Below are 72,089 nucleotides of genomic sequence, written 5' to 3'. Positions count from 1 at the left end.
ATCCTGCTCTGGATTCCGAGAGAAACCTGCTCAGGATTCCGACAAAATCCTGCTCAGGATTCCGACAAAATCCTGTTCAGGATTCTGACAGAATCCTGCTCGGGATTCTGAGAGAATCCTGCTCAGGTTTCTTAGAGAATCTTGCTTAGGATTCCGAGAGAATCCTGGTCAGGATTCCGAGAGAATCCTGGTCAGGATTCTGAGAGAATCCTGGTCAGGATTCTGAGAGAATCCTGGTCAGGATTCTGAGAGAATCCTGGTCAGGATTCTGAGAGAATCCTGGTCAGGATTCCGAGAGAATCCTACTCAGGGTTCTGAGAGAATCCTGCTCAGGATTCTGAGAGAATCCTACTCAGGATTCTGAGAGACTCCTGCTCAGGATTCTGAGAGACTCCTGCTCAGGATTCTGAGAGAATCCTGCTCAGGATTCTGAGAGAATCCTGCTCAGGATTCTGGGAGAATCCTGTTCAGGATTCTGTTGAGGATTCTGAGAGAATCCTGTTGAGGATTCTGAGAGAATCCTGTTGAGGATTCTGAGAGAATCCTGTTGAGGATTCTGAGAGAATCCTGTTGAGGATTCTGAGAGAATCCTGTTGAGGATTCTGAGAGAATCCTGTTGAGGATTCTGAGAGAATCCTGTTGAGGATTCTGAGAGAATCCTGTTGAGGATTCTGAGAGAATCCTGTTGAGGATTCTGAGAGAATCCTGTTGAGGATTCTGAGAGAATCCTGTTGAGGATTCTGAGAGAATCCTGTTGAGGATTCTGAGAGAATCCTGTTGAGGATTCTGAGAGAATCCTGTTGAGGATTCTGAGAGAATCCTGTTGAGGATTCTGAGAGAATCCTGTTGAGGATTCTGAGAGAATCCTGTTGAGGATTCTGAGAGAATACTGTTGAGGATTCTGAGAGAATACTGTTGAGGATTCTGAGAGAATCCTATTGAGGATTCTGAGAGAATCCTATTGAGGATTCTGAGAGAATCCTATTGAGGATTCTGAGAGAATCCTATTGAGGATTCTGAGAGAATCCTATTGAGGATTCTGAGAGAATCCTGCTCAGGATTCTGAGAGAATCCTGCTCAGGATTCTGAGAGAATCCTGCTCAGGATTCTGAGAGAATCCTGTTCAAGATTCTGACAGAATCCTGTTGAGGATTCTGAGAGAACCCTGTTGAGGATTCTGAGAGAATCCTGTTGAGGATTCTGAGAGAATCCTGTTGAGGATTCTGAGAGAATACTGTTGAGGATTCTGAGAGAATCCTATTGAGGATTCTGAGAGAATCCTATTGAGGATTCTGAGAGAATCCTATTGAGGATTCTGAGAGAATCCTGCTCAGGATTCTGAGAGAATCCTGTTCAAGATTCTTAGAGAATCATGCTGCTCAGGATTGTGAATCATGCTGCTCAGGATTGTGAGAGAATTCTGCTCAGAATTCCGAGTGAATCCTGCTCAGGATTCCGAGAGAATCCCGCTCAGGATTCCAAGAGAATCCTGCTCAGAATTCCGAGAGGATTCTGAAAAAATCCTGCCAACGATTCTAAGAGAATCTAGCCATGGTTTCTGAGAGAATCTTGCTCAGGATGCTGAGAGAATTTTGCTCAGGATTATGAAAGATTTCTGTTCAGGGTTGTGAGAGAATCCTGCTAAGGGTTCTGAGAGAATCCTACTCAGGTTTCTTAGGGAATCTTCCCCAGGATTCCAAGAGAATCCTGCTCAGGATTCTGACAGAATCCTGCTCAGGATTCCGACAGAATCTTGCTCAGGATTCCGACAGAATCCTGCTCAGGATTCCGACAAAATCCTGCTCAGGATTCTAAGAGAATCCTGCTCGGGGTTCTGAGAGAATCTTGCTTAGGTTTCTTAAAGAATCTTGCTCAGGATTGGGAGAGAAACCTTCTCAGGATTCTGAGAGAATCCTGCCCAGGATTTTGAGAGAATCTTGCTGAGGATTCTGAGAGAATCCTGCCCAGGATTCTGAGAGAATCTTGCCCATGATTCGGAGAGATTCCTATCCAGGATTCGAAGAGAATCCTGCTCGGGATTCTGAGAGAATCCTGCACGGGATTCTGAGAAAATCCTGATAGGGATTCTGAGAGAATCCTGCTCAGGATTCTGAGAGAATCCTGCTCAGGATTCCGAGAGAATTCTGCTACGGATTTCGAGAGAATCCTGCCCAGAACTCCGAGAGAATCCTGCCCAGGATTCGAGGAAATCCTGCTCAGGATTCTGAGCAAATCCTACTCAGGAAAATCCTTCTCAGGATTCTGAGAGAATCCTGCTCGGGATTTAGAGAGAATCCTGAGTTAATTCTGCTCAGGATTTTGAGAGAATCTTGTTTAATTCTGGGAGAATCCTGCTCATGATTTTATAATAATGATAATTAACTCTAAGTAGGTTGTGTTGATGACTATCCGGTAGAATTTAGAAACAATAGCTTAAGTGAAGAGTTGTTGCAGGAATATTTTTTTCTCGAACAATCACCAATCTAGGGCGATCCCAGCGCACAAACCCACGCATACACCAAACACCGATTAATTTTCGATTGCCGGAATGGTGTTTGTACGCCACACAACGCCACCGTGGCGAACTGCAGTCTGCTAGGTTGGTAACTACGTGCAAACGGGAGCCGGTCGGCAGTCGAAAAAGCAAATGATCGATGTGGGCAAACATTTCCAACTTAATGAAATTCTCAAGAAACACGAAAATTCAACATTGATTTTATTGAGCAAATAGACGACACCATTGCAGTGCAGTTGTAGCAGGAGCAGCAGCAGTCGAGCATACCTACTACCCACGGCACCAGCCAGTAGCAGCCAGCGAGGCGAGGACCAAAAGGCAGTTTTCGTAATGCCGCGCTGCTGGCTGCTTGCCTGACTGAATGCTTTCCATTGCTTGCTGCTGTAGGAGGGAAATGCTTTTGTCTCGGGTAGCCCCCATCCCGGGGCTCACTTGTTTCGGTACATAACGTGGCTTGGAGCTACATTAAACCAAGGGATTGAATTTATATCTAATGCTATTTTATGTTTTTAATCAAAGTACATGTACTACTACGATGTACTGTTAACATAGATTTCCTCCCCGCAATGCATGCAACACTCAATACACGTAGTCTTGAGAGCCAACATAATGTCTACCCAATGACCAGTTGTTCGAACTCCGTACTCTAAAAGCCTATTGTTTCTCGTCTCAATTCAAGAAAATGTTAGGAAATCAGCGGCAAAGAGTCAACTCACTTTCTTAAGAAAGAGATAAGAAATCAAACGAATTCTCAAGCTACGAGTAAGACCAACTCTCCAGAAGCACTGAAGGGCTTCTCTCAGGGTGAATTGGAGATTTTCCTTGAATTGGTCAATCTCAGGAGCATCCCAGCGTTCCAACACCCCTTCATTCCACGGTACCCAGTGAATCCAGCTGCGCGTGGAAACACGTGACGAAGTTGATGATGATGGCGTTCCAATGTAAAACTCGGATGTCGTAAAATGTGAAATCGTTTTCTGTTTGATTTCGAATGTACCCCATCCTCCCCGCACGTGCACCTCCACCGGCAGTTGTCTCAAGGAATGCTTCCTGCTGCTGCTGCCGTTGCTGCTCAGTTTTCGGTCGCCGGCGGCAGCGAACGTGCGAACTAATCTTATTTCGATTTTCCTATGGCAGCTGGTGCCTGCCTTGGTCTTCGTCGTCGTCATCGTCGTCGTAGTCGTAGTTCCTGGAAGCTGCATCCCAAACATTTCCGGATTGTTGGAACGTCTTGTAGTCGGTTGGAACGCGGCGGCGCTGGCGACAACGGCGCGCTCATCAGGAGCACGAAATGTCCCTCGGAGTGAGTGTGCCCTTCGCTAGCTGGCTGGTTGGCTGGCTGGCGTTGGTTTATGTTCTACGTTGTTGGGAAGTTCTCGCGCGAACATTGAGCCACCAAAGCTCGGTCTTATCCCAAGAGCGGCCATTGTTTCCGTTGCATTTCCTGTTGGCAGTGCTGACGCGGATGGGGATGGACTGAGAGAAATGAGGGACATATTTTTGAAAATTTGTCTACACAACTTTCAAATACTATTAGAATGCTTCTCCAGCAGAACTGGAGAGAACTCGATAGAACTAGAGAGCTTCTCTCCAGGAGAACTTGAGAGCTTCTCTCTTGAAGAACGTGAGAGTTTCTCTCCAGCAGAACATGAGAGTTTCTCTCTAACAGAACTGGAGAGTTCCTCTTCAGGAGAACTGGAGAATTCCTCTCCTGGAGTACTGGAGATTTCATCTTTTCTCTCGTTTCTCTCCAGGAGAACTGGAGAGTTTCTCTCCAGGAGAACTGGAGAGTTTCTCTCCAGGAGAACTGGAGAGTTTCTCTCCAGGAGAACTGGAGAGTTTCTCTCCAGCAGAACTGGAGAGTTTCTCTCCAGCAGAACTGGAGAGTTTCTCTCCAGCAGAACTGGAGAGTTTCTCTCCAGCAGAACTGGAGAGTTTCTCTCCAGCAGAACTGGAGAGTTTCTCTCCAGCAGAACTGGAGAGTTTCTCTCCAGCAGAACTGGAGAGTTTCTCTCCAGCAGAACTGGAGAGTTTCTCTCCAGCAGAACTGGAGAGTTTCTCTCCAGCAGAACTGGAGAGTTTCTCTCCAGCAGAACTGGAGAGTTTCTCTCCAGCAGAACTGGAGAGTTTCTCTCCAGCAGAACTGGAGAGTTTCTCTCCAGCAGAACTGGAGAGTTTCTCTCCAGCAGAACTGGAGAGTTTCTCTCCAGCAGAACTGGAGAGTTTCTCTCCAGCAGAACTGGAGAGTTTCTCTCCAGCAGAACTGGAGAGTTTCTCTCCAGCAGAACTGGAGAGTTTCTCTCCAGCAGAACTGGAGAGTTTCTCTCCAGCAGAACTGGAGAGTTTCTCTCCAGCAGAACTGGAGAGTTTCTCTCCAGCAGAACTGGAGAGTTTCTCTCCAGCAGAACTGGAGAGTTTCTCTCCAGCAGAACTGGAGAGTTTCTCTCCAGCAGAACTGGAGAGTTTCTCTCCAGCAGAACTGGAGAGTTTCTCTCCAGCAGAACTGGAGAGTTTCTCTCCAGCAGAACTGGAGAGTTTCTCTCCAGCAGAACTGGAGAGTTTCTCTCCAGCAGAACTGGAGAGTTTCTCTCCAGCAGAACTGGAGAGTTTCTCTCCAGCAGAACTGGAGAGTTTCTCTCCAGGAGAACTGGAGAGTTTCTCTCCAGCAGAACTGGAGAGTTTCTCTCCAGCAGAACTGGAGAGTTTCTCTCCAGCAGAACTGGAGAGTTTCTCTCCAGCAGAACTGGAGAGTTTCTCTCCAGCAGAACTGGAGAGTTTCTCTCCAGCAGAACTGGAGAGTTTCTCTCCAGCAGAACTGGAGAGTTTCTCTCCAGCAGAACTGGAGAGTTTCTCTCCAGCAGAACTGGAGAGTTTCTCTCCAGCAGAACTGGAGAGTTTCTCTCCAGCAGAACTGGAGAGTTTCTCTCCAGCAGAACTGGAGAGTTTCTCTCCAGCAGAACTGGAGAGTTTCTCTCCAGCAGAACTGGAGAGTTTCTCTCCAGCAGAACTGGAGAGTTTCTCTCCAGCAGAACTGGAGAGTTTCTCTCCAGCAGAACTGGAGAGTTTCTCTCCAGCAGAACTGGAGAGTTTCTCTCCAGCAGAACTGGAGAGTTTCTCTCCAGCAGAACTGGAGAGTTTCTCTCCAGCAGAACTGGAGAGTTTCTCTCCAGCAGAACTGGAGAGTTTCTCTCCAGCAGAACTGGAGAGTTTCTCTCCAGCAGAACTGGAGAGTTTCTCTCCAGCAGAACTGGAGAGTTTCTCTCCAGCAGAACTGGAGAGTTTCTCTCCAGCAGAACTGGAGAGTTTCTCTCCAGCAGAACTGGAGAGTTTCTCTCCAGCAGAACTGGAGAGTTTCTCTCCAGCAGAACTGGAGAGTTTCTCTCCAGCAGAACTGGAGAGTTTCTCTCCAGCAGAACTGGAGAGTTTCTCTCCAGCAGAACTGGAGAGTTTCTCTCCAGCAGAACTGGAGAGTTTCTCTCCAGCAGAACTGGAGAGTTTCTCTCCAGCAGAACTGGAGAGTTTCTCTCCAGCAGAACTGGAGAGTTTCTCTCTAGTAGAACTAGAGAGTTTCTCTCCAGCAGAACTGGAGAGCTTCACTCCAGGAGAACTAGAGAGCTTCTCTCTAGGAGAACTGGAGATCTTCTCTCCAGGAGAACTGGAGAGCTTCTCTCCAGGAGAACTGGAAAATTCCTCCATTTGAGAAATAAAGAATTCCTCTCCAGAAAAACCGGAAAATTTTTCTCCAAGAGTGCCGGAGCATTCCTCTCCTGGAGAACTGGAGAGTTCCTCTTCAGGAGAACTGCAAAGTTCATCCCCAGGTGAAATGGAAAGTTTCTCTCCAAGAGAACTAGAGAGTTTCTCTCCAGGAGAACTGGATATTTCCTCTCTAGGAGAACTGGAGAGTTCCTCCCCAGAAGAACTGATGAGTTTCTCTCCAAGCAAACTGGAGAGTTTCTCTACAAGAGAACTGGAGTGCTTCGTTACAGGAGAACTGGAGGGCTTCTTTCCAGGAGAAATGGAGAGTTTTTCACCTGGAGAACTGGAGAATTTCTCTCCTGGAGAACTGGAGAGTACCTCTCCAGGAGAAACGGAAAGTTTCTCGCCAGGAGAACTAGAGAGCTTCTCTCCAGGAGAACTGGAAAACTTCTCCATTTGAGAAATGAAGAATTCCTCTCAAGGAGAACTGGAAAATTTCTCTCCAAGAGAGTCGAAGAATTAATCTCCACGAAAGCAGGAGAATTCCTCTCCTGGAGAACTGGAGGGTTCCTCTTCAGGAGAACTGACAAATTCATACCCAGGTAAAATGGAAAGTTTCTCTCCAAGAGAACTAAAGAGCTTCTCACCAGGAGAACTGGATATTTTCTCTCTAGGAGAACTGGAGAGTTCCTCCCTAGGAGAACTGGAGAGTTACTTTCCAGGAAAACAGGAGAGTTTCTCTACAAAAGAACTGGAGTGCTTCTCTACAAGAGAACTGGAGGGCTTCTTTCCAGGAGAACTGGAGAGTTTTTCACCTGAAGAACTGGATAATTTCTCTCTAGGAGAACTGGAGAGTTCCTCTCTAGGAGAACTGGAGAGTTCCTCTCCAGGAAAACAGGAGAGTTTCTCTACAAGAGAACTGGAGAGTTACTCTTCAGGAGAACTGGCAAGTTCATACCCAGGTAAAATGGAAAGTTTCTCTCCAAGAGAACTAAAGAGCTTCTCACCAGGAGAACTGGATATTTTCTCTCTAGGAGAACTGGAGAGTTCCTCTCTAGGAGAACTGGAGAGTTACTTTCCAGGAAAACAGGAGAGTTTCTCTACAAGAGAACTGGAGAGTTCCTCTTCAGGAGAACTGGCAAATTCATACCCAGGTAAAATGGAAAGTTTCTCTTCAAGAGAACTAAAGAGCTTCTCACCAGGAGAACTGGATATTTTCTCTCTAGGAGAACTGGAGAGTTCCTCTCTAGGAGAACTGGAGAGTTTCTCTCCAGGAGAACAGAAGAGTTCCTCTCCAGGAAAACAGGAGAGTTTCTCTACAAGAGAACTTGAGAGCTCCTTTCCAAGAGAACTGGAGAGCTTCGCTCCAGAAGTGCTGGAGAGTTTCTCTCCAGTAAAACTGGAGAGTTCCCATCCAGCAGAACTGGAGAGGTTCTCTCCTATAGAATTTGAGAGAATTGGAGAGTTCCTGATCTGGAGAACTGGAGAGATACTCTCTCGAGGAAACGACTATTTTCATTTAAAGAAAATTGGAAAGTCGCCGGAGAGATTTTCTCCAAGAGAACTGGAGCGTTTGTCTTCACGATAACCGGACTACTTTTTTCAGAAGATCTGGAGATATTCTCTCCTGGAAAACTGGAACTCTCTTGAGTAGAGATCATTGAATCTACAAGCATAATCGCTTTACCGGTACTGATCGTATTGAAACGCCAAAACGTTTTATTCATTTTCAAACATATCTGAAACCCATCTGAAATAAAATGAGATAACACCGTCTTCAATAGGAGGTTTCAGCGAGACTCGAACTCTCGCTCCTAGGCACTTACTGTATTTCTTAACTACTGACGCCTCAGGGCCTCACAGCCACGAAGTTCCCCACAACCTGTTAAATTCCTGAAACTCACAGAAATCGTTGGAAATCTCCTGAAATGCCCTGAAACGCCTTGAACCGCTTGAGGCTCCCCTAAAACTCCTTTGAATACCTCTGGAACCCCTCTGAAACCCTATGCATCATCTCTGATACCGAAGAAACGTCTTGAAATGCCTTGAAACCTCATGAAGTTCACTTGAACGCCTATAAAGCCTCATTATGCCCAATGAACAACCCTTGAACTCCATAAGACGCCTTGAAACGTCTCAGAAACCTGCCTAGAGCTCACTTTAAAGCCTAAATATGCAGCACCATAAAACCCTTTGCAACGTCCTGAAGCCCCTCTGCAACTCCACGAAGCCTTCTAAAACTCCCTGTAACCTTGTCTGAGAACACCACAGACTCTTAGAAATCCTTCTGAAACCACCATGAAGTCATCTATAAAACCTTCTGTATCCCCTCTGGATCGCCTTGGAACACCTCTTAAACGTTTTTGCAACTCCCTGGAAAGTTCCCCAGCCTTTAATAAACCTCGCTTGACGTCACCTTAAAATCTCCTAGAAATTTACCTTCCTCAAAATCCTTCAAAGTGGTCCTATCTTATCTGAAATATTAGAAAATCAGGTGACTTAGTAAAGCTCTTGTGGAATCTCTGTAAAGCTTTTGGTGAAACGGCGGTCATCTCTTGTAGAGACTGTTCACGAGCTTCGGCAAAGGGTTTTAATGAGTATCCACAGAGACCCTCTTGATTAGTTTTCGAAATGTCCCTTGATGAACTTCCGTAGCGACTTCGCAGAAGCATTAAAAAGCTACCGCTGGAACTTTTAAAGGGTCCCTACGATAATGGGTCTTGAATAGCTTGTACAAAAGCTCTCGAAGATTTTCTGTTGAAGCACTTCACTTCAAGGACTACTCTGTAATGTGGACCGATTTAACTGAGAACTTGACGAGCCTATGCAGAGGCTCTTGCAGAGCTTCCACAGAGGTCTTGTACAACACTCCACAGAGGCTTATGAGGAGCTTTCGTAGAGGTTCTTTAAGAACATTCTAAGATGTTCTCGATGAGCTCCCACAGATTATTCGCACGAGGTTATGAAAAGCTTTCTCAGAGGATCTCTTATATGTTCAATTCAACACAGGCTCCATGGAGCTTCCGCAGAGGCTACAGAGCTTCGGATGATAATCCTGAAGGATTTTCGCAGAGGCTCTCCAGAGACCCTTGAAGAGCTTCCACAGAAATACTTCAGCAGAGTCTTAAAGATCTTCCTCATAGACTCTTGGCAAGATTTTGCAGAAAATCTGAAATATGTCGTCAGAAAGTCCATCGAGCTTCCGCTGTTGCTCTATAGTACAGAGTATGGGTACTGTGGAGAGAAATCGCAGTTATTGTTCAACAGTATGTGTGAAGGCTTTCGATGAACTCCACAGAGGCGCTTAAAGAGCTTTCACAATCTTCTGGCAAGCTTTGCAGGGGCTTTTGCTGTAAACTTGACTAGCTTTCTCGGAAGCTCAGTTTCCGTCAAGGTCCATTAAAAGCTTCCGAGGTTATGAGAAGCTTGTATTGAAGCTTAGTAATGGATTTGTTTGGGCTTTCATAGAGCCCTAAGGAGCATTCGCAGAGATTATGGACGAGTTTCGTCACAGACTCCATATAGCTTCTGCAGAGGTTCGAAAGAGCTTCCGAAGAGTCTCTTCCCAAGTAACACACTTGTCACAGAAGAGTCACGGTGGCGCAGGTTTTTGTTACGCAGAAGTCTTTGTCACTTACTTCTATCAAATAAATACTTACTTGCTGGGGAGGAACTCTTCAGTTCTCCTAGAGAGGAACTCTTCAGTTCTCCTAGAGAGGAACTATCCAGTTCTCCTGGAGAGAAGCTCCCCAGTTCTCCTGAAGAGAAACTCTCCAGTTCTCCTGGAGTGAAACTCTTCAGTTCTCCTGGAGAGAAAATCTCCAGTTCTCCTGGAGAGAAACTCTCCAGTTCTCCTGGAGAGAAACTATGCAGTTATCCTGGAAAGAAACTCTTCAGTACTCCTGGAGAGAAACTCTCCAGTTCTCCTGGAGATAAACTCTCCAGTTCTCCTGAATAGGAACTCTCCCAGTTCTCCTGGAGATAAACTCTCTAGTTCTCCTGGGGAGAAACTCTCCAGTTCTCCTGGAGAGAAACTCTCCAGTTCTGCTGGAGAGAAACTCTCCAGTTCTCCTGGAGAGAAACTCTCCAGTTCTCCTGGAGAGAAACTCTCCAGTTCTCCTGGAGAGAAACTCTCCAGTTCTCCTGGAGAGAAACTCTCCAGTTCTCCTGGAGAGAAACTCTCCAGTTCTCCTGGAGAGAAACTCTCCAGTTCTCCTGGAGAGAAACTCTCCAGTTCTCCTGGAGAGAAACTCTCCAGTTCTCCTGGAGAGAAACTCTCCAGTTCTCCTGGAGAGAAACTCTCCAGTTCTCCTGGAGAGAAACTCTCCAGTTCTCCTGGAGAGAAACTCTCCAGTTCTCCTGGAGAGAAACTCTCCAGTTCTCCTGGAGAGAAACTCTCCAGTTCTCCTGGAGAGAAACTCTCCAGTTCTCCTGGAGAGAAACTCTCCAGTTCTCCTGGAGAGAAACTCTCCAGTTCTCCTGGAGAGAAACTCTCCAGTTCTCCTGGAGAGAAACTCTCCAATTCTCCTGGAGAGAAACTCTCCAGTTCTCCTGGAGAGAAACTCTCCAGTTCTCCTGGAGAGAAACTCTCCAGTTCTCCTGGAGAGAAACTCTCCAGTTCTCCTGGAGAGAAACTCTCCAGTTCTCCTGGAGAGAAACTCTCCAGTTCTCCTGGAGAGAAACTCTCCAGTTCTCCTGGAGAGAAACTCTCCAGTTCTCCTGGAGAGAAACTCTCCAGTTCTCCTGGAGAGAAACTCTCCAGTTCTCTTGGAGAGAAACTCTTTAGTTCTCCTGGAGAGAAACTCTCCAGTTCTCCTAGAGAGAAACTCTCCAGTTCTCCTGGAGAGAAACTCTACAGTTCTCCTGGAGAGAAACTTTCCAGATCTCCTGGAGAGAAACTTTCCAGATCTCCTGGAGAGAAACTTTCCAGTTCTCCTGGAGAGAAACTCTCCAGTTCTCCTGGAGAGAAACTCTCCAGTTCTCCTGGAGAGAAACTCTCCAGTTCTCCTGGAGAGAAACTCTCCAGTTCTCCTGGAGAGAAACTCTCCAGTTCTCCTGGAGAGAAACTCTCCAGTTCTCCTGGAGAGAAACTCTCCAGTTCTCCTGGAGAGAAACTCTCCAGTTCTCCTGGAGAGAAACTCTCCAGTTCTCCTGGAGAGAAACTCTCCAGTTCTCCTGGAGAGAAACTCTCCAGTTCTCCTGGAGAGAAACTCTTCAGTTCTCCTGGAGAGAAGCTCTCCAGTTCTCCTGGAGAGAAGCTCTCCAGTTCTCCGGGAGAGAAACTCTCCAGTTCTCCTGGAGAGAAACTCTCCAGTTCTCCTGGAGAGAAACTCTCCAGTTCTCCTGGAGAGAAACTCTCCAGTTCTCCTGGAGAGAAACTCTCCAGTTCTCCTGGAGAGAAACTCTCCAGTTCTCCTGGAGAGAAACTCGGAGAGAAACTCTCCAGTTCTCCTGGAGAGAAACTCTCCAGTTCTCCTGGAGAGAAACTCTCCAGTTCTCCTGGAGAGAAACTCTCCAGTTCTCCTGGAGAGAAACTCGGAGAGAAACTCTCCAGTTCTCCTGGAGAGAAACTCTCCAGTTCTCCTGCAGAGAAACTCTCCAGTTCTCCTGGAGAGAAACTCTCCAGTTCTCCTGGAGAGAAACTCTCCAGTTCTCCTGGAGAGAAACTCTCCAGTTCTCCTGGAGAGAAACTCTCCAGATCTCCTGGAGAGAAACTCTCCAGATCTCCTGGAGAGAAACTCTCCAGTTCTCCTGGAGAGAAACTCGGAGAGAAACTCTCCAGTTCTCCTGGAGAGAAACTCTCCAGTTCTCCTGGAGAGAAACTCTCCAGTTCTCCTGGAGAGAAACTCTCCAGTTCTCCTGGAGAGAAACTCTCCAGTTCTCCTGGAGAGAAACTCTCCAGTTCTCCTGGAGAGAAACTCTCCAGTTCTCCTGGAGAGAAACTCTCCAGTTCTCCTGGAGAGAAACTCTCCAGTTCTCCTGGAGAGAAACTCGGAGAGAAACTCTCCAGTTCTCCTGGAGAGAAACTCTCCAGTTCTCCCGGAGAGAAACTCTCCAGTTCTCCTGGAGAGAAACTCTCCAATTCTCCTGGAGAGAAACTCTCCAGTTCTCCTGGAGAGAAACTCTCCAGTTCTCCTGAAGAGAAACTCTCCAGTTCTCCTGGAGAGAAACTCTCCAGTTCTCCTGGAGAGAGACTCTCCAGTTCTCCTGGAGAGAAACTCTCCAGTTCTCCTGGAGAGAAACTCTCCAGTTCTCCTTGAGAGAAACTCTCCAGTTCTCCTGGAGAGAAACTCTCCAGTTCTCCTGGAGAGAAACTCTCCAGTTCTCTTGGAGAGAAACTCTTCAGTTCTCCTGGAGAGAAACTCTCCAGTTCTCCTAGAGAGAAACTCTCCAGTTCTCCTGGAGAGAAACTCTACAGTTCTCCTGGAGAGAAACTTTCCAGATCTCCTGGAGAGAAACTTTCCAGATCTCCTGGAGAGAAACTTTCCAGTTCTCCTGGAGAGAAACTCTCCAGTTCTCCTGGAGAGAAACACTCCAGTTATCCTGGAGAGAAACTCTGAAGTTCTGCTGGAGCGAAACTCTCCAGTTCTCCTGCAGAGAAACTCTCCAGTTCTCCTGGAGAGAAGCTCTCCAGTTCTCCTGGAGGGAAGCTCTCCAGTTCTCCTGGAGAGAAGCTCTCCAGTTCTCCTGCGCCGAAATTCTTCTGCAGAGGGTCATGAAGAGCTTCGCTGGAAACGCCACTGAAGATCCTCTGAATCTATCTGAAATGTGACCTTTAACCCCCTGGATCCCCGTCAGACCCGCAATAACTTACCTGAGACCCTCCGACACCCTTAATGAGGCCTCTGATTTTTTTTATTTCTCTTTATTTGACGGACTGAATGCTTTACGGGGCCAATTAAGCCATATTTATTATTAAATGACAAATATGTAAAAGAATCACAGCCTCTCTGTAATTCCTGAGTATCACAGAACTTCTTCTTATCCTTTTCGCATTTGATTGACAACCGCAGCCGTCATTTGTTAGTTCCGTCGTTGGTCTCATATGTCGAAGAGCTATTGTACCCTCATGAAGAGCTCCGACCTTTAAAAGATTTCCTCAGTGGCCGTGGCTGGAGGTCCTCCGCAGTAACTCGACAAAAAGCTTTAGCAGAGACTCTTGAAGAGCTCTGTTGCACAGACTTTAGGGGCTCAATGATGTTTCCGTTAGGGCTCTAAAAAGTGCATCAGTAGTGACTATGGATCTGAATCTGGAAAACTTTCTCAATAGCTTAGACGAGCATCTTTAATGGTTGAGCAAACATTTTGGTTAGAGTGCGGAGAGCTTATGAAGTGATTTTGTTAGCATCTGTAGGGGCTCTGGAATAATGGCACTGGGCTTCAAAGAATGCAGGGGTAGGCTTCCAAGAAATATAAGAGGGCTCAAGGGATTCAGGGAACTTCATGATCATACCTGAAACCTCCTGAAATGCACGTGAAATCCCCTAGAAATTCCATAGCGACCCTCTGAGACTACCTGATACGCCCTATAACTTCAGCAAAATACCCTGAAACGCCTTGGGTACCTCCTGGTACTGCTTTGAAAACTCCTGAGATCGACTGGTAGCCCCGTGAAACCTCCTAAGACCCCTTGATACGCCCCAGAGATGCCCTCAAACGCTCCTGAGACTCCCTTAAAATCCCTTGAGGTAGACGGATACTTTATAATGCTCCGTAAAACTCCCTGGAGCCTTCAGATATCCCTCAAACGCCCCTGAGACGTCCTGATACACCTCTGAGACCTCATGGTACCCCCTGAAAACCTCGGGAATCTCTGAAACGCTCTTGAGATCCACTAAAACCCCTGAGACCTCCTGGAAACCCTTGAAATCCTCTGAGAACTCCGGGAACTTCCTTAAACCGTTCTGAAATACCTCTAAGGCATCATGCTACCTCTTGCAACCCCCCGAGACCCCCTGAAACGCTTCTGACACCCTGGAACCTTCTGGAACCCCATGTGACGCCATAGAGCTCCCTTAAAACTTCTCTCGATCTTCCCGATACCCTCTGCAACGTTCCTGAGCTCCCCTGGAACCCTCTGCTATACCATGAGACGCCCGAAGCCCCTTTGAAACTTCTCTGGAACTCTCTGAGTTCACCTGCTCCTGAGACGTCTTGAAACATTGCTGACTCTGAAGAGCTTCTGCAGAAGTTCAGAAGATCTCCAGTAGAGGCTTTGCCGAGCTTCCGAAGAAGCCTTGAAGAATTTCAATAGAATCTGAAGAAATTCTGTAGAGGTAGCAAAGAGCTTCTAACTCTGAAAAGCTTTTACAGCGGGACTTCGGTTGAACTGATTTTTTCGGAATGAAGATTTTTTGTTTTAATAATACTTTTGTTTTTATTGAACATGACCCCCTTAACCTTAACAATTAACATCTACCCTAAATAACAAATCTCAACCACGACTGCAAAATTTCCCTCCGTGTCCGCAACCAATCTTCGCAAATTTTGGGCAGCTGGGTCCTCGGGTGAGTAAGAAAAACGCCATGCACCAAATACGTAATGTATGATTGCAGTGGCTCACGCTGACTTGACTTGACTTGGACTGCTGCACTGTACAGTTGTAGTGGCGTGGCATTGGTGTCTGATTCTGTATCGTGGCCAGCTAGCTTTTGGTTGACTGGAACACGAAGTCTTGGTTGGATTTAAGTTGCTGGTGGTGGCGACGGGTACAATATTTCCGGAAGGATCCTGCCTCAGGGTACGCGGCACTGTGCACACCCATCTGCCGCTGCTTATTTTTAATCCAATCAAACTGTAAATAAATTTATCTCCAACTGCCAGCTGCTAACGAGAAGAAGTGGAATAATGATTACTCCTCCCACGGAAGCGGAGGCGGCTTCCAGGAGCGCGGCGGCCATGGTTGCTGCCGGAGTCGTCATCGTCGGTAGTATCGTCGTGGGTTTCCGGCGATGCAGCGAGTCTGCCGCTGACGCTGTAATCAAGAGGATAAATTAGTGCCCTCTCTCTGGGCATCGAGTTGGGAGTTTTTTTTGTAGGGATATTTATGGGATTTTTCTGTAGGTCAGGGTACGCTGGTCAATAGCTTGTATGCTGTTCTTCTCAAATTTTTGACGAAGTTTACAATCTTGAAACTACATAATGATGGCAATTTAGTTGAAACCAACGTTACACCTCGAATCCGGGAGAAAATCCACCTCCGAAGGACAGAATCAGCACAGCGCCCCGAGGGAGGGAAGATTTTGATAAATTACCTTGGCATGACCACTTATCCGGCGCGAGATAGCCGAATTCCCGCTTGCACGTACAGATCATTTGTCCTTTGCAGTAAGCGTTCGGGATGCAGTGGCTGTCGTAGAGGCACCGTTTCCCAATGGCTACAACGGGGGATTTTTTTTGGTGTGGTTTCATTTCGGTTGGTTGTCGTGTTATCGTCCCCGTCCGTTGTCGGTTGGTTAGGTCCCGGTCCGGAAATGGTTGGTGTTGAAGTTGCGATTCCGGACGGAGTGGAAACATGTGGGAAAGAAGAACAGCGAGATGAAGATGGATTAGTGGGGTTTTTGTTTTAAGAGGAATTCACTTCTCGTGATTGTGGTTTAGTGGAAGCACTTGCTTCTGAATAGTTGTTGACGATTTGGTTTTGATTGGACTTGGTAGAAGTAGAATCAAGCGTGTTTATTACAAGTTTGAGTTGGAGCGAGAGTGAGCCTAGAGATATCCAAGAGTTTTTATGAGCAGGCCACTGGATCTACAAGCATTCATTTCTAGTGATTATTGGAAATAGTACTGAACCACATTCGTGTTCAAACGAATAGGTTCAGTACTACAGCCACAAGCAGTAAGTTACGAGACTTCTTGAACTCCTTTGAGTATAATTCACCCAATCTACAAGCATAGCTAATGATTTTTTACTGTGTTGCGTATACGTTTTGCTGTCACCTTCTTAAATTCATTGAACAACATCTTATCACCTTGAAGTTCCTCAGAAACTTCCTTAGACTTCCCGTAAAGTTAACTGAAGCCCCCTGAAACTCAACGGAACGGCTTGGAGTCTCTTGAATCACCTTAGAAAATCATCTTGAGTCCTCGTCATACCGAAGCCCCCCGATACCCCCAGAAAATGCCTCTTGTAATGCCTTGAATCATCTTATCCTCCCTGGAGCCACCCTGTAGACTCTGAACTCTATTAAATCCCACTCAAACACCCACTTGAATACGGCACCGTTCTTGAACTGTACTGAAAGCTTCTGGAATTCGTGCAAAATCGTCCCTGAGATCTCTGTAGACTTACCTTGAAGGCTGTAGAGAGCCTAAAAGTGACTTTCTGAAACTTCTCGAAGCGCCTTGTAACCCCTCAGAAAACCTACCTGAGACCCCGTAGTCTTCTTTTGAGCCCTCTTACATTCACTGAAACGCATTGGGACTTTTGAAACCCCCTTGAAGCTCTTGGTTCGAGGGGATGTCATCAAGCTCCATGAAATCCCTTGGAAGACTTTAACTTCTTGGAGCTCTTTTGAAACTCCTCTTTTTCCAATATCCTTGAAACCCCTCTGTTTCTGCTCTGCTTATGCTTTGCTTCTGCTCTGCTTCTGCTCTGCTGCTGCTCTGCTCTGCCTCTACTTCTGCTGTTGCTCTGCTTCTGCTCTGCTTCTGCTCTGCTTCTGCTCTGCTTCTGCTCTGCTTCTGCTCTGCTTCTGCTCCACTTCTGCTCTGCTTCTGCTCTGCTTCTGCTCTGCTTCTGCTCTGCTTCTGCTCTGCTTCTGCTTTGCTTCTGCTTTCGTTCTGCTTCTGCTCTGCTTTCGTTCTGCTTCTGCTCTGCTTCTGCTCTGCTTCTGCTCTGCTTCTGCTCTGCTTCTGCTCTGCTTCTGCTCTGCTTCTGCTCTGCTTCTGCTCTGCTTCTGCTCTGCTTCTGCTCTGCTTCTGCTTTGCTTCTGCTCTGCTTCTGCTCTGCTTCTGCTCTGCTTCTGCTCTGCTTCTGCTCTGCTTCTGCTCTGCTTCTGCTCTGCTTCTGCTCTGCTTCTGCTCTGCTTCTGCTCTGCTTCTGCTCTGCTTCTGCTCTGCTTCTGCTCTGCTTCTGCTCTGCTTCTGCTCTGCTTCTGCTCTGCTTCTGCTTTCGTTCTGCTTCTGTTCTGCTTCTGCTCTGCTTCTGCTCTGCTTCTGCTCTGCTTCTGCTTTGCTTCTGCTCTGCTTCTGCTCTGCTTCTGCTCTGCTTCTGCTCTGCTTCTGCTCTGCTTCTGCTCTGCTTCTGCTCTGCTTCTGCTCTGCTTCTGCTCTGCTTCTGCTCTGCTTCTGCTCTGATTCTGCTCTGCTTCTGCTCTGCTTCTGCTCTGCTTCTGCTTTGCTTCTGCTCTGCTTCTGCTCTGCTTCTGCTCTGCTTCTGCTCTACTTCTGCTCTGCTTCAGCTCTGTTTCTGCTCTGCCTCTGCTCTGCTTCTGCTCTGCTTCTGCTCTGCTGCTGCTCTGCTGCTGCTCTGCTCTGCCTCTACTTCTGCTGTTGCTCTGCTTCTGCTCTGCTTCTGCTCTGCTTCTGCTCTGCTTCTGCTCTGCTTCTGCTCCGCTTCTGCTCTGCTTCTGCTCTGCTTCTGCTCTGCTTCTGCTTTGCTTCTGCTTTCGTTCTGCTTCTGCTCTGCTTCTGCTCTGCTTCTGCTCTGCTTCTGCTCTGCTTCTGCTCTGCTTCTGCTCTGCTTCTGCTCTGCTTCTGCTCTGCTTCTGCTTTGCTTCTGCTCTGCTTCTGCTCTGCTTCTGCTCTGCTTCTGCTCTGCTTCTGCTCTGCTTCTGCTCTGCTTCTGCTCTGCTTCTGCTCTGCTTCTGCTCTGCTTCTGCTCTGCTTCTGCTCTGCTTCTGCTCTGCTTCTGCTCTGCTTCTGCTCTGCTTCTGCTCTGCTTCTGCTCTGCTTCTGCTCTGCTTCTGCTCTGCTTCTGCTCTGCTTCTGCTCTGCTTCTGCTCTGCTTCTGCTCTGCTTCTGCTCTGCTTCTGCTCTGCTTCTGCTCTGCTTCTGCTCTGCTTCTGCTCTGCTTCTGCTCTGCTTCTGCTCTGCTTCTGCTCTGCTTCTGCTCTGCTTCTGCTCTGCTTCTGCTCTGCTTCTGCTCTGCTTCTGCTCTGCTTCTGCTCTGCTTCTGCTCTGCTTCTGCTCTGCTTCTGCTCTGCTTCTGCTCTGCTTCTGCTCTGCTTCTGCTCTGCTTCTGCTCTGCTTCTGCTCTGCTTCTGCTCTGCTTCTGCTCTGCTTCTGCTCTGCTTCTGCTCTGCTTCTGCTCTGCTTCTGCTCTGCTTCTGCTCTGCTTCTGCTTTCGTTCTGCTTCTGTTCTGCTTCTGCTCTGCTTCTGCTCTGCTTCTGCTCTGCTTCTGCTTTGCTTCTGCTCTGCTTCTGCTCTGCTTCTGCTCTGCTTCTGCTCTGCTTCTGCTCTGCTTCTGCTCTGCTTCTGCTCTGCTTCTGCTCTGCTTCTGCTCTGATTCTGCTCTGCTTCTGCTCTGCTTCTGCTCTGCTTCTGCTCTGCTTCTGCTCTGCTTCTGCTCTGCTTCTGCTCTGCTTCTGCTCTGCTTCTGCTCTGCTTCTGCTCTGCTTCTGCTCTGCTTCTGCTCTGCTTCTGCTCTGCTTCTGCTCTGCTTCTGCTCTGCTTCTGCTCTGCTTCTGCTTTCGTTCTGCTTCTGTTCTGCTTCTGCTCTGCTTCTGCTCTGCTTCTGCTCTGCTTCTGCTCTGCTTCTGCTCTGCTTCTGCTCTGCTTCTGCTCTGCTTCTGCTCTGCTTCTGCTTTGCTTCAGCTCTGCTTCTGCTCTGCTTCTGCTCTACTTCTGCTCTGCTTATGCTCTGCTTATGCTCTGCTTCTGCTCTGCTTCTGCTCTGCTTCTGCTCTGCTTCTGCTCTGCTTCTGCTCTGCTTCTGCTCTGCTTCTGCTCTGCTTCTGCTCTGCTTCTGCTCTGCTTCTGCTCTGCTTCTGCTCTGCTTCTGCTCTGCTTCTGCTCTGCTTCTGCTCTGCTTCTGCTCTGCTTCTGCTCTGCTTCTGCTCTGCTTCTGCTCTGCTTCTGCTCTGCTTCTGCTCTGCTTCTGCTCTGCTTCTGCTCTGCTTCTGCTCTGCTTCTGCTCTGCTTCTGCTCTGCTTCTGCTCTGCTTCTGCTCTGCTTCTGCTCTGCTTCTGCTCTGCTTCTGCTCTGCTTCTGCTCTGCTTCTGCTCTGCTTCTGCTCTGCTTCTGCTCTGCTTCTGCTCTGCTTCTGCTCTGCTTCTGCTCTGCTTCTGCTCTGCTTCTGCTCTGCTTCTGCTCTGCTTCTGCTCTGCTTCTGCTCTGCTTCTGCTCTGCTTCTGCTCTGCTTCTGCTCTGCTTCTGCTCTGCTTCTGCTCTGCTTCTGCTCTGCTTCTGCTCTGCTTCTGCTCTGCTTCTGCTCTGCTTCTGCTCTGCTTCTGCTCTGCTTCTGCTCTGCTTCTGCTCTGCTTCTGCTCTGCTTCTGCTCTGCTTCTGCTCTGCTTCTGCTCTGCTTCTGCTCTGCTTCTGCTCTGCTTCTGCTCTGCTTCTGCTCTGCTTCTGCTCTGCTTCTGCTCTGCTTCTGCTCTGCTTCTGCTCTGCTTCTGCTCTGCTTCTGCTCTGCTTCTGCTCTGCTTCTGCTCTGCTTCTGCTCTGCTTCTGCTCTGCTTCTGCTCTGCTTCTGCTCTGCTTCTGCTCTGCTTCTGCTCTGCTTCTGCTCTGTTTCTGCTCTGCTTCTGCTCTGCTTCTGCTCTGCTTCTGCTCTGCTTCTGCTCTGCTTCTGCTCTGCTTCTGCTCTGCTTCTGCTCTGCTTCTGCTCTGCTTCTGCTCTGCTTCTGCTCTGCTTCTGCTCTGCTTCTGCTCTGCTTCTGCTCTGCTTCTGCTCTGCTTCTGCTCTGCTTCTGCTCTGCTTCTGCTCTGCTTCTGCTCTGCTTCTGCTCTGCTTCTGCTCTGCTTCTGCTCTGCTTCTGCTCTGCTTCTGCTCTGCTTCTGCTCTGCTTCTGCTCTGCTTCTGCTCTGCTTCTGCTCTGCTTCTGCTCTGCTTCTGCTCTGCTTCTGCTCTGCTTCTGCTCTGCTTCTGCTCTGCTTCTGCTCTGCTTCTGCTCTGCTTCTGCTCTGCTTCTGCTCTGCTTCTGCTCTGCTTCTGCTCTGCTTCTGCTCTGCTGCTGCTCTGCTTCTGCTCTGCTTCTGCTCTGCCTCTGCTGCCTGCGAAACATCTCGAAAAAGTCCCTGATTGTCTGTAACGGCTCTAAAACCTCCTGAAACGACCTGAACTGCCTTGAAACTCCTCTGAATTTGCTCCCCGAAATCCCGAACTTTCTTCAAAGCACTCAGAAACCCCAGATGATGCACCATTTGAAACTTTCAACAACTCGCCCTTCCTAATCTTCTTAACAAACTTGAAATCCATTTTCTGTTTAGGCAGTACCGACTCATTACCAAAGTTGCCAAATAAGGGTCTTTGGAAAGCTTCTCTTGCCTGTTAATAGCTTCTACCCAAGCAACACACATGTTATAATAGAGTTACGACAGCGCAAGTTTTGGTTGTATAGAAGTATATTTGACGTAATTTTAACATTGTGTTTAAATAACGTAAAATAAACTTCTATACAACCAAAACTTGCGCTGCCGTAACTTTAATATAACATGTGTGTTGCTTGGGTACAGAGGTTTTGAAGTGCTTCTGTATAGCTTTTTATAAATTCTGAAGCGTACTTGAAAACCTACTGAAGAGTGGTTCTCAAAAACTTAAGTGGAGATTTGACATAACTTCAGTACAGACTAAGAAGAGCTCTGTGTCAGGGTTTTCTCAGATTTCAAATCAGAGCTCCCCCAGGATTCGAGTTGGAAGACTCTTGGAACTCGATTCAGAATTCTCCAAGGATTTGAGACAGGACCCTATCAGGATTTGTGTCAGTATCCTTTTAGGATATGAGTAATCCTCTCCGGATCCAAGTCAGAATCCTTTCAGGGTTCACGTCATATTTCTCTCTTAATAAAAGTCCAGATCCTCTCAGGATGCGAGTCAGAATTTTCACAGGATTCGAGTCAGAACCCCTCAGATTCGAGTCAGAACCCCTCAGATTCGAGTCAGAACTTTTTAAGCATTTGAGTCAAAATTCTCTCAGTGTTTGAGTCACATCCCTCTCAAGATTGGAGTCAGAATCCCCTTTCATTCTTCTGGAAAGCCTCTGAAGAGTTCTGCAAAAGCTTTAAGAAGCACCTGTAGAGCCTTAGGAGACCTTATGCAGAAGCTTTGAAGTGTGCCTCTGTGGAGGTTTGTACAGAATATGCGAAGATTTTGTGGAGCATCTCAAGAGCATTAAAGAACTGGAGCATCTCAAGGCTTTAAAGAACTATGACAAATGCTTTGAATGGATTCTGTAAGAACCCAAAACAGTCGCTTTAGAAGTTTTGAAAAGCTCTTACTTTGACTTTTAAAGGCTCTGAGTAGCGACTTTGAAGTTGAAGAGTTTTGTAAGCTTCTGCAAAGTCCTTAACGTGCTTCTGTAGAGTTTTTTCAGGGTATGAAGAGTTTCTGTACATGCACTGAAGTGTTACTCTAGGGACTCTAGCTTTTTCCAGTAGCTTTGAGCCACTCATGTTCTGGCTCTGAAAACCTTATGCAGTGGTTTTGAAATCATCTGCTGAAGTTTAAAAGTGCTATTTAAAAGCGACTGAAGACTTTGAAGTTTTAACAGAGGTTCAGTAGAGGCTTTATGACTGCAATAGAAGCTTGGAAATGCTTCTTTAGTATTTTGTACAGGCAGTGGGAAGGCTCTATGAACATAAAACGAGATTCTGTCGAGCTTTTAGAGAACTTCTGCAGGGTTCATGAATTTCTTCTGTAACGCTTTAAAATGTTCTACGAAGACCCTTAACAGCTTCAAAATACTTGAAGAGCTAATTTGGCTTTGGCGAGCATGTGCTGGGGCTTTGAAATACTTTTAAAGAGATTTTTAAGAGCTGTAGAGGCTCTGAAAATGGTCACAGAGTTCTGTTCAGGATCTGATGTGGCTATGAACTAATATAGAGAGGATCTGAAGTGCATTTGCGGGGTTTTAAGTTGACCTTCAAGTAGATTTGAAAAGCTGCTATGGTGGCTCTAAGGAGGAGTCAAACCCTGTAACACTCCAGCCTAATCAACTCCTGTCTGGCGTGAACCCTGAACCACCAGTTCTCAGCCAACATACTCTAACGAGTGGTTTGAGGTTGACGGTGTTGCTGAGATGGACTCAAATGATGTAATGAGAGATGGAGAGATTGGGAGCCTGGTGCTGGACGAGAAACAGTGGTGTTAGATCTAGAGAACGGGTGATTGTTACAATTATAGTACTTGTTTTTCTGTAAAAAGTTTGTTGTTTTCAATAAAAGTTAATAAATTCTGTTACAACCCACACTCCCAGCCTACGGTTCATGGTTGGCCAATGCTTACAGATGACACCATAGAAGCAGGGTGATCTTAGGGGGTTCCAAGGGAATTTCAGACAGTGGCGTTTCAGGGGGTTTCAGATGACTATTAGGGGTTTTTTGGGATGCTGTACGGCATCGAGGGTTTCAAGAGATTGGATTAAGATTCAGTTAGGGAAGCTTGATTATGATTCGGGAGATTGTAGGAGCATTTCAGGGGATGTCAAGAGGTTTTAAGAGGCGTTTAAGGTCTTCCACGAGACCTCAGGAAGAATCAGGAGCGTTTCAGACACGTTTCAATTGAGTCAGGGGTCGTTCTAGGGAGAAATAACCTCAAACGCCCATTAAACCACCTCAAATCTTTTCAAACTTCCCTTAAACCACTAGAAATTCACTGATATGCCCTTGAAACTCCCTAAAATTCGGATCGAACCAACTGAAACCAACTGAACTTCTTGAAACCTATTAAAATGCTCCCTAAACTCGCGGCTACTCTAGGCTACTCTAGGCTGCTTTATGCTACTTTTGGCTACTCTAGGCCACTCGAGGCTACTTTAGGCTACTCTCGGCTACTCTAGGCTATTCTCGGTTACTATCGGCTACTCTAGGCTACTCTAGACTACTCTATGATACTCTTGGCTACCCTAGGCTACTAGGCTACTCTAGGTTTCTCTAGGCTACTCTAAACTACTCTAGACTACTCTAGGCTACTCTAGACTACTCTTGGCACAAATGTCCCAAATGGAGGATAACGTGCCTCTGGAGCCGGCCTTCTGATACCTAGGTTACTCTAGCTTACTCTAGGCTACTCTAGGATAATCTTGGCTACCCTAGGCTACTAGGCTGCTCTAGGCTACTCTAGGCTACTCTAGGCTACTCTAAACTACTCAAGACTACTATAGGCTACTCTAGACTACTCTAGCTTACTCTAGGCTACTCTAGGCTACTCTCGGCTACTCTAGGCTACTCTAGGATACTCTTGGCTACTCTAGGCTACTCTAGGCTACTCTCGGCTAGTCTCGGCTACTCTCGGCTACTCTAGCCTACTCTAGGCTCCTCTAGGCTACTCTAGGCTACTCTAGGGCTACTCTAGGCTACTCTAGGGCTACTCTAGGGCTACTCTAGGCTACTCTAGGCTACTCTTGGCTACTCTAGACTACTCTAGGCTACTCTGGGCTATTTGAGGTTACTCTAGACTACTCTAGACTACTCAAGGCCACTCTAGGCTACTCTAGGCTACTTTTGGCTACTCTCGGCTACTCTAGCCTACTCTAGGCTACTCTAGGCTACTCTAGGGCTACTCTAGGGCTACTCTTGGCTACTCTAGGCTACCCTTGGCTACTCTAGGCTACTCTAGGCTACTCTAGGCTACTTGAAACTACTCAAGACTACTATAGGCTACTCTAGGCTAAGCTAGGCTACTCTGGGCTATTTGAGGTTACTCTAGACTACTCTAGACTACTCAAGGCCACTCTAGGCTACTCTAGGCTACTCTTGGCTACTCTCGGCTACTCTAGCCTACTCTAGGCTACTCTAGGCTACTCTAGGGCTACTCTAGGGCTACTCTTGGCTACTCTAGGCTACCCTTGGCTACTCTAGGCTACTCTAGGCTACTCGAAACTACTCAAGACTACTATAGGCTACTCTCGGCTACTCTAGCCTACTCTAGGATACTCTAGGATACTCTTGGCTACTCTAGGCTACTCTGGGCTACTCTCGGCTACTCTCGGCTACTCTCGGCTACTCTCGGCTACTCTCGGCTACTCTAGCCTACTCTAGGCTCCTCTAGGCTACTCTAGGCTACTCTAGGGCTACTCTAGGCTACTCTAGGGCTACTCTAGGGCTACTCTAGGGCTACTCTAGGCTACTCTACGCCACTCTAGGCTACTATCTACTACTCTCTGCCACTCTCTGTTACTCTAGTGTACTCTGCTCTACTCAACCCTTTGCATATTGCTTGCGCCAGTTTCCCTATTTTTAGAACCCAACTTCAATGCAAACATAAATATCTATTTTGAGCAAACTCTAAGCATCATCGCATATTTTCTCGCGAATTCGTCTTCCGTTCGAGAAAACCTAGTTCACATCTGCATTCATTCGAAAACCCGCGCAATGATTGCCGCTGCTCGGTGTAGAGTAAAACCGATAGATAAATCCTTTTGCGCGTGCATTTTTTTTTTCAACTCTCCAAGTTCGGAACAATAATCAACAGCAATGGTACCGCCACCGCCGCCGTGTACCTGTGTCAATTGAATACACCGACCGTGTGGGTGAGAAAAGCTGGAAGTCACATCATTTCCAACCCATTCCACAAACGATGCGGCGTCGATGCTTGCTAGGGTGGACGATGCTAAGTTCATCTCAGAAATTTAAAATTCATAACTTGAATTTTTGGTGATTTTTCTCACATTTTTGCATGTCAATTGAAACAGACGAAGCATTCAACAACTTGGATGACCCTTCAAGAAAGACGCACCCTAGCTGACGGCTTCATGCCATTTATTCCATGAACGTTCCAAACAAATAACACAATTTAAATATATTTTGGGGCTGTCCATAAACCACGTGGTCATTTTTTTGGGACTTTTCAACCCCCCCCCCCCCCCCCGCGTGGTCATTAGTCCATACAAAATTTTTTATTTGTCCATACAAAATGGTCATTGGCCGAACCACCCCCCCCCCCCCCTAATGACCACGTGGTTTATGGACAGCCCCTTTCCTGTGTCGCACTCGCTTGGTGTCTCTACCGCTGGCTGGCATGCATATTTGACATTCTCGATGCTGATGCTCATGTTAGTGTTCTTGTTTTCTTTTCCGATTGAGTTGTGTTCATTGAACACTTCATACCAAACGAGAAGGACGACGACGACACTCCGAATGACGTAGGGGGCGCTGAAACCCGAAAAGAATGCTGAGCGGTCGGATATCCAGCTCGAATTCATCCACATCAAATACCTACTTTTTTAATATTTTTTCGATGAAGAGTTTAACCTTTTATTTTGTCAAAGAAATTTGGTTACTTTTGCACACAAAGCATTCTTCTCAGCTTAGTGTTCGACAGCGTTCGTCACTGCGGCCTCTTGAGCATTAAAAACACCATTCTAAAGCCAAAAAAAAAGTAACCTGGTTTTATGACGGTTTTAAAAACTACTTGAAAGCGAATTGGTCCAAAAAAAATTCAGCTTCTTGCTCGGGTTGCCACACCTGTACCAGGGGTGCAAAGAAAAAGAACACTGATCTAGACTCCTAGAACCGAAGCTGAAGCTGAAGCTGAACTACACATGCGATGATAAACAAATGTACCGGAAGTGTGCGAGATGAATATTAAATTTTCCGACCGAAGAGTGCGGATGGAATTTATTGCTATCATTCAAATGCTTCGATGTGGGTGGGTGACAACAACAATCGGGTTGGTTCAGCCAGCAGCACACACATTCTATTTAGAGAGCCTGGAAGCGAGAAGTGAAAAAAAATTTGATCGTTTGAGTTATCTTCGTTCGATAGAGTTGCAGAGCCAATGCAAGAACCAATGCTTTCCAATGGCTTACACATCTTTCATGGTTTGGTCATCACAAAAACGGAGGGTGATGATGTTGGAGTGGAAATTTACTTGTTCCCAGGAGAACGTGCGTGACATATCAAAAGACTTGCTCGTAGACAAAACGCATCCAGCGTACTAAAGGTTATTCTAAAAGTTCAACTTCAAGTTGGAAGTCTTGGAGCCTTCTTTGTGTTTTTTTTGATTTGTTGATTGAAAACAAAGCATTTTGAAAACAAAGCATTTGCCTAGAGAAAAAGAAAATATTTGTTTCCCAAAATATTTTACTGACACTTTTGGGAGGTGACGTATACCTAGGTAGTTATGGCAAATTTGATTATAAGAATTTCCAAAAAGGAGCAAAGGGGAGGTTTCATTTTGCTGGATGTGTATGAGTGTAAGCAATTCTGTATCCACCCTGACATGTTTTTTCTTCACCTCTTTGTGATATTATTGTTTCCTGTTGACTGATCTTATTTCAAAGTAACCAACAGTAGATTGTATACAAATATTCAAACAACCGAAAGCTTTACATAGTTATGGCTCCTAGAAAATAAATGTGTCAGAGAAACATTTATCACCCATGAAGTGATAGCTAGGAGTGTCAGATTGCGAATATTGCAGCTCACTAGACGCAGTTACAAGAAAAAACTCACTTGTGATCAACTGGGGCCGAAAAGACTCGCATTTTTTCATTCGCAAATTGGCGAAGAAGAGAAGTACTCGACTGTGATTCGCGAAGCACTGCCGTAATTCTGCAAAGTGACGTAAGCGACATTGAGAATTTTGACACAGTTTTGGTTATTATGCATCAAACTCTGCATCATTCTCTAAATTTTGTAGCATAGATGCTAGATTTCAACTAGAGCTTGCATCATTTTATGGCAAGAATACAACAGTGTTATTATTATATCAGATATATGCCAAAATACGTCGAAATTTGAAATGGCGCTTACGGCACTTTGCAGAATGGGGCACGTTCAGTGTTGTACTAGATTTGTATTAATGAGCTGAATTTTAGAATGGTGAGATGGTCAATTCTCCGTTTCTGCAATGAAATGGTTCAAAAAGCGTGGGTATTATGATTTCTTGCCTAATTTGATGCTGTTTGAGCAAAGCTTTGGATAACTGTGTTGTTTATGTCACAAGAAATGGACAAAACAACAACACTGTTGCCTAAAGTTTTGCTCAAAAAGCATCAAATTAGACAAGGAATCATAATACCCACGCTTTTTGTACCTTTTCATTGCAGAAAAGGAGAATTGATTGATTGATTGATTTGTCTTTATGAAAGAGACTTTCAGCCCTTGGCTGGATCGTCTCTCGAGAATTGACCTTCTCACCATATACTAAAATTCAACTCATTACTACAAATCTAGTACTTCACCGATCTGTCCTATTATGGCAGTGTAGCAGCTCTAAGCTTTTTTTTCTGTTAAAACACGCACTTCTTCGATTGATATTTGTTCCATATGGAACGTACCGCAAAAGAGCCCGATGGAAGTTCCCTACAACGTACCAGACGCACGCTACTACCATCTACCAATTCTCCGCACTCATCAGAACGGAACCCTCTACACCCACCCTGCCTACGCCACTGAAACTGTGAGTTCCCATCGCAAGCGTGAGTGTTACCTGTGAGTGGTAGTGAGAGGCTCCCACAGTCGCCGTCGTCACCAGTGTGGTAACTCACCCGAAACTCACCACAGCAGTGTTGTGAGTTCAACCTGCGCTCCTTCTAGAAGTTTCCTCCCGCGTCTGGAACACGTACTGGGATATTGCGGGAATGTTCTAGACTGCCAACGTGCGCATATAAATACGCGATAGGTTCGACCGCAGAGTGAGTCTTGTTTTTTTTTTAGTCTTCAACCACTTAACCTAATTTACAGCTCTTTTGTCCACTAGGGCACCACGTGAGCGATTCCAAATGGCGGCTACACATACACTTTGTACAGCACCTAAATGTATTTTATTATAATACCACTAATTCTAATTAGTGGCCTTTGCGCTGCTGTCACTTTTCTACCCTGTCCATGGTAGAATGATGAGCACGATATCGCTGTGTGGCTCTTGTTCCAGTTCCATTTCCAGTCCGATTGGGGGTCCATTTTGAGTTGCAGTTAGCCGATATTAAAAGTTTCCGGGACCGTTAGAGCATATGCTCAGAAGAGGGTCAGGTGTCAGCCGCTCTCCGGAGGAGAGCAATTGACGAAACATTGCAAGTGCCGGGGCTGGGATCGAACCCATGACCATCCACTTATGAAATGAACGTGTAGCCACTACGCTACGCGCCCCGGCCAAGTCTTGTTTTTACCACCGCGGATTCAACCTCGACCGAAGTGAAAGTATTCCAAGTAGTGAAAGGTAGTGAACAGTAGTGTAAATAGTAGTGTAAAGTGGATAGAATAAAGTGTAGAGAAGTGATTATCAGAATCAACCGGTATATTCCTTTCGTCCGATTCCCCACGAGATACAGTCAACCCGAACCGACCGAAATTGGTCACGGTTAACGCGCCAACAACATTTTTAAGAGATTTTATTCATTCAAAATAATAAGGGTAATATTATGTACATGTACACCTCGCTACGCCTATATATTAGGCCGGTCCAATTTTTAAAAATATTCTTCGATCCTCAAGTCCACCCCCATATTTTGATTGGCATCCAAAAAGAAATCACTAGTCAACATTTGAGCTTTACCTTCACCATTTCAAAAATGGCCTCAAACCATCGCCTACCAGACTGAATTACACGGCCAAATTGCGTGCGTGTGATATTCATGTCGTCAGCGTGCATCGCAACACATAGAAAATTCTGCCTTTAAACTATCATGTATTATCTAAGTTGCAAAGAAACATCTACCAAAATTCTAACCAATGATCAACCTGGGTTTTTATTCGAAACGAACGGTGGTAAGAATTTTCTAAATATACCAACATAAATATAAAAACAATTTAGTGCAGAATTAGCATTAGTTGAAGTACACAAACAAAAACAATCCTCTGAGGTATTTGTCACCAAAAATTGAATAGGCAATGTATTTTCAAGAACTTTGCTGAAAATGCATGTAGAAATTCAAATAGTGTTTCTGCTAAGACCTTTGAAGGAATATATCATCCTTTGTAGTAAACATGTCCTTCACAAGTTTATGTGACTCTTATTTGACTAAATTTGATCATATATAGTGCATTTTTTTTTTATTACCGTACGGGTTTGGGCCAAAGGGTCTCAGATGTTCATGAAACTTTTTCCATAGGCAGGGCTCATCAATATAAGAAGAAAAAAAAATGGAAGAAAAAAATTCAGGGTCGTCTATTTTCCCGGAAAACCCAGGTGGATTTTTTTTTTGTTTTCCCTTGACACTACTAACTTAAAAAAAAACATAACTCAAAAACGAAGCATAGTAGAAAAAAGTTTTTTTTTAGAAAATGAAAGCAAATTTTCTCAGAAGTCCAAAAAAATATGAAGTGGAAAAAGTTTTCCACAAAGTTTTCCACCGTTGAGAAAATGTATAAAGAAAAGCCTGAATAACTCTGCCCAAACTTGCGGAAAATTTTCAAAAAAACATATTTTTGAGAAGGTATTTTCATAAGCTTTGATCGCTGAATTTTTTGGAATGCACTTTTTACCGTTTTTTGAGTTATGGTCCTTTTTGCAAAAAAATTACCATATTTCGCAAAATTGACCAAAATAAATGCATTCCAAAAATTTCAGCGATCAACGCTTATGAAAACACCTTCTCAAAAATATGTTTTTTTGAAAATTTTCCGCGGGTTTGGGCAACCTTCTCATTTTTTTTTAATTTTCGACGAGTTTGGGCATAGTTTTTCCGGCTTTTCTTTATGAGTTTTCGCAGCCGTGGAAAACTTTTTTCACTTCAATTTTTTTTTGGCTTTTATTTTCATTTTGAAAAAAAATGTTTCTACGATGCTTCTTCTTGAGTTATGATTTTTCAAAGAAAAGGCTTATATGACACATTTGGACATATTTCAACAAAATTGGCTATAGCTCGAAAACGAAAGATAAGTGCATTCCAAAAATTTCAGCCATAAAAGCTTATAAAATAACCTTCTCAAAAGTATTTTTTTGAAAGTTTCTCAACTGTCGAAAATTTTGTGGAAAACTTTTCCCACTTCATATTTTTTTTTGATTTCTGAGAAAATTTGCTTTCATTTTCTAAACACATCTTTGTTTCTACGATGCTTTGTTCTTGAATTTGGATTTTTCAAAGTAAGTAGTGTCAGGGGAAAACAAAAAAATCCACCTAAGTTTTCCGGGAAAATAGGCAACCCTTAATATTTCTCATTTTCTTTTGTTCATATATCCATGAGCCCTGTCTGTGAAAAAAGTTTCATGAAAATCTGAGTCCCTTCGGCCTAATTTGTACGATAATAAAAAATCCCCAGGGATAACATAAGCCTTTGACAACATATGTGCAACAAGATATTGATCTTGCAAGTTACCAGTAATCTCTCTACAATTATATTTATGGGATGTTTCTTTCTTCAGATCTCCACATTCGCAGCCCATAAGATTTTGGGGGCATACTATCAAACATTTTTTTCAATAGTGTGTCAAAGTTTTCAAAAAAATAATCGTTCAAGGACCTTATATGGAATATACAATCGATCTATTCTAAAATCCAGTAATGGTTTTGAAAAAAAAAGCCTACCAAAGCCATAAACATCAGTCGCACCGTGAAGCAATCTGTTTCCAAAAAGTGCACCGTGAGGCTAAAGCTGAAAAGATCTAAACATCTTAGAAATTTATGAGGGAATCCTGAGGATCATTCCTGAAAAAAAAAATAACAGGAATTTCAGTAGCTAATTCAAGTATAAACCACTGGAGGAGTTTCAGGAAACAACCCCTTCAGGAATTTCCCTTTTTGCAGTATTGAATTCCTCGTCCAATTTACCAAAAATTCCTCTACGGGGTCTTTCAAAATCATTCAAAGATTCACTCGAGAAATTTCTCCAAGAAATTATTTAGTTTCCCATGGATACCTTCAGAAATTCGTCAAAACCTCTTCAGAAAATCTTCCAGGAATTTCTGCCATGAATGCCTACGGAGATTTCTCCAAGAAATCCTTCAATAGTTCCACCTATAATTTCTTTAAAAAATGACTAGTTTCCTTTTTAATTTTCTCCAAAGTTTTCTAGAGATTATCCCAGAAACAAATTTAGCAATTTTTGCATATAACCTTCCTTGGATTCCTTCTGATTTCATTAGAAAACCCTCCCGGAATTCCTTTCGGAAAATCTTTCGCGGATTTTTTTTAGAAGTTGCCAGGAACATATTCCATGGATCCCTTCAGAGTTTCGTCGAGAATTTCCTTCAGAGTTTTGGTAAGAGGATTCTTCAGAAATTTCCTCAAAATTTCTCAAGTTCCATAATTTTTTTCAGGAATCCGTACGAGAATTCTGTCAGGAAGTCATTCATTCATAAATGTTTTCAACGATTCTTTAGGGAAATCAAAAGTTCCTCCAATATTTTCAAAGGATTTCTTTGGCTATAATCCGCAGAATCCTACAGAAACTTTTACTTTTAGAATTTTCTCTGGAAATTCCTCGTGATATTCGTCCATATATTTGTCCAAAGAAATCTTCGACGGCTTTCTACCAAAATATTGCATGGATTCCTTAACTATTTCAGATATTCCCTCACGAATTTCTCAAAAAAAATCATAAAGAATTCCTAGATTTTTATGGGTTCCTACTGGAAGTCCTCCAAGAATTATTTCATCTTCAGATATTTTCCAGAGATTTCTTCAGAATTTCGGGTTTTTTTTTTAAACTCTGTCTTAGATTTATTAATACATTCTTCCTATGGTTTCAGATATTCCTTTAGAAATTTGTTCAGATATGTTTTCAGGAAGTCTAAAAGAGATTTGTTCGGTAATAACTCAAGGGACTCCATTGAAAATTACCACATGGACGTTTCTTTCAAAACTTCTAGCTCGGATTCCATCTTAAATTCCTGTAGGAAGATATTTTACTCTCCAGAAACTTTTTCGTAATTTCCTGGAGAAACGGAAATTTAGCAAGCGATTTCTTTAAAAGTTCTTCCTGGGACCGCTTCGGAAATTGCGATTTCATCCGAAATATCTCCTGGGGTGTCTTTAGAGATCCCTGCATAATTTGTTCAGATATTCCTCCAAGGATTTTTCAGAAGTATTTGCAGAAAATGCACAAACATAACTAAAGAGTTCTCTTGGAATCCCTCTTGGGAATCCCTGAAAGAAATTCTATGAAATCTCTGGATGATTGTCTTAAGAAATCCTTCAAAAAACTTTTGGAGATACCTTTAGAAATTCCTAGAAGAAATTCTTGAAACTTCCGGAGGTATTCCTGGACAAAAATATCCTGAAGCAATTTCTGAAGTTATCTTTTGAGTAATTCATGGATGGACGCTTTGGACATTGCCTAGGAGAAAACCTGAAGAAACACCTTAAGATACCATCTTTATTTTGATAATTCATGGGAGACTTATAAAAAATTCTACAAGTTATTCCTAGGAAAGAATGCTTCTAAAGGGATTCCTGCAAAAATCCTGCAGAAAAGGCAGACAAAGGTTTTGGTAGACTTCTTCTTTTTTTCCTCAATGAACTTTTCAGTGATCCCTGGAGGATTTTCTAAAGGGAATCTTTGGAAGGACTCCTGGAAACGCCTCTAAAGGATTTTTTGTTAAAAAATATGTACACGAAAACCCCTGAACTACTACCTGAAGGAATTTTTGAAGAATATCCTGTGGTAAGAAAAATCATGGTGAAATTCTTTAGAGAACAACTCAAGAAATAGAAAAAAAAAACTGAATTTTCAAAGAAATCTGGAAGAACCGGAGAACCCTCCTTGAAAAAATGTTAAGGAATGAATTAAGTAGTAATTTCTGTAGGAATTAAAACAATCTTAAAAAAAAAAAAACATAATTCTGAAAGATTCCTGAAGGAAGCTAATAAATCTAAAGCAACACCTGAGGAATACCTGAAGGTGCTTACAGAAGACTCCCTTGAGAATTTTCTAGAGGAATTTACAAATTAATCCCGATGAAAGCCCCAAGTAAGTTGAGTAATACATGAAGGACTCTCTGGAGAAATTCATGCTTCAATTTCTTTTAAAAATCTGGAACATTTTTTCATATAGGAAAATCATTGAAAATATCTGCAAGAATCTCCGAATTTTAATACTTTTTTCTCCCAGAATTGCATGTTTTGAAGAAACGTTTGGAGGAATTCACGGAGAACCCCTTGGTGAACTTTTGGAGAAACTTCTAGCCGAGTTTTCAGAGAAAAAAACCCAAAGCAAATGTCATGAAAAATTGTGAAAGTTTTCCAGGAGAAATTTCTTTATAACTGTTTGAAGAAATTTCGAAACAAAGCCCTGAGAAAACCCGTAGATAAGTTTCAAGATAAATCTTTGGAGATTTTTTTTGAGAAATTACCGTAGAAAGAATCTCTGGAGCAATCACAGGAGAAATTTTCATGGAAATGGATGCGTTTTGAAAGATGGCTTTCAAGAGGAATCCTTGATTAAATTGTTCAAAACATTACACAAATTTTTTGATATATCCCTTTCGTGACGGAGCATAAAAGTATGATTATCTCAAATTTTCTCTTATAAACTTAACGTCCTCTAGAATAAAACTTTCTTTACTTCGGCTACTTTATCCACCTATGCACTTTTTGGGGTCAAATTAGGACCACCACAATTGTGCTGGTCCGTCCTCTAGCCGGTCGATGTTCTCTAAGTAATTTCTAAAAATTGCCTACTTTTAGGCGTTTTTTGGTACAGAAGATTTATTGTAATTATTAAATCACTGCAAAGTGTTAGTTTGTAGAAATTTAGACGTATAATTTTAAATCTAGGAACACGAGATCCGCTTGACAGGGTATTTAAATCATAGAAGTGAATAAAAGAAGATAATAAGAACAGCAAATCCCTGTTCCAATCTAATTCATGTTTTCGATAATATGGAGTAATATTTTTCACCCAAGTATTCGAAGTTCCTTAAAAAAATCGTACAAGCTGATATCGTGTTGCTTGAGTTGAAATTATACGTCTAAGTATTTACAAACTAACACTTTGTAGTGATGTAATAATTAAAATCAATTTTCTATACCATAAAACGCCTAAGAATAGGCAATTACCGATGGAACTTGGACCGCCTTGGAGACGGAACAGCACAATTGTGCTGGTCCCACTTTGACTACCCAGAAATCTTGTGCTTTTCAACAAAGCATCACTTTTTCTTCGCCGTTTTGCAGAACTACTCTTTTTCTATCGATTTTTATCTCTGCATACCTGGATTAAACAAATATTTATAAAAAATACGACAGATAATTTTTTTTCAACTTCTAGGGTGATTGTTTACTTTTTGTTTAACTTATCGTGGCGTTTTTTTTATAAACAATTCCAATCAAAGCTGAGGCTCAGAAATACCAGTTAGAGTAATGACACGATCATAAAAATTATTTACATCACATATTTTGAGGAAAAAACAATTGAAAAAAATGTGTAAAACCAATGCCGTAAAACAGCACGATTGTGCTGGTTCGTCACGAAAGGGATATCTTCAAAAAAAAACAAAGGAATGTTGGGTGGTATTCCTGGAGGTAATCCCGGTTTTTTTTTTATAAATTTACAAGAAGAATTCTTACACAACTATGAATTTCAGCCATAATAAAACTTAAAATGTTTCCAATGCAAACCAACTACAGATCAATTCAAACACGCCCATGTTCAACTTCCCCGCAAAGTTCTTAATTTACTACATACGCACCTCCAACGCAGGTCTTCTTTTCCTCGTCCGGTTGGTAGCCCTCGGCGCAATCACAGCTCTGCTTTTTGCTGTCGCACATGTAGGCATATTGTCGACAATCCTCCAACGCCGCACAGTATTGGCCCAGTTCTGAGAAATCGAAAAAAAAAGAGAAAACGGAAAACCGGATTAGAGCGAAAAACCATACAACTTGTAGCCTGTAGCTACTACACAGCACATAGCGTTCGTAAGCCTATAAAAACTCCGGTCCCGAATCGTTCAATCATTGTCGCTCCGCTCGCTCTTTCGGAGAGTGAAGGCAGTTCCCGGAGTTCTTGGAATGGACGGATGGATGCCAAACGAATGCGGTGGGTCAACGCTCCGGGACTAGGATTTTCCTGTGAAACTTGAGGACGGTTTGTCATGAGTGGATCATAATGGGACAGATTGGATTGAATGAGAGTCAAAATTTTTCAACAATGATTGTGTTTAGAATTCATTGGAATTGATTCTACAAAGTCTTCCGATGACGTCGAGTTTTATAGAGTGTGAGTTTCTTAGAGTTTGAGATAGTGTATAAACATTCGAAGTTTTGACTCAGGAAGCTTTCAGTCAAAATTTACAAAAAATGTGGGTAAAATTCAAGATAATCGAGATTGGAACTCGATATTGTTTGTCCCCTTTTTTCCGCATTCTTTCCCTCTATCTGTCATCATCGGTCACCCCCCGGTCCGGAGAAGAACAACACGTGCCGATTTGCAGAACCCAGAACCAGGTGAAATGAGAACACAAGACAAAAGTGAATTATTTCTGGTCCATAATGTCAGAAAGGTAGCTTGTCCGTCGTCGTCGGCGACAACGACGACGACGTCGACGCCGCCACCGTTGCCGACATTCGTTCAGCAGAACGAGACGAGATGATTGAATCAATCATGCCGCCGGAATTGACCATTTCCATCAATCATTCCGTGCACCCGTGGAGACGGAAATTAAACCTATAGCTACCATCATCTGGACGCCTAGCCAGAAAAGAGGATGGTTGCGGCCGCAACAGCAGCAGCAGCAATTCGTACATGATTTTCGTGTACAACTTGTTCGGATTCGGTATGATTTTGGGGAATTGAGGACAGCGCAGCGGTGCAAGGAAGATTGGACGAATTCGATACTATGATTACGTATTCAGCACATACTGACCGACATGCATTGAGTGAGTCGCCGCAGGTTTACCGCGATACATTCGGCCTAATTAGAAGTTATCCTCACTCTGGAACGGAAAAGCAGTTTTTGAGTAATCTACTGAGCTTGGTAATTTCCAGCTTTAATCTTTGCGTATTGTCGAATTGAGCAAGTTGAGCAGTGCTGTGGTTAGCAACTATTATCAGGAACCTATGCTCTCATTAGAGTATGAGCGTTAGTCTATGTATACTCATACAAGTTTTGCTACAATCGTGGAGCAATTCCTGCAGGAAGGTTTTCTTTTTCATATGTCGATGGTATCCAGAAATGTCACCTGGGAATCCTTCCGAAACTCAGTTTGGTTACTCCTCCACGAACATCATCCATGATTTTTTTCGGATTCCTACTTTAGTAGCTTGTCTTGTGGATTCCTACTGGAGCATAGTTTGTAATAGCTCCAAGAACTCTTGCTGATGATGTCTCTGGGAACTCGTGTAGGATTCCCTAAAGGAATTCAAAGATGGTTTGCAGAAGAAACTGCAAGAAAATGATTTCCAAGAATGATCATTTAGAGGGTCCACACAAGGATCTTCAGCAGAACACCGTAAAATAAGCTGCTGGTAGGTTCTCATAAGGGACTTCAGAAGGCATTCCTGAATAAATCCCAAAAAAGAACTTCAGGAGAACTTTTTCCAATGAACTTCTGGAGGATTCCTAGGAATCCTGTAAGATCCCCATTCATGCCACAAAAGTGCAGTTTATTGGACGCAGTGGCTTAATTTCCCTCTATAAGAAATTCCTACTCCTGGAGGGCTTCCATAGCGAACTTCGAAAAAAATCCTACAAAGAACTCTTGGATCCCTGTAGAAAATCTTGGAGAAATGACAAATACAATTCTGGAGGGAAATCCAGTTGAAGATCATTTACTGCCTGTTGGGAATTTGCCAACAAACGATGGCACGGAGATGATTTTCGGTATAGTAATACCACAAACAACCAGATGCGTAGGATTTACGTTTCAATGTGGATATTAATATATTCCTGCGAATGGTTTTACATAGATATTTAGGGGATGGCCAAAATGTTTGGGATAGGCATTTTTTTCTCTCACTAAATAGTTCAACAGGGGATTTTTCGGCTTTTAGTCTGTTAAGCGATTGAAACGAAAATATCTTTTTAACGCCCGACGTTTCAATGGGCTATGCCATCTTATTCAAGGGTTCTGTAAAGGTCAATTGGCTTAGTTACATGAAGATACAAGAACATACAAAAAACTACAGTCTTACAAGAATATTTTTCGTTTTTCGTCTGGAGGTTCAATCTTTGCGTGAAAACTTGTCAACATAATCTGGTTCATCAATTTCCTAAAATATCACAATCAAAATCACGATTTAACAATTTGAACTACATAAAACAGACAAAAACAGTTACTAACTATTGGATTTACTACACGAAACGGGAAGAAAACTGGACACTGGACTACACTATCTTTCTTCGTCGTAAAACTATGTACATTTAAACGGTCATTTTGTAGTCATTCTATGAAAGTTATGGAGGAAATTAATTGTTGTATGCAAGTTATGTCAAATAAGCTATTGTGTGTCATTGTCATTCAGGTTTGTCTGGTTGGTTATCTATTGTCTGTGTATCTGTGCGGTTTGTTTTGGTTTTGAGTGTGTGTAAAATTCCTGCATAAATATTACTAAGACCGTCGCAATCGCTTCGTTTGTTTACCGTCTCGTCCGTGTTTACGATGTGGCAAACCTCCAAGATAGGGAGAGCAGAGTGACTGTCGAGTATCTCTGTTCTATCTATGGCAAAGCGATGGTTGTTGTCGGCCGAATGCAGCAAGAGAGCCGTTCTCTCTTTTAGGCGGCCGAGTTCATAGCTGTTGTAATTCTACTTTGCCATACAGTCACCGACGGTACTCTGCTCTCCCTATCTTGGAGGTTTGCCACATCGTAAACACGGACGAGACGGTAAACAAACGAAGCGATTGCGACGGTCTTAGTAATATTTATGCAGGAATTTTACACACACTCAAAACCAAAACAAACCGCACAGATACACAGACAATAGATAACCAGACAAACCTGAATGACAATGACACACAATAGCTTATTTGACATAACTTGCATACAACAATTAATTTCCTCCATAACTTTCATAGAATGACTACAAAATGACCGTTTAAATGTACATAGTTTTACGACGAAGAAAGATAGTGTAGTCCAGTGTCCAGTTTTCTTCCCGTTTTGTGTAGTAAATCCAATAGTTAGTAACTGTTTTTGTCTGTTTTATGTAGTTCAAATTGTTAAATCGTGATTTTGATTGTGATATTTTAGGAAATTGATGAACCAGATTATGTTGACAAGTTTTCACGCAAAGATTGAACCTCCAGACGAAAAACGAAAAATATTCTTGTAAGACTGTAGTTTTTTGTATGTTCTTGTATCTTCATGTAACTAAGCCAATTGACCTTTACAGAACCCTTGAAAAAGATGGCATAGCCCATTGAAACGTCGGGCGTAAGAAAGATATTTTCGTTTCAATCGCTTAACAGACTGAAAGCCGAAAAATCCCCTGTGAATTCGAAGCAGTCGATAGCATCTACTTACTAAATAGTTCAACATGCTGTAACTTTTCATAGAGTGCATCGAAAATTCTCAAATTTTGACTGTTTGTCAACCTATTATATGTGCATCATTGGTACAAACTTGGGCTTGATTGGTTAATTTTTCGCGAAGCTCTCGTAAAACACTATTTTTTAAATGAGTGTCATCAGTTTCGTACGAAACTGGTTTGGTACGAAACTGATTACACTCATTCGAAGTGGGTATTCTGCTTAGAGGGTTCGAAAAAGTCGGTACAAGACAATCTTTTAGATAACTAATTTTTGAGCTGTCATATCTTGGAGAGCAGTGAACCAAATTGAATGAAATTTTGAACGTTTATCAACAATATATTGATGCTTGAAAATTCTTCAAAACATAGGTACTTTTCAAAAATTGAAATAAGTTATGATGGATTGACACTTTTAGGATCTTTCTCGAAAAAAATGTAATTTTTTCACACCTACGGTTTTCACAAAACGGTTCTAGCTTCGCGGAAGATTACCCAATCGAGCTAAAATTTATACCAATGATGCCCAATAGGTGGACAAACAATCAAAACTTGAGAATTTTTGATGCACTCTAAGTTACAGCATGTAGAACTTTTTAGTGAGAGAAAAAAAGTTGCCTATCCCAATCATTTTGGCCACCCCCTGTATGTGTTAATTTACATGTTTGCATTCCAGTTCCGTATGTTTTCATCACTAAGTGTTAATATACATAAGTGGGATTTTGCTCATTTTGAATTACGTTTTGTCTCGTTGTGCAATACCTGCGGAGCTCAGTCTGCAAAGGTCATGCGATGCAGTCGCGACCTGATCTTAGTTCTCAGCTGAGGAATTACAATTCACCGTACTTGACACTCGACCGTACTAAAACATTCTAGGTTTAAGTATGTTAACGATATTTTAGCTCATAAGATTTACCTTTGCATATAGGTTCTAGGTGTAGGTTAAAATTTTTGCACAAAACTTAATGCGATCACTGCAGGGGAGTATATTAATATAATAATTGATTTTCAGCATAGAATTAGTTCAAAAAATATTACCAGAGTTTTATGCACTGATTATGATCGAATTTTGTAGTAATAATTGAACTAAATCGTAATTTCAGGGTTAAGTTTAGGAGCACGTGGACACTGATGTTGTCAGTTTTCACTATGAATCATTTCTGTCTATTGAAATATACTGGATCTAGCATACACGCTAACGCCGCTCAGCACTAAAAAGCATAATTTCCAGACTACACCAAAAATGTGTAACCCTTGCACATTTACAAAATCAGCTCCTGTGTCCGCAAAATCGTTAAATTCGCAAAACAATTTGTACAACAATCTAGCTAGGTTTACTAGTGACCTTGGAAAACAAAAAAAAATCAACATTTCGCATCTAGACGAGTGTACGAGCTGTTTTTGAGAATGTGTAACTGTTACACATTTTTGTGTGGCCTGGAAATTATGCACTTATGAGTAGGGCTTACACATTCTAGATGCTGAGTGGCTTTAGCGTGTACAAATATTTTCCCATACAAATGTCGCAAACAACCATTTTAAGGTGAATTTCATCCCATATAAAAATGTATGAAAAAAAAAACCCAAGATGGATGGTTTTAATTCACACATATTCTGAATCTAGAGGTCCAAAAATACGCTTCTAGCGAAAAAATTGTGAGGTACATTCATTTTTCATAATACTTCCCTTTGGACATAGCGTGTAGCGTGTCAGTTTGTGACGTTCGACCAACGTCCTCGGAGAAGAAGGTGGCGTACTATACCTGCGTTTTCTGATGTTCGTAAGGATTAGCGAAGCTGGATGGAGGTGCGCTCCTATGCCAGAGGCGTAGTCAACACTGCCTTTCTACGTACAATAATTGGTCGGCGTTCAGTCAGAGTGGACTACGCTATTTTTAGGGCAGGTAGAGATAAGCTGAGGAATTCGTTAAACCTGAACTTTTCGACGGTATTTTGATGCAGATAAATCATTACATAGAAGAATAATAGTATTTCTGAAAATATTGTCAAACCCGAGCAGAGGGGAATATCAAACTAATAACTATCGAATCATATAATCTGTTTTTATATCTTGTTTTGTTATTATTAACTTATCAAGGTATCAGTTTTCCATAACATGTTTTGTTCGACAATCTCATTTTGTTATGATCAAGCTATTGATATACACCCATAAAAAATATTTTAATCATATGTTTCGTTATGGAACAAATTTAGTTATTATTATACTATTGAGAGTGTACAAATATTCAATAAACAGCACAATAATAACAACTTTTGAAATTGAAAGTACATCATTCGAGATTTTGTTTACAACACATTGTTTACAGCATACCGTGTGTATGATCTTATTAGTTCCTCTAATTGGGACTGAACGAGCTTTTCAGTTTAATATTTTACAAACACTTCAATGATTATGACCCGTTGTATGTTCCTTTCTTAGTATTAAGCTACGTATATTCGTAGCTATTCCTTAGAAATTCGTTATAGTTGTCCTCATAATTTTGTTTCACTGGATTGTAGTTCATTACAAATACTTAGACTCATATTTATTTTTTTTTATTTCGTCATTAGGATTAAGTGCCCCACACAATGCATACATTTGCGTGTGCGTGACTGACAGTAGTTTGACAGATTTTACATGAGAAAACTGCAAAAAAAAACGCAGACCTCGATGGAACGAACGCTATGTGTTCCAGGCTTTAGGTCTAGGATTATTTTAAAGGATAGTAAAAAAAAATCCAATTCTTTAAATTTTCAAATAATTGTAAAATTTTAACCACTGAACCGACCTTTTTTATTTTGTAATTGTAGGGCAAATCGCCAATTATTGCACACCTAGGGTACAAGACCCTAGCATTATTACTTACTTCGTTATTAGTTTGATATCATAACAAATTTTGCTTTCGGATTGTTATCAATAACTTTAAAATAACAACATTTGTTATTGAAATATTTCCCAAATTCATTGTTATTATGTTGTTATCGAACTAACAAAACATGTTATTAAATTTGTCTTCCAGGAACATTTTTTTGTTATGATTTTTGTTATTTTGCCGCTTATGCCAGCCAAGTTTATAACATAATTTGTTATGTTAATAACATGAAAATAACTTATTTCATTACTCAGTTATTTTGCAGAAATAACACATTTTCTTATGCTGTTGTAATTCCATTCTGCTCGGGAAGATTCGAAATTTCAAGTGCTTGCAGGACATTTTATCGAAATCATTGAAAAAAAAAAACAGATGGTCCGGTCTGACTTAACGCCGACCAATTGTCCGATGTAACATGGGGTTTCCATAAAACATGGAAAAATTATGCGTACAACGGCAGTGTAGGATTTCAAGAACGAAGTCAACAATTAATTCCAGGAAAATCTCCCACAGGAACCTCAAATGTAGGAATCCCTTGAGGAATCTTGAAGTAGTTTTGGAAGAAATTCGAAAGATCACATAGAAAAATCCATCAACTTTTTCATCTGGGAAGATGCTACTAATTTAATCTACAAAGGAATTTCTAGAGAAATTGTCTAAGGAATTTATAGAATAATTCCTGATGAAACTTTCGATATAAATATCAAGAGAACTCCTGGAGGTTCCTCGGAGGTATTTCTGGTAAATTAACCTGGAAGGGTTTAGAGAGGATTTTCTGCGTAGACCTCAAAAGATTTTTTTAAATAAATACCAAAATATAATCTTATGGAATAACCTGGACGAAAACTTACAGTAAATCCTGAAGGAATTCCAAAGAAATCAAATATCTTACGAGATAACCAAGAGAAATCTCAGAAGTATGCGTGGAAGAAGAATTATAGAGTAAACACCTCGACGAACTTCAAATGAACATCTGAAGCAATCCTTAGAGATAACATTGAAGTCACATCTTCTTCCTTAATCGCTAGACTAACTGGAAACCCATTGAAGTCTCATCTACCAAATAAAAAAGCAATTTATGCAAGAATCTCATAAAAAAAAATAATGGAAGAATCCTGGGTTGTACTCCTGATAAAACTGCTGTAATAACAACGTAAGGATTTTAGGAAGAAAATAAAGTGGGAATTTCAGAACAAGCCGATTGATAAATCTCAAAAGGGATTTATCAAAGAAATAAGCTATTAAATAAATTTCAAAAGATACCTAAACCAACTTGTACAGAATAACCTGGAGGAGTTTCAGAAACACTATTGGAGGAATCTTTAGGTACTGATTGAAGAAACGTAGAAGTACCTCTGGAAGAATTCAAGTAAATTAATAAGATTAATCCCAAAGGACTACGTATGAAATTCCACGACGAATGTCAAACAAAACACATTTTTACGAATTCAAAAAGATAATCAAAAGAAATCCTACAGGAGGAAATCTTAAAAGTAGTTTCAGAAGATCTTCAAGGAGAATTTTGAAGATTATTCAAAATAATCCCCTGGAATACTGGGGTTTATAACAGAAACCCCAGCATTAGATACTCAAAAACACCTGGAATGGTTCTTGGAGAGCCTAAACAATAATCCTTTGGAGAAATCGTTGCAGGATATTTGAGATAAAGTTCTATGATGTATATATGAGGTTACTGATGATCCGGATTCACAGTCCAGTCGGAAAACTTTCTCAAGTTTCAGAGCAACGTGAAATCATTCTGATTTTTTAGAACACTGAGCGAATCTCTGGCACGGTAAAGGCTGGATATGCTGCGCAATACAGATCCCATTGTGATCCACTAGCTTCTGCCCAGCAACTCCTATCCCTACCTCCTCGTGGTACCGGCCGGAAACTACGAGCAACCTCAGGGGGTTTGCTTCTGCGAAACTGAGCATCTGTTCTCCAGGAGAAGCGGCTCACAACAGCGTCTGATCCCCATGTTAGGGGTGACTGATCAACATCCGAGTGCCAGGGAAGAACTGTAAGCTCAACTGTAAACTATGGTCCTCCGGAAAGTAGGGGATTGGTGTCATGCCCTACGAGCCAGCCGTAAAAACCCATTGTATCGGAAAATCAGCAACAGAATAATACGAACCAAGACCAATGGCAACGACCCCAGCGAACAAAAAGGACTTGCGATTGGAAACTCATTACGTGGAACAGCCGATCTCTCAACTTCATTGGGAGCACCCGCATACTCGCCGATCTACTGAAGGACCGCAGGCTCGGCATCGTATCGCTGCAGGAGGTGTGTTGGATAGGATCAATGGTGCGAACGTTTAGAGGTAATTATACCATCTACTAGAGCTGCGACAGCACATGCGAGCTGAGAACAGCTTTCATCGTGATGGGTGATATGCAGAGGCGCGTGATCGGTTGGTGGCCGATCGACGAAAGAATGTGCAGGTTGAGGATCAAGGGCCGATTCTTCAACTTCAGCATAATAAACGTGCACAGCCCACACTGTGAAAGTACCGATGATGACAAGGACGCATTTTACGCGCAGCTCGAACGCGAGTACGATCGCTGCCCAAGCCACGACGTCAAGATCATCATAGGTAATTTAAACGCTCAGGTAGGCCAGGATGAGAAATTCAGACCGACGATTGGTAACTTCAGCGCCCACCAGCAGACAAACGAAAACGGCCTACGACTCATTGATTTCGCCACCTCCAAAAATATGGCCATACGTAGCACCTTCTTCCTACACAGCCCTCCTTATTTTTACACCTGGAGATCACCACAGCAGACGGAATCTCAAATCGACCACGTTCTGATTGACGGACGGCACTTCTCCGACATTATCGATGTCAGGACCTATCGTAGCGCCAACATCGACTCCGACCACTATCTGGTGATGGTCAAACTGCGCCCAAAACTCTCCGTCATCAACAATGTACGGTACCGGCGACCGCCACGGTACAACCTAGAGCAACTGAAGCAATCGGATGTCGCCTAATCATACGCGAAGAATCTCGAAGCCGCGTTGCCAGACGAGGGTGAGCTCGATGAGGCCCCTCTAGAGGACTGCTGGAGTACAATGAAGGCAGCCATCAACGACGCAGCCGAGAGCACCATCGGGTACGTGGAACGGAATCGACGTGGAACGAATGGTTCGACGAAGAATGCAGAACGGTTTTGGAGGAGAAGAACGCAGAGAGGGCGGTAATGCTGCAGCAAGGGACTCGACAGAACGTGGAACGTTATAAACAGAAGCGGAAACAGCAAACCCGCCTCTTTCGGGAGAAAAAGCGCCGACTGGAAGAAGCGGAGTGTGATGAAATGGAACTGCTGTGCCGTTCCCAAGAAACACGGAAGTTCTATCAGAAGCTCAACGCATCCCGCAACGGCTTCGTGGCGCGAGCCCAAATATGTAGGGATGAAGACGGAGGCCACTTGACGGACGGACGTGAGGTGATCGAAAGGTGGAAGCAACTCTTCGATCTGCACCTGAATGGCGTGAAGAACGTAGGCGCGGGAGACCACGGCAGCGGAGGAAACGACGACACCATTGTAGTGGAGGACGGAAATGAACCAACTCCCACGCTAAGGAAAATTAAGGAAGCTATTCATGAGCTCAAACCAACAAAGCAGCTGGTAAGGATGGTATCGCAGCCATTGGCGTAGCTAGGGGGGTTCCAGGGGTGCCTGGCACCCCCTAGAACAAACTTGGCACCCCCTAGAATTTTTCCTTGACAGTCACCTAAGATTTAAAATTTCGCACAATAAATTCCAATATTTATTAATGACACATTCGAATAAAACTTAAACACCCAGAATTACTCATATAATACCTGTTATACGTTTTGGCGTTATGGATATTGGTAAGAACAATCAACAGACTTCTCCATGGATGTGGAGCGGACCTGGTGTGATAGTTAGAACACTTGACTATCACGCCGAGGACCTGGGATCGAATCCCACTCCCGACAAACTCGCAAAGTATAAGTTCTTCCTTCGGAAGGGAAGTTAAGCGTGGGTCCCGAGATGCTCTAGCCTAGGGCTAAAAATCTCATTAATACAGATAAAAAAAATCCATGGATTCCTCCAGAAATACCTTTATCTATTCATACAGTGATTTCTCTAGACTTTCTCTATGGATTCCTTCCGATATTTCTTTAATAAACTTCCCTCAAGATTCGCCAGGCAGTTCTGATGGGGCTTTACATTCTTGAAATTTCTGTAGGGATTGATCTAGCTATATCTTGAAGGATTTTTTTTTACGAAATTCTTACTATGGTGCTTCTTGGAATTCTTCTAGGGATTCTTCTAAAAATTTCTCTTTAGAGATCAGGGGCCTACATCGTCGAAACCAAAACATGCCGCTGAAAGCGAGCGCCCATCAGCATCGGACGGACGCCGACGACGGGAACATTCAAAACAACATGCATGTGCTTCGCTTCATCCGCCCTTCTTGTTACTTTCTTCGACGCAACGACAGGTGGCGGCTCATTTTCACACCGACTGGGATTCAATTGAAATTTTCGAATTGTCTAAAATGTATGTTTGCTTAATATTTTTATGGGTAATAAACTATTTCAGTGAAATATGCATAGCATACATTAACATTACACAGATTTGGCGGTTGTTACACTCATTAATTGAGTTATAACAGAGAAATTCATTCGATGTCGAACGAGTGTGCGTGAGCTTGTGAGTGCGAAACAAAGTGGCATCTGCGACGACGCAGCACCGTCAGTTCATCGGTGACGATGACAGTCGGGCTGAGCGACGACGACGGCGCCTTGTTTCCATTGACGATTGAAAACATTGTTAACAAACTTCGCCTGAAAATTTCAATTGAAATTGAAAATGTAGGGCCCTGGTAGGGATTCTTCCAATTATAATCTACTAATTAGCACAATATTCTTTTCAAACTATGTTTCATTTATTGAACCTCCCACAATCACCAACCACACATCACAACATCATTCATCTAACTGTCGTTGTCAATGTCACTGACATTTTCGGCCCGTTTCCAATGTCTTGTATGTCACGCACACCAGTCCAACTCGCGCAATCTTCCAAGCTCGCCTGGTTCGCTGACAACCGTGCCGCAGTCATGTGTTTTCTCTCTATTTTTTTCTGCCTTGAATTCTGTATCAGAAACACTGATACAAAACATACTGTTCATTTCATATTAACCTAATAATGATTTTAATTAAAACATGGTTTTCCATACATCAGATTAATTATTTAAGTTAGCTCTATTCCTACATTCTCTTGGGATTTTTTCAGGAGTTCCTGGTGGGATTATTCACGACAACCTTCCTGGATCCTTTCAGAAGTTCCTCCGGTGATTCTTCCAGGAATTCCTTCAGAGATTCTTCCAGAAATTTCTCATGAAATCCCTCCAGGAGCTTTGGTCTTGCTCCGGGAACTGTGGCTAGGATTCCAGCAATTTCTCTTAGAACTCCTCCACAAATTCTCAATGTGGTACCTTCAGGGAAGTTCTTTCGGAAATTCTTTCAGAAAATCACCCTGGGATTTTTCTAAAAATCCCTTCGGTGATTCTTCCAGATATTTCTTCAAGGATTCAACCAGCACGTCCTCCAGAGGTTTTTCCGGAAATTCCACAGAGGATTTCTCCAAAAACTTCTATTGGCCTTCCTCCATGAATTCCAGCTGGAATTGTTCAAGCAATTCCCATTAGGACTCCTTCAGACATATTTCCAGGGATTTCACCTGGCATACTTACTTGTTGCAATACTTTCGGGAAATCTTCCTGAGATTCCTCCAGAAATTCCTCCTGCGATTCCATCAGGGATTCCTCCAGTATATTTCTACCGATTCTTTCAAGGAGAACTGTAGGTATTCCTCCAGGCATTAGGATATCCCCGGCATTCCTTATTCTAGGATTTCTCTAAAAAAATACTTCTATGATACCTCCCGGAATTCTAGGAATTCCTCCAGATCCGCGCTTCCCAAACTCCGTTTTCGCGGCGCACCAGCCTCTTACAGGCTCGCTAAAAGGAGTAGAAAAAGCGAGCCTGCGACACGTGGGGGCGCCACGAAAACTGATTTTGGGAAACGCTGCTCCAGATATTCCAGCTAGGATTCCTTTAGCAACTCCTGCGGTTCCTCCAGCTATTCTTCCTTAATATATTCTAACTGTAGTAGTTCAAAAACTATGCTACGGAATCTTCTAGAGCTTTCTACTGGCTTTTTTTTTTTGCTGAGATCTTGCAGAAATTTCTTTAGTTGTCCTACCAGGGATTTCTCCAAGGACTCATTCAGGAATTCCTCCAGAGATTCTATTCAAAGATTCCTCCAGAAATTCCTCATGGAATTTCTGCAGAAACTGCCTTTGGCCTTCCTCCAAGAATACCTCAAACAAATTCTCCTGCGGTTCTTCCAGCAATTCCTTCAGAAATTCTTACTATGATACGTCCAGAAATTCTTCTAGTGAAGCCCTTACGAATTTATCCTAGCATTATAGCTGGAAATCTTTCTGACATTTCTTCAGAAATTCCTCCTGCGATTCCTTCAGGGCCTTCTCTATAGATTCTTTCAGAATTCCTCTACCGGTTCTTGCAGGGACTTCTCTAGGCATTCCAAATATTTTTTCTTTGGGCTCCCCCTAGGATAGGATGCGTTACCTAGTCAGCCGATTTGAGACCATTTTGCTGTCAATCGGAGACCAGTCGCTGATTGGTCGAAATTGATATCCGTTTGCTGCGATCAGATCGCAATTAATGGTTTACGGTGTGAAATATGCCTCGAAATTTTAATCGTTAAATTTAAATAGCTTGTAAGATTTGAAAACAAAGAAAAGTGGCAGCACCTTGGGTTCCTCCAGGCATTCCTGATGGGGTTTCTCTATAAATTCCTGTATAGTTTCCTCCTGCCATTCCTCCTAGGATTACTGCTGCGATTCTCTTAATATTTTTCCTGTGACTTTTTGAGAACCTTTCCGGTGATTACTCCAGAAATTTTTATCGAAGATATTTTATCCAAGGATTCTCTCATGAATTTCTCATGGGTTCTTCCTGCATTTCCTCCTAGGACGCCTCCAGAATTTCTTACTGTAGTATCTCCCGGAATTCTTCTAGAAATTTTTTTCTGGGTTTCCTTCAAAAACTTGCTGGGATTCTTCAAAGCAATTTTTCTAGGAGCCTTGCAGTAGTGTTTTTTTTTTTGCTGTTTGCTCCTGGAGATCCTAAAGGGTTTTTTTTCCTGGGATTTCTCCAAATATTTCTTATTGGACTCTTCCTCTTGACTTTAATCCAGGAACTTCTTCTGGGATTCCATAAGCGATCCCTGCTGCTTCTAATGTTTCAGGATTGCCTCCAAGGTTCCCTCCAGAATTTCTCACTGTGATACCTGCAGGAATCCCTCTAGGGATTTTTCCTGTCATTCTTACTATGATTCTTCTAGGCAGTTTTCCTAAGATACTTCCAGAAATGCCTTTGATTCTTCCAGGGATTTTTCTAAAGACTCATCCAGGAATCCTTCTAGAGTTTTTATTTATGGATTGTTATATAAATTAATTACGGTATTACTCCTGGGCTTCTTCAAGGAATTCCAGTAGAAATTTTTGGAGGAATCCCTAAACGAATATCGAGAATATGTAGTTGGAATTTCCAAAGAAATCCTAGGAGGTATTGCTAGAGAAATCTCTAGTGAAATCTTATAGGAATGTACGGGAAAACACTTGTAATTACTTAGAAGGCACAGAATTGACATATTAAGAGACGAATTTGCGAAAAAAAAATCACGTTCTGGTGGGATTTGAACCTACGGCTTCTTATTCGCTAGACTGTAGTATGGTCATTTCTTTGAGGATTCCTTCGGCATGATTGTTTTTTTTTTGAATATTTCTGCGGTAGTTTCAACAGATTTTCATCAGCAATTTCTTTGGATTTTTTTTTCTATAATATCAATAGCTATTTCTCTGAAATTATTTCAGTAATTTCTTTTTCAGTTATTTTGCAAATTTATTGGGATTTTTTTTTCAAATTCTTCATGATTTAATTGTATTTATGTTTATTGCTTCCAAAACTTGCTAAATTTGAAAATCTGAAATTTTCAACTAGTCTTGGTCAAAGAAAATCCAATGAAATTCACGAAAAACTTACTGACAAATTCCCAAAGAAATTGATGGAAAAATTATTCAAAATTACTCTTCTGGAGGATCGGCTGAGGATTTTAATCTACGATTTAAACGGCTACGCGGTCTATATGGGAAAATGAGGTTTATTATTTGCCCGACGTTTGACACAAAACCGAAACGTCGGACAAATAATAAACCTCGTTTTCCCATATTAAAAGACTACGTAGTCGTTTAAATCGTAGATTCAAAATTACCTTAGAACTTTCAAAGTAGTTGCCATAATAATTCATGTGAGAATTACCAGAAGAATTCCTGAAGAAAATATTATGACTTTTTGAAGAAATTGGCCAAATTCAATCTCAAAATAAATTCCCGGAATATATTCAATAAAAAAACAAAACAAATTTCGAAGAAATTCTCAAAGAATTTTCCGAAAGCATCAAAGAAATTTTTGAAGAAAATTTGAAAAGAAATGAAAAAGTAACTGCCGTAGAATCACCTTGACAAAATTTTAAAAGAACCGCCAAAGTTTTTTTTTTCGAATAAATTCCTCAATCTCTTAGAAATTTGCCGGATCAATTTCCAAAGGAATTACCAAAGAAGTTTCCAAAGTAATAATTGAAGTTTCCAATTGCTGATAAAATTCTCAAAAAAAGTTCAATGCAAGTAACATTACCGAAGGTATTCTGAAATAATCTGCTGCAGGAATTCCTTACATAAAAACTGAAGAAATCAAAAAAAAATTGTCTGAAGAATTTTCAATAAAATTATAGAAGCGATTTATGAAAGAATTTCCGAAGGAGTTTTCGAAGGAATTGGCGAAGGAATAACAAATAGCATATAATTAATAAAAGTCCAAAACATGGACGAAAATCCAAAAATGTAGAATGATTTGCCGAAGATATTTGCAAAAATAAATGTGAGGATGTTCCTAGAGTCATTGTCGAATGGATTACTAAAGGCTTTACTAAAATAATTCCCAAAGGAATTGCCTAAAGCGTAATTGGAGAATATTCAAATGTAATCAATAGAAATGCTGACATTAACAAAATAATGCTTGACAAGCTAAATAAAAAATCTGCTTTATAACGCATTCCGTTCACCAGATATATTCCCAATCCAGTCGAAATCGGAATTTGGTGCGAGTCCCGATGAGAAAAATCGAAGTTTGCTCGCACCAAATTCCGGGTTTCATCTAGATTGATAATTTGTTAGTGAAGCCACTGAAACTGGCACCCCCTAGGAAAAAATCCTAGATACGCCAATGATCGCAGCTGAACTCATCAAGATGGGCCAAGAAAAGTTGGCTACCTGTCTGCATCGGCTGATAGTCAGGATCTGGGAAACCGAACAGCTACCAGAGGAGTGGAAGGAAGGGGTAATCTGCACCATTCACAAGAAATGTGATCATTTGGATTATGAGAACCTCAGGGCGATCACTATTTTGAATGCTGCTTCCATCGTCGTCTGTCACCTAAACCGAATGAGTTCGTGGGAAGTTGTCAAGCCAGTTTCATCAACGGCCGGTCGACAATGGACCCGATCTTCACCGTACGGCACCTGAACGGCGTGGAGAACGTAGGCACGGGAGCCCACGGCAACGGAGGAAACGACGACGCCAGTGCAGCGGAGGACGGAAATGAACCAACTCCCACGCTGATGGAAGTGGCATCCTTAACCAGCTCAAAACCAACAAAGCAGCTGGTAAGGATGGTATCGCAGCTGAACTCATCAAGATGGGCCCAGAAAAGTTGGCCACCTGTCTGCATCGGCTGATAGTAAGGATCTGGGAAACCGAACAGCTACCGGAGGAGTGGAAGGAGGGGGTAATCTGCCCCATTCACAAGAAAGGCGACCATTTGGAATGTGAGAACTTCAGGTCGATCACTATTTTGAATGCTGCCTACAAAGTGCTATCCCAGATCATCTTCCGTCGTCTGTTACCTAAAACGAATGAGTTCGTGGGAAGTTATCAAGCCGGCTTCATCGACGGCCGGTCGACAACGGACCAGATCTTTACCGTACGGCAAATCCTCCAGAAATGCCGTGAATACTAGGTCTCAACGCATCACTTGTTTATCGACTTCAAAGCTACATACGACAGTATCAACCGCGCAGAGCTACGGAGAATCATGGATTTAAACGACTTTCCTGGGAAGCTGACTAGACTGATTAAAGCAACGATGGACGGTGCGCAAAGCTGCGTAAGGGTTTCGGGTGATCTATCCAGTTCATTCGAATCTCGCCGGAGATTGTGACAAGGTGATGGACTCTCATGTCTACTCTTCCACATCGCTCTGGAAGGTGTGATACAAGCCAAGCTCAACAGCCGGGGAACGATCTTGACAAAATTCTGTCAATTTGTGTGCTTTGCGGACGACATGGACATTATCGCCAGAACATTTGGAAAGGTGACAGAGCTGTACACCCGCCTGAAATGCGAAGCAGCAAAGGTTGGATTGGTGGTTAATGCCTCTAAAGCAAAGACATACTGATAGGCGAAACCGAACACGGTCGGATCCGTCTGGGTAGTAACGTTACGATAGACGGGGATGCCTTCGAGATGGTGGAGTAATTCGTCTACCTCGGATCCTTACTGACGGCTGACAACAACGTGAGTCGTGAAATTCGAAGGCACATCATCAGCGGAAGTCGGGCCTACTACGGGCTCCAGAAAAAAAAACTGCGGATAAGACCGGTGGTCTTCTACGGACACAAGACATGGACCATGCTCGAGGAGGACCTGCAAGCACTCGGAGTTTTCGAGCGACGCGTGTTAAGGACGATCTTCGGCGGTGTGCAGGAGAATGGTGTGTGGTGGAGAAGGATAACCACGAGCTCGCTGCACTTTACGGCGAACCCAGCATCCAGAAGGTGGCTAAAGCCAGAAGGATACGGTGGGCAGGGCATGTTGCAAGAATGCCGGACAACAACCCTGCAAAGCTGGTGTTTGCTACTGATCCGGTTGGAACAAGGGGGCGTGGAGCACAGATGGGCGGATCAGGTGGAGCGTGATCCAATATTGTGGCGTACTATTGTTGATTACGTTTTGTCTTAAATGTAATGTAGAGCAAATAAATGTACGTAAGTATGTACATGTATATGCCAACGAAACCTGTTGTCATGGATTATAGAAAATCGAAAAAGGATCCACCTGAATCTGGGATTAGCCTCAATATCCATTCTCGTTCACCAGACCGAATGCCAGCACGTGCTATGCGACGTTTTCCTTAAACAGTACTTCAGTACATATATGAAACTGCCATTGCATCCCCATTAGTCCGATGTTTATCGGTTCGCGGTTATCGCTAGGTGTTCTAATCACATTCTCAACCTCGAACGCTAATTGAAGTTTAGACTACTCTCGCTGACGCCATTATTGTCGCTTGACAGAGCAAACATGTTGCCCGGACTAGGTATCAAACAACTGTACGTCGTTCAAGATTTTCAGTGAACGTGTGTGCTTGCACAAACACGTGGTCAGTGGGTGGTTAACTTTAATTAAATTTATTCAGCTATTCCGGGTCATCCTGGGGTGTGCTTCAGTTCTTGTCTTATCTATTCTTGTCCGTCCTAGAAAGTGAGTGGAGGTGGATATTAAGGATTAGGGTTTTATGCTTGCTTGCCCGGCAAGACAGCAAGGCGAACGGATATTTTCCCACAATCGGGTAATCGGAGCTCAGACGAGTGAATTATGCACAGACGGTGACTGCCAGGGATTAGGAATGATGTTTTTGCGGTTTTTGGTTTTAAAGCTCCCACAGACCTCACCAGTTCAGGAAAATGGCTTGCTATTGATGAATTTTCATGCAATGATACACTTTATATTCACAGGAAGTCAAGCAAATGTCTAATCGAACCCATTAGCCAAATATTTTTGTCCAAGAAGCTCTCAAGAAATTTGTCCAGAAATGTTTCAAAGAATTTCTCCAGAAACCTGCAGGAAATCGTCCAGAAATTTTTCCAAAAATTATTCCAGAGATTAATCCGAGATTACTTTCAGGCATTTCTCCCGAAACTCCTCCAGGAATTCGTGAAGAATTTTTTCAAGGAATTCCAACAGAAATTACTTCAGGAATTCCTTCAGGAACTTCTGCAGGAATTCATCCAGGATTTTTTTTTCAAGAATACCTCCAGAAATTCTTCCATGAATAACCCCCAGGGTCCTTCAGGAAACCTTTAGTAATTCCTCAAGAAAATACTCCTGGGATTACTCTAAGAATTCGTCCGAAAGTTCCTTCAGGGATTTTCTCTGAAATTTCTCCGAAAATTGTTAAGGAAATACACCAAAAATTCCTCATGGAATTCCTCCAGTAACTCCTTCAGGAATTCCTCCAGAATCTCTTTCAAGTGTTCCTTAATATTTTTTTCTTGGAATTTCACCAGGAAGTTCTCGACGAATTCCCGGAATTCCTCCAAGACATATGCCTAGAACTTTTCCAAAAATTCCTCCAGGAATTCCCCCAAAAAATCCTGCACTACCTTCCCCAAGAATTTCTCCAAGGCCTCTCTAAGACTTCCGACAAGAATCCCTTCAGGAATTTCGCCAGAAATATTTATTTTCATGAAATTCCTTCAAAAATTCATCCAAAAATCTTTCAGAAATTCCTTCATAAATACCTGCAAGATTCTCCAGGAAACCTCATGAAATTCCGCAAGAAAATAATCCTGGGACAACCTTAGGGATTCCTCCGAGAATCCCTTCAGGTTATTCTCCAGGAACTGCTCCGAAACTTCTTCTCAGAATTTCTCCAGAAAATATAAAAAGAATTCTGTTATGAATTCCATCAGGAATTTCTCCAAGAATTTCTCCAAAAAATCCTCCAGCAATTTTTCCAAGAATTTCTCCAGTTATTCCTCCAAAACTTCTGCTATGAATTCTTCTAAGATTCCGTCCAAGAATTCCTCCTGGATATGCTTCAGAATTTATTCCAGAAATTCGTCCAGCAAGTACTTCAGTAATTCCTTCAGGAATTCTTCCAAGAGTTTCTCCAAGAATAACTCTACGAATTCCTCATGAAATTACTACGGGAATTCCTCTAGGAATTGTTTAGGAGTATACTCCAGAAATTCCTACAAGAAATATTCAAGGAACTCCCCCAGAAAATACTTCAAAAAGTCCTCCAGGAATGGCTCCAGCAATTTCCCCAGGAATTCTGCCAGGATTTCCGCCAAGAATTACTCCAGAAAATAAAAATTAAAGAAATAGCTACGAAAATTCCCCCAGGAATTCCTCAAGGAAATCCCTCAGGAATTATTTTAAGAATTCCCAAAGATATTCTTTGAAAATTCCTTCACAAATCACTACATGAAATCTTCCCGAAAATACTACAGGGGTTCCACCAGGATTTTCTCCAGAAATTTCTTCAAGAAAATCTTGAAGAAATTCCTGAAAGAAATTCCTTGAGGAATTCCTGAAAGAAATTTTCAAGGAATACTTGAAGAAATTCCTGGATTCTTCGTGGAAATCTTGAAAAAAGTCTTGAGGGTATTCCTGAAGTAATTCATTGAAAGGAATTCTGGAAGGAACTCTGGAAGGAATTCTGGATTGTTGGAGGAATTCTCGTGGGAAGTCTTGGAGGAATTCTTGGATAACTTCCTGAAGAAAATCTTGAAGGAATTCCTGGGGGATTCGTGTTGACATTTCTTAAGGGATTTCTGAAGAATTCCGGAAGGTATTCTTTTGAAGATGAAAAACCATGGAATTCCTGAAGTAGGTTATTAAGGAATCCCTGGTCAAATGCCTGGAGGGATTTCGGATTTTTCTTTTAAATTTCGTTTTATTCGTGAATTTTAATTTCGTTTTTTTAATTCGTGAAGAATTCCTAACGGAATTCTTGGAATAACTCCTGAAGTCCTGATGGAATTCTTTGAGAAATACTGAGAAGAAGTCTCGGAGCAGTTCCTGGAGAGTTACCTAAAGGAATTCTCGGAGGAATTCTTGGAGTTGTCCCAGGAGTATTTTCTTGAAGAATTTCTGGAAGATTCCTGAAGAATCTTGGAGGTATTCATGAAAGTATTTCTAGAAAATATTTTGGAAGAATTATTAAAGGAATTTCATGAGATAATCCTTCGAGGTATTTGTGGAGAAAATCCTTACGGGATTGTTGGCAGAAGTTATAGAGGGACCCCTGGAGAAATTCTTGGGGACTTTCCTGTAGGATTTTTTGAAGGAGTTCCTGGAGGGATTCTTGGAAAAATTCTGTGTATATGTCTTGGAGAAATTCCCGGATGAATTCTTGGAGAAATTCCTTGGGAGGAGAATTCTTGGGGCAGAACTATTGGGGGAATTTCTAAAGATATTATTAGAGGAATTGCTGGATGACTTCCTGGTGGAATTCCAAGGATAATGTATTAAGGAACTCCTGAAAGAGTTCCTGGAATAATTCCTGAAAGAGTTCCTTGAGTAATTTTGAGATGATTTTTTGGCGTAATCCCTTAAAATTTTTTTGGAGGAAATATTGAGGAAATCTCTGAAGGAACTTTCAGACGAAGCAATTCCAGGAGTATTTTCTTGGGGAATTACTAAAGGTTTCCTGAAGGACCCTGGAGGTATACAAGGAAGAATTTCTGGAGGAATTCCTGAAAAAATCCTGATAAATCCCTGGAGAAATTCCTGGAAGAAATCTTCGATGAATTCCTGGAGGATTTCCTGAAGTAATTACTGTTGGAATTCCTTGAAAAAAAAATCTTCACGAATTCCTGGAGGAATTTCGTGAGATATGCCTGAAAGTATTCTAGGATGAATCTCTAGAATAGTTTTTGGAAAAAAATCTGGACGTTTTCCTGCAGATTTGTGGAGAAATTCTTTGAGAAATTTCTGGAGAAATTTCTTGAGAGCTTCTTGGAAAAGTTCATAGAGGAACTCTTGGAGAATTTCTGGAGAAACGCTTGGAAGAATTCCTGGAGGAATGCTTGAAAAATTTCTTGGCAGAAGTCTATGGGGAATTCCTGGAGAAATACCTAGAAGGATTCTTTGAGGTATTTTTAGAGTAATATCTGGAGTGATTCTTGAATTTCTGGTGGAATTCGTGAAGGAATTCTTGGAAAAAAATCTGGAGGGGTTCTTGTATGAATTTCTGGTCGAATTCTTGGAGGAACTCTTGGGTGAATTATCGATGAATTTCTTGAAAAAATCCAGGATGAATTCTTCCAGGAATTATTGGCAGAATTTTTTGGAGGAGTGCCTAGTAAGATTCTTCGAGGAATTCTTGGCGAAAATCTTGGAGGAATTCCTGAAGGGATTTTTGGAGGAGATACACTGATAAAGTAAAGAGATTCAAGAGTAGAGCTTGTGGATCTTGAAGGTCTGAATTCCAGAATAGTTTGGATGACCTAGATCACCAAGTGGATGTTGCTAAGCTATCAGAGTTGCACTCTGAGGTTCTAAGAGTAGCGTAGATTATATTCCGTGAGCATTTTCTACAATAAAATATCCTTAGATTTACAGATATTGAAACCCATACTTCAAAATACATTGGGTCTGTTTGTATGCCAGTGGGTACCCAAATAGCAACACAAAGAGATACTCGTATTATTATAAGGTGCAACAGACACAATAGTGAAAGAACTATGCCGATAGAGTGAATAGAGAGAAGAGTAGAGCCTGTAGACTTTGAAGGTCCTAATTCCAGAATAGTTTGGAAAGCCTGGAATATCCCATGAATGTACCAAAAGCATTATTTTTGTGCAATGAGGCGTCATCAGCAGTATAGACTGCATTCCACGAATATTTTTTTACAATTTAAGCATGATATAGGATGTAGATATCGTAAGCCAAACTTCACAGTGTTTTGGAGGCCATTTGTATTTGACAGAATACCACAATATTGAATTACTTGTACATTGCGAGGTCTAATGAACATCAACGTGAATAAATTTCTTGAACAGGGTGAACACAAATGATGGTAGATTTTGTAGATCTTAAGAAAATGAATTCCAGAGTAGTTTGTGTGACCTAGATGAATTATGTCATGTACCATCAATTTTCTAGGAGTCTTTGAGGCTTTCTGAGTATCGTAGACTATGTTCTGTGATGAATTATCGTGTATCAAATTTGGTTTAGAATGTTGGATTTGTGACGCAGACTTCGGAGTACTTTGGTGGCCTTAGAATAGCTCTGGGATCAAAAATTAAACAGACTATGATGGGTAGTAATACATTGCATGTCAAGGATCAGTAAAAACTATTGATAATTAGCAAAACGATGAAATTTGAGCAAAAACATGTAGAATTCATAAAAATTACAAATAAAGGCCACGTAGTTTGGGCTACCAGAAAAAGGGGGAGATACCACGCATTTCTTAGCACAACTATTCCCCTTGACTATAAAAAACCCGGATTAATCCACCTAGTGGTGATAGTGTCTCTCTCGTCAAATAAGTATTCATGATATCTCCATTAACGTAGAAGTGTTCTTGAATCACCGTAATACTTGATTTAGAAAAACAACCATAATAGCCAATTTCGAATTGGGAAACTTAATGATTGCATTTATTCCACTGATCATCATTAGAAAACTGAGAGTCAGAGCTTTAAAAAAATTCAAATACAGTCGGGTCTCCCATTAGACGCTGCTACCCACTTTACGCCCACAGCGTTTTCCAGGTTGTCCTCCAACCAATTTAGTTCATATTTTTGTATGTGATGAGTCTATAGTAGGCACTAACTACACTTAAAAATTCAGCTAGATTGGATGTAAGACAGTTGAGAAACTGCGGTGGGCGTAAAGTGGGTGGTAGCGTCCAATAGTTAAATAGGTAGTTACGAACACAGTGAAAATCTCAATTTAATGATAAAATTCAAAATTGCCAAATTCAAGATGGCTGTCAAAACATTTTCAACTTAAAATGAAAGGTGTATACTTTCTATTCATAGAAATGGTAAGTATTGTACATGTTACAACATGAGTTTTCGAGATATGACGCGATAAATTAGGTGAAATTTGATGAAAAATCGTCATTTTTGTCACCTTCTTAGCCCCTTGGCAAGAGAGGGGTTTACCAAAGTGGTTTTCATTCTTTTTTATCATTATCTAGCGAATAAGTAAGAAAAAAAAATGAAATTCCAGCCTTTTTGTAAATGGCGGCTTGGTTTCAGCAAGAAATACCCATGCATGGGTTTGGTTCTCTTTTGCATTTGAATATTTCCGATGAGACATCCAGAACCGGTTCCGGAACAATACCGGCAGTTTCTAATATAGTCTGAGGCTATTTTCTTGATAATTGTTCACCAGGATATCGAAAGAGGCGCCATTTAATGTGTCGAAAGCATGTGTTTGGTTGACGTTTATATTTGACCACTGCCGGCGGGACACCTGGAACTGGTTCTGGAACAATGCCGGTTCAGATATAGCCTGAGACTATTTTTCTGCTTACCGTTCATCAGGTTATCGAAAAACCCGCGGTTTGATATGTCGCATGCATGGGCTTGGTTTCATTTTATGTTTGACCACTTTCGGTGGGACACTCGGAACCGGTTCCGGCACTCTACCGGTTTATATATGGTTTGAGACTATTTTCTTGCTTACCGTTTGATGTGTCGCATCGATGGGATTGACTCCCTTAAATTTTTATTCACTTCCGGCGGCACTCCCGGAACCGGTTCCGGAACAATACCGGTTCAAATATGGTCTGAGACTATTTTATTGCTTATCGTTCGTCAGGTTATCGAAAATGCCGCAGTTTGATGTGTCGCATGCATGGCTTTGCAGCATTTTCATGTCTGACCCCATCCAGGGGTACCGGCCCGGAACACCTAAATGGCCATAACTCCAGAACGGCTGGACCAATCCGAACCATTTTCAATAGGAAACAATGGGACTAGATTCCGCGTCGAATGAACCGCCGGTCATTAAAATCGGTTAAGGTTTACTGCCAAAAAGTGATGTGAGTTTATTTGTACACACACATACACACACACACACACAGACATCACCTCAATTCGTCGAGCTCAGTTGATTGGTATATGTGACTCGACCCTCCGGGCGTTCTATCAAAAAGTCATTTTTGGAGTGAACATAAAGCCTTTCCAGTACACTTAGTGTACGAGAAAGGCAAAAACGCCGGGGTAAAATGTTTTAAAACAAACAAGATATTGCTTTTCTGCCCAAAGTAGATCATCCCGGGTGTTTACGGGTTAAAGGAACTTCCAAGGTACTCAGAAGGTGATACACATAAGTCACATTATGAATTGTTGCTCTAAGCACTCTTGATGATTCTGCTAAGCTACCTCTCTTGACAAAAGCCTTCTTATTTCAAACAAGATTCTCGCACTCAACCCCCCTACTTTATCGCCACTGCACAAAACCACACCAGCAAATACTCACCCCCCGGGAGGTCGTACTTCTGCTTCGCCATCGCGGAACCCTTCCTGGCTGCGGGTGAGTTCGAGGAGGACGGCTTACCGTTGTTGTTGGCAGCCTTGATGTGCTGGGCGGTGCCATTACCACTTTTACTGCCGACAACAGCAACTGCGGTGGTCGCCGCCGTTGTTGTTACTGTTGCTGTTGCCGTTGCTGTTGATGAAGTTTTCCCCGAAACTGCCACAATGGTGCAGCAGCTTTGAAACAGAACCACAAAATGCACGCAGAATACTAAATCACCGAAGATCATTTTCGGAATGCTAAAATTTGTTCACAGCTCTACGAAGGGCGGTGGTGGCGTCGGTGTGGTTGTGGTGGTCACGTGGTTAGAAGATGTGGCGTGGACTTCGTTTCGAAATCAGCTCATTTACTACGGGATTGTGGAACTAACACGGTTGGTCAGGAGGATCCAGGTGTGGGAAGGTGTGCCACTACGTTCTCGGTAACAGCGCCACGTAAGGTCTGGGACGTGCCCTAGTGCTCCGCAATGGATTTCGGGATTCAACGGCTGAACTGGAGGCGAAGGCGAAGGTTGAACACTGTTTTAATTCACTTGCCGTATATTTTTGGCATTTAGCTACAGCTGTTTCCCAGCAGCAGTAGTGGCAGTCAATGCCGCTGTCGTATGAAGTACTGTGCTACTGTCAAGTGGCGTTCTATCAGACCAGAATACGTTTCCCCGACGCGAGGACCCAACTCGCCACCATTCAACAGTTCATCCCAGAAAATGTTACACTGCTCGTCGAAAAGTTGCTGGTTTCAATGTCGGTTCCACTATATTGGCACAGTCACATACTGACACACATACACACACACGCACACGGACACGAGAGAGTGCGGTAATTAAAGGAGCACCGTTTCTGCCGCGACCTCCCCAAAACTTCCAGGAACGATGCAGTGCCAAAACGCTTTGCGCCACAAGCACGTAGTTTGGCCAAGTGTCTCTGAGCTGTTTTCTGCTTTCGCTGTTCGGCTGTTCGGCTGCTGTGCGACTGAGGAAAGAGCGGGCTAATTAGTGTTGAGTGTTTGGCGTGTTTTATTGCGCTCTGCCCCAGCAGGAGCAATTGGAGAACCGCTGCCGCGCTGTTGAACACCCCCGGAGGTTAATCACGGTAACGCGTTTCGGTGTGCGATAGGATGACGAAGTCGGGTAAGATCTGGAAAGAACGTAGAAGAATAATGAGTACATGTGATTGGAAATCAGCAGCTGAGAGCACGTAGCGATAGAGTTGGCATGATAAGCTCTGATTAGGTAGTTCTCAACTGAGAAGATTTTCCACTAATTTCAGGAGAAGAAACTTTTGATTAGAAATCCATGCAAAATTTCACAGTTCAACAACTCACGGGGTCTCCAGTTAGCCTAGAGATTAAGGCTATGGATCGCCAATCTGGAGACGACAGGTTCAATTCCCGTTCCATTCCAGAATATTTTCTTGACTCCCTGGGCATAGTGTATCATTGTACTTGCCTCACAATATATAAATGCATGCAATGGCAGGCAAAGAAAGCCCTTCAATTAATAACTGTGGAAGTGCTCAAAGAACACTAAGTTGAAGCGCGGCAGGCCAAGTCTCAGTGGGTACGTAGAACCATAAATAAGAAGAAGAACTCAAGAATAAACAAGTGCTTGGAGTCTGTAAACATATACATATACAGCTAAAATTTTAATAGTCACGTAGCGAGATTCAAATAAACTGGACAGTTCACACTAAACCCGCCATTCAGTTCGCATATTGTACACCGTTCTTTTGATCAGCCTAGTGAACTTCTGAAGAAGGGTTTTCTCGTCTTTAATTTAGCATAGTTCTGTGCGGTGAATGCTGTCGTATGCTGCCCTGAGTTTGATGAACAGGTGATGTATTGGGAAAAGGTATTCACGGCATTTCTGGAGGATTCATGTTTTATAGAACTTGATATCGAATTCAGCGAATAGGCAACTATGGCAACGATACCTAAACATTCATTTGACCATTTATTACATACTGAGCGTCTTTGAAGTTCACCTAACGCGCAGTCTGAGAAAATATTGAATTTAATACAGAAGTATGTAACTAATTGGCTTTAAAACATGTGAACTTGTCATTCAATAACTCTTTAGCCACATGATGATCATATTCCACAAAATGTGTTAAGATTAAAACATTATTTTGAACAAACAAAAATGACCTTCACGTCGACCAATTTCACCCGAAATCACAATAAATCAATGAATTTCTCCAGGAATTTCTCCAAGAGTTTCTCAAGGAATTTTTCAAGGAATATCTCCAAAAATTTCCTAAAGAAATTTCTCGAGGACATCCTCCAGCAATTGCTCCAGCAATTGCTCCAGCAATTTTTCCAGCAATTTTTATGAGAATTCCTCAAGGATTTCTTCCAAGAATTTCTTAGAGCATTCCTCCAAAAATTCCAGCAAAAACACTTCAGAATCTCCCCCAGGAATTACTATAAGAATTTTTCCAGGAATTCCTTCGACAGTTTTTCTTCCTACAAGTTTTTCAAGATTTCCATCAGAAATTTTCCAGTAATTTTTCCATAAATTTCTCCATGAATCCAAGAGTTTTCAAGAATATCTTCAGGAAACTCTACAAGAATTTCTGCAAAATTACTCCAACACTTTCTGCAAGAATTTCTCAAGAATTTATACATTATTTTTTCCCGGATATCATCAACACATTTCTCCAGTTATTTTTAGAGAATTTATTGAAGGCATTTCTGGAGCAATTTCTGGAAAAAATCTTAAGGTTTTTTTTTGTTTTTATTTCTGTGTATTTTAACCTAAGCTAGTTTCACACTGAATACTTCAGGAATTTCTTTGAAAATATTCATAGAGAACTTTGTGAAGGTATTCGTGTAGAAATCCTTCGACGATTTTTTTGAGGTATTACTAGAGAAATTTTGGGAGGAGTTCCTGGAGCACATTTGGAGGGGGTGTTGCAGGAAATTTCTGGAAGAATTTCTGCAGACATTTCTAAAGAATTTCCTGTAGGAAATCCTGGAAAAAAATTGAAGAAGTTTCTGGAAGAGTTCTCAGAGAAAACCTTGGCAAAAAAATCTGGAGAAAATCTTGGGAAAATTCCTTGGCAATTATTGGACTAATTTCTGGAGAAGTTCTTGGAAAACTTCTGGAGGAACGCTCGGAGAAATACCATAGGGAATTATTGGATGAACTTGGAATTGGATTTCTTAAAGGCATTTCTGGAGAAATTCTTGAAGTTATTCTAGGAAAAATCTCTGGAGAAATTCATGGAGGTATGCCTGATTGAATTTCTTGAGAAATTCTTGCAGACATACTTCGAGGATTTCCTGCTGTAATTTTCTGGAGGTATTCCTGCAGGAATCCCTGGAGGAATTCCTGAAGGAATACATAGAGAATTTCTTGAAAGCATCCCTGGAGAAATTCCAGAAGAAATCCCTGGGGCAATTTCTTACCGAATTTGTTGGAGAATCCCTGGTGGAATTCCAAGATGAAAATTTGAAAAAAAACCTATGGGGAATTTCTGGAGAAACTTTTAAAGGAATTTTTGGATGAATACCTGCAAAAACACCATGAAGAGTTCTTGAAGGAACCAAAACTTGGAAGAATTCCTGGATGAGTTATTGAAGAATTTCTTGGAACAATTTCTGGACGAGTTTCTAAAAGATTTTCCTGTGGGAATTAATGGAAAAAATCCTGTAGAAATTCGCGGAAAAAATTTTGGAGAAATTCTTCGAGGATTTTTGGAGGAGCTTCTCAAGAAATTCTTGAAGGAAATCGTGAAGAAATTTCTAGAGTATTTTTGTGAAGAATTTCCGGATTATTTTTTGGAGAAATTCATGGAAAAGATTGCTCCTATCCTTTGGCAGATGTCAAAGAATAAGAAAAATATGGCGGAATTAAAAGGTACAAAACTGATTCCTTAAGGTATTCGTGGAGATATTCTTTGAGGAATTTTTGGAGGGTACTGCTAGAGCAATACTGGGACGAGTACCTGGAGCATACCTTGAGGGAGTCTTGCCGGAAATTTCAAGAGTAAATTCTGGAGGTATTTCTGCAGGCATTTCTAAAGGATTTCCTGGAGGAATTCCTGGAGAAAGTATTGCAGAAGTTTCTGATGGAGTTCTTAGAGAAAACCTTGGAGAACTTCTTTGAAAAAAAATCTTCTCCTGAGCAAATCTGAGATCGCCATTTTCTATTTTGGGATGCCGAAAAAACATTATACTATTTTTGGTATATGAATAGCGCAATTTTCCCATCTTAGACACTTTTTAGTGAGTTAGAAAATTGTGAAATTTGCTTTATTTCGGGAAACGAAAAATCATCACATTGAGCGCAATGTTTTATTTATATTGGGGGCGATAGCATCATAGGGGGCGCAGCTATTTTGAAATCTTGAGTAACCAGCTCTTTTTTTACCATGACAGCACTGCTGCCCAACGTACGACTCGCGGGTACAAATTACATCCTACATGTAGTACAAATTACATCCTTTCCACGCAGCACACTAGCTGCCATAGCTTGAAGGTGGGTCTAGCAATCGCTAGAACACTGTACACTGATCCGCTGATTATGGGGCATATTCTTTACCTCTCGAAGTGTGATAACTGTTGGAAAACGATGTATCCGTGTAAAATTACGTTCGAAAACACAGCGTAACAAAAAATAACTTTTTGTCTGTCTCAAGAGCAAAATTATGTGTCTCCGAAGGGTTTTGGGCCGCTGAATCCGAATCCGGGCTCAGATTTGCTCTAACACGTCACAATTTTGAGCTATACCTCAATTTATAGGGCAAAATATGCGATTTTAGGCTTTTTTGACTGCAAACCATTAAGCAAGGAAATATTTTTTTTAAGCAATCAAAAGATTAATTGGTCAATTAACATCTAACGACTTATGCAAAATATTTCGTTTTACCAAATCGAATTTGATAGTTCTAAGCGATTTATGTTAGGTACGATATTTCCCATACAAGTAACCCTCCAAAAGTTGCATGCAAGTTTTCATACTAACATAAAATGCTTAAATCTATCAAATTTGATCAGGTAAAACAAAATATTTTGCATGAGTCGTTAATTTAGATGTTAATTGACCAATTATCCTTTTGATTGCTTAAAACAAAATATTTCCATGCTTAATGGCTTGCAGTTAAAAAAGCCCAAAATCGCATATTTTGCCCTTTAACCCTTTCGTGACGAACCAACACAATTGTGCTGTTGAGTGGTAACAGTTTTGCATATTTTTTCATCTGTTTAGACTTTGTTTTATATGATGTAAATTGTTCCACTAATTCAGCCATTACTTATACTTGTATGTGTGAAATAAACTTTTGTTTACGTTGCCTGTAAAATTTACCACAACAAGGTAAACAAAAAGTGGGCAAAAACGGTAAAACATGAAAAAGTTTTATCTGTCGCATATTATTTATTCCCGATTTATCTACGTAGTCAACGCTAGAAATCAAAAGATAAAGAGTAGTTCTTTCAAATGAGTAAAAATAATTACTTTTTTGGGAAATCTAAGAGTTCTGGAGAGCCAAAGTTGAGCAATTTGTATGGAGATTTCACTTTTTTTCGCTCCGTCACGAAAGGGATAAATTGAGGTATAGCTCAAAATTGTGACGTGTTAGAGCAAATCTGAGCCCGGATTCGGGTTCAGCGGCCCAAAATCCTTCGGAGACACATAAGTTTGCTTTTGAGACAAAAAAATGTTGCGCTGTGAAATGGATACATCGCCAGACATTACGAGTTCTTTCTGTCATTCCTCAAGGGAGCTCCATCTGGCTATTCTTCTTGGGATTTCTTCAGAAGTTCCCTCCTGGATTCTTCATGGAGTTTCTTCTGAGATTCCTCAAAACACCCAAACAAGGCTTCCTCCAGGGACACTTTTCACAATGCCTACTGAGGTTCTTTCTGGAACTTCAAGGGATTCCTTTCGGCATTTCTTCAGGAGTTTTGGAAATCCTCCAGAAAATTCATTTAATAGTTTGTTTCGGAATATCTTAAGAAGTTTTTTCTCTGGGATTCTATAGAACGAAAATCAGTAGGAGCTCCAGGAGAAATTCCTTGCCAAGCCACTGGAGGAATTCCTTTGGAAATTGTTGGAGCAATTCCTCAAGGGACTCCTGTATGAACTTCTAAATGGCACAAATGTCCCAAATGAAGGATAACGTGCCTCTGGAGCCGGCCTTCTGATACCTGATGAACTTCTTAAGGAACTCCTATAGTAATTCTGCTTCGGAATGTTGGCTTTGGAGTCTTTTAGGGAATCGAAAACACTAATTTATGATTTTTCCCGACGTTTCGGTACGTATGGGACCTTTTTCAAGGGTTCAATCGGTCAAGGTTTCCTAGTCAAGATGGCTGTGCTAAACTCAAAAATGTCATGCGGAAGTTTTGGTATAGATTGAGTCCGTTCGGTTTTCAACCGTCATGATGCGGACAATCTCCTACCTATCGGGCGGTCTAGAATTCGGTCCCTGTTTTTGGAAGCAATGGTGGAAGATTCCAAAAACAGGGACCGAATTCTAGACCGCCCGATAGGTAGGAGATTGTCCGCATCACGACGGTTGAAAACCGAACGGACTCAATCTATGCCAAAACTTCAGCATGGCGTTTTTGAGTTTAGCAAAGCCATCTTGACTAGGAAACCTTGACCGATTGAACCCTTGAAAAAGGTCCCATACGGACCGAAACGTCGGGAAAAATCATAAACTAGTGTTTTCGATTGCCCAAAAGACTGCAAAGCCAACATTCCGAAGCAAAATCATCCCAGTCGCATCCCAACCAAGTATAGTAATTCTACAAAAATTAAACATCATATAAAACACCAGGTGGAGTTCCTTAAATAACTCCAGGAAGGATTCCCTTATAACCTCATGAAAATTTTTCTTTAGGAGCATCTGTGAGAATTCCAGAGTGACCCAAGAAACATATTTGTCACAGAAGAGTCACGGCAGTGCAGGTTCTTGTTGCGCAGAAGTCCCTGGGACTTACTTCCAGCAAGTTAGTATCCGGTAGAATCTGCAGGAATTCCAGGAGGAACTTCTGAGGTATCCAGAAAGTAATTCCTAAAGGCATCCTAGAAGCAAATCGTGGAACCAGCGTCTGAAAGAATCCCGGAAGGATTTTCCGAAAGGATTTCAGAAAGAAGTTCTTGGTTGAATCACGGAAGGAGTTCCCGGAGGAATGCCAGAAGAAGTTTCCAGAGTAATGCCGAAAGAAGTTGCCAAAGAAATCTGTGTAGTATTCTTTGAGGAATTTCAAAGGAATTCTGAACGGAGTTCCCGAAAGAAATTCAACAGAAAACCTGGAAGAAGCTCTTGAGGAATCCCAGAAGTAATTCCTGAAAAAAACCTTGAAACGAGTTCCTTAAGGAATCCCGGAAGAATTTCTTGGAGGATCCCTGAAAAGATTTCCAAAATTAATCAAAGAAAGAGAATTCCTGGATAAATGCCATTAGGAACTCGTGGAGAGACCCCAAATAGAATTCCTGGAGAAGTCATGGTGGAATTCCGGAAAGAATTTCTGGGGAATTTCTGAGGCAATTTTTGCAAGCCATTTCATGAATTTGTTTATTGTGAGGGAAGTACAATGATACACTGGGGGGTGGCGGACCTGGTGTGATGGTTAAAACACGTGACTACCATGCCAAGGACCTGGGATCGAACCCACTCTCGACAAACTCGCAAAATTTGAGTTCTTCCTTCGCAAGGGAAGTAAAGCGTGGGTCCCGATATGAACTAGACTAGAGCTAAAAGCATTGTTAATACAGATAAAAATGATACACTATGTCCATGGGCCCATATAGCCGAGGCGGTAAACGCACGGGTATTCAGCAAGACCATGCTGAGGGTGACGGGTTCGATTCCCGGTCGGTCCAGGATCTTTTCGTAAAGGAAATTTCCTTGACTTCCTTGGGCATAGAGTATCTTCGTGCCTGCCACACGATATACACATGCAAAATGGTCATTGGCAGAGGAAGCTCTCAGTTAATAACTGTGGAAGTGCTCATAGAACACTAAGCTGAGAAGCAGGCTTTGTCCCAGTGAGGACGTTACGCCAAGAAGAAGAAGATGTCCATGCGAAAAAAGTTTCCGACCGGAACGGGTATCGAACCCGCTGTCTCCAAATTGGCGATCCAAAGCATTATCCACAAAGCTAACTGCAGTCTTCAGGATTATATTCTATGGTATTCCAACCTTCAGAAACAGATGATCAAAGTTTTCCAAAATGGTTCAAACGATCTCAAAGACAGTTTGTTGATTTTTTTTTCTATGGAACTTGTTCGATTGCAAAGATGTACAATAGAATTGCACATTTATAATCAACACAGTTCGTCATTTTTCAATTTTGACGAAAATAGGGACAGACTTCTCTAAACATTTTCAGAAATCATAAGCAAGTTATAGTGTGACAAAGGGCAGGTTTGTTCTCTTCGTCATGGGTTTTTTTTTGGGCCGAATTGCTTGTAATTTGGACATATAATTCAGCTTGGTTGGGAAAGATTTGAGGCCAAATCTGAGTTCAACACGTTTCAAAAAAAAGACCCCATGACGAAGAGAACAAAACTGCCGAAAATAAGTAAGTTCCCCTGTAATGAATTGGACATCAAACAATCTTTAAAACAGTAATAACAAGCTTAACCTTCAATGCCATATAAAATCATCAAAATTGCTCTTGTTTCTTGATAGATGTATGCTTTTCAAGTTTATCACAACTTTCTTACTTATAAGAACTTTAAAACTGGTCCGTGCGTCAAGAGCAAACAAATAATGTTCTACATCTTCTTTTTACTTTTCTTTCTGGCTCAACGCTCCAAACTGAAAAATTGACATGTATCTCTTCAAATAGGTGTTCATTGAGCACTTCCACAGTTATTAATTGAAGGTCTTCCTTTGCCTGCCATTGCATGAATTTGTACATTGTATGGCAAGCACAATGATACACTATGTCCAGGAAAGTCGAGAAAACTTTTTCGATCAGAACGGGAATCGAACCCGCCGTCTCCGGATTGGCTATCGTAAAGCACTACGTTAACTGGAAACCCTGATGTTCATCATCTTCACATCTGAAAAGTTGAGACAGCATTCACTAGCAGACCCTGCATTCCTGAACTGAGCAAACACATTTTATTGCCACTAGATACAACACGTACACCTTCTAGGAAACAGCCTCTTTTTCGCAGCATGCTTCCAAACCAGCACAGTAATCACGCACACAAACTGTCTACTGCAAGTCCGGAAAAGTTGTCCTCATTTCTCTCACTGTCGGAATAATCTGCTGGGTGAGCTACTTGCTCCCGGTACAGCGGATGCACTCGTGCGAAAACTTGGCGAAAACTTTTCCCATAATGAATCCGACTCCTTCTCACTGTCGTCGTCGTCGTGTGTCGCACCCTTTTCCTTGGTGTCCTCTTCTTGTTCTTGTTCTTGAGTGTGCCGAAGTGGTGTGATTCCTTACCTGAGAGATCGTTATCTTCCTAATTCCAATGCACAGTTTGGTACGAACTGTCCCGTTGTCTGCCGATGACTGTTAACTTTGTGTCCAAAAAATGGTGAGGCGCAATGAGTGCCGCCGCCACGCCGGTTGGTTTCTTGGCGGGGGATCAGTGTCCTCATGTAACCCAACTACTGCTTGATGGTGGTGGTGTGGTGGAAGGGTGCGATTAGTTCCGCTCTATTTTCAGGTGTTTCCCTGAAGATATGAGTAAGCCCCGGTGATGCGCGGTTTACACCCCCGAGCCCCACCGGAGCCGGTTTAGGAAACAATTTTCCACGCATGAAGCGGAACGACAATGCATGGTATGTGCTCTGCTGCGTTTCAAAATGGTGTGAACACTTTCTTCTTTCCTTTGCAGATTACAAAACTCTACAGGAATATGATTTGGCTCACTATTTTAACGTAGTAGCCAACTCTTGTATGTTTCAAACATTAACTAGATCAGTAGCTCGACTCCAGAGGAAAGTTCTTCTCTATTTGGGAAATTTGTGCCATCGAGACATTAACTAACAGATCATCTATCCTCTCAAAATGTGAAAGGAATAAAACCAGTCCTTGGCTCGGGGTCCACTACAAAAATATTTGAACAAAATTTCAAATTATTCTTCGAACTGAAAAGTGGATTATCGATAAAAGTAAATTTCAGCTTCTGAGAGATTTACTATGTGCTTAAATACCCCATTTATTTGAGCTTAAAACTTAATGACTAATTCTGCAATGAATTTCTCTGAGATAAAATCTTAAAAAAATTCTGAAATGGCGGCAAATGTGGATAATTCTTAGATTTTTTGCATTATAAAAGTTTATACACCTAGGTACATTGATGGATTACGACTGTTCTTGGTGTTTTCTTTGGAGAATTTCTTGGCTTTTCAGTCCGATTGTGAGATCAAAAACACCTTATGTTCTCTTACTCCGATGTTTCGATCCGTAACGAGAAAACGACCAAAAACTCGATTCCTTGAAAAAGATCTGGTACGGATCGAAACGTCGGAGTAAGAGAACATAAGCTGTTTTTGTTCTCACAATCGGACTGAAAAGCCATGAAATTCTCCAAAGAATACACCTAGGTACAATCAAATCATTTTGTTTTTATTTAAATACCCTAGAGCAAAGATTTTATGTTAACCATTCACAAAAGACACGTTAAGTTTTCTGTGCCTGAAAGCTTTTGCTGCAATAAACTACCGAACTCATTTTAAAACTATCAACGCAATAATCTAGCTTATAATTCAATAATTGTTGTGTGATGTGCTCGTTGTTACTGTACGTATTCGTTGTTGATCTGGATTAAGTACCGTAATTCTAAATGTTGCAGCGTTCCTAAAAGTGCAATATATGCATTAACATCAAACGCGAAATTTAGTTGCACCGTCTGTGATTTAATACGTTTCTAATTTTGAGGAATCCGTACAAAATTTACGTTATTAAAGTCAGGCTGTAATTTCTCCTCAACTGTGTAGTGAGTTTACAATGGCAGATACGAGAACCTGCAAGAAGTGCTCTCAGTGTATCGACGCAAAAACTGAGCCCTATAGCGTGTGTGAAGGCGAGTGCGCATGTTTATTCCACACCAGCTGCGTAGGATTAACCGAAGACGACTTGTGCACAATGGCGCTGAAGGCCAATATGATTTGTATGTGTGACCATTGCCTGAACAAGTTTCGCAGGATGCGTGACGATGCGGGGACTGATTCGGCGGCTCACCTGCCCAAAACTAAATCGATCAACGACGATGTTGAGGCCCTTAAAATCACCGTTGCTGGAATACTGGATACGCTGTCAAAAATTGCCCCAATTACTGCTCCGGATTGCCATGCTCTACTACATTCGACACCCGGGCAGCCAATTAAACACCCCATAATAAATTCAAAAGTTTCCATAAATAATACGAAAATTACCAATAAATAAATAGGGGTGGAAGCAATAATAAACTATAAAAGTTCCATAAACAAATCAAAAAGCGCATAAATAAATCAAAACTTCCCATAAATAATTGATTTTCGAGCAATAAAAAATGTCAGAATTTCCACAAATAAATCAACAATTGCAATAAAAAACTACATTTTTTCCAACAAAAAATTTCGAACATACTACATCACAGAACTATTATGCTAGAAAGACTGAAACTATGTGTGCAATTTAACAGACAATCGCTTGCTGTCCGAACTCGCTAACGCTCGTCGGACTTTAAAAAGGGATAACATCTCTGTTCGCATTCTACCGGGCAAATTCTTGGATCTGTGGATTGCCTAGATCCGAATCGACGCAGTTACGGCGCGTCGGATTTCAGAAACTTCGGCGGCCTTCTGCCGCCTCAGTTCCTCAATCCTCTATGCGGCTTCGCCGCATGGCTCGGCCGAAACTTTTACTTTACACATTGTTTCGTATATATTGCTAAATTTTCAATTGCTTTTTTGATGTTTTTCAATTGGGAATTTTTGAATTATTTATGGAAAATTCAGATTTATTTATGGAAAATTTAAACTTCTCTGGTGGAAAAAATGTAGTTATTTATTGAAATTTTTGAATTATTTGTGGAAATTCCGACATTTTTTATTGCTCGAAAATCAATTATTTATGGGAAATTTTGATTTATTTATGCACTTTTTGATTTGTT

At 42.0% G+C, this 72,089-nt stretch overlaps 1 protein-coding gene across 1 annotated transcript; it reads right to left on the bottom strand.

Moving 5' to 3' along the window:
- Positions 1-14,605: 14,605 nt before the first annotated feature.
- On the bottom strand, positions 14,606-61,172 carry LOC109398362 (uncharacterized). The gene is made up of 4 exons (XM_019670710.3): positions 59,960-61,172; positions 34,888-35,016; positions 15,466-15,588; positions 14,606-15,185 (listed from the first exon to the last, which is right to left on the bottom strand). The coding sequence occupies exons 1-4, from the start codon at positions 60,243-60,245 to the stop codon at positions 15,001-15,003; spliced, it is 723 nt and encodes a 240-aa protein (XP_019526255.3). The 5' UTR covers positions 60,246-61,172; the 3' UTR covers positions 14,606-15,000.
- Positions 61,173-72,089: the final 10,917 nt, after the last annotated feature.

This window comes from Aedes albopictus, chromosome 1 (assembly GCF_035046485.1).
Source record: "Aedes albopictus strain Foshan chromosome 1, AalbF5, whole genome shotgun sequence".
Lineage (NCBI taxonomy): Eukaryota > Metazoa > Arthropoda > Insecta > Diptera > Culicidae > Aedes > Aedes albopictus.
Note: the sequence above shows the minus strand (reverse complement) of the source record. Positions and strands in the feature narration are given on the sequence as shown.

Coding starts and splice junctions, on each gene's coding strand:
- LOC109398362 (XM_019670710.3), bottom strand. CDS start 60,245: ATGATCTTCGGTGATTTAGTATTCTGCGTGCATTTTGTGGTTCTGTTT. Junction 35,017..59,959: donor GAAGTACGACCTCCCGGGGG/GTGAGTATTTGC, acceptor TCGATTTCTCAG/AACTGGGCCAATACTGTGCG. Junction 15,589..34,887: donor AAAGAAGACCTGCGTTGGAG/GTGCGTATGTAG, acceptor CCCCCGTTGTAG/CCATTGGGAAACGGTGCCTC.